At 41.8% G+C, this 63,605-nt stretch overlaps 1 long non-coding RNA gene across 1 annotated transcript; it reads left to right on the forward strand.

The window, feature by feature from the left end:
* The first annotated feature begins 32,706 nt into the window (after positions 1-32,706).
* Positions 32,707-39,441, forward strand: LOC133260314 (uncharacterized). Its single transcript, XR_009740746.1, has 2 exons — positions 32,707-37,347; positions 38,465-39,441. It is a non-coding gene; the product is annotated as an uncharacterized LOC133260314 (long non-coding RNA).
* Positions 39,442-63,605: the final 24,164 nt, after the last annotated feature.

Genomic DNA, 63,605 nt, shown 5'->3' on the forward strand with positions numbered 1-63,605 from the left:
TTCCCTGGGTCCCCCACTCCTGGACTACCGGACTGCCTCCCCTCCTCCCACCTAAACCCCCAGGCTAAGCGCCCCTTTCACCACCGGGCATGCTCAGTCGCTCAGGAAGAGTTTTCGCTCTGCCTTGGGAAATTTTTCACGCCGCTCCGGCAGCCGAACCCGCCCCGCCCACGGCTTCTCCTCACCGGATTGGTCGAACTCAGGGAAGCTACAAGGAGGCCCCGATGACCTCCCAACTACCCCTCCCAACGATCTGGGCGCGCGCGTTCCGAGCGTGCGTGCGTGCGTGCGTGCGTGCGTGTGAGTGAGCACGTGAGGCCCCGGAACGTGCACTGGGGGATGGGGGCGGGACTGGAAAAACCGGAGGCAAGGGGCGGGGCTGCCGTTGCCATAGCAGTGACGTCAGGCGTCGCGGAGCGAACCCGGCCCCTTCCCCGCGCGCGCGCGCGCGCGCGCGCACACACACAGAGAGACAGGCACACACGCGCGCGCACCGCCGCTCTCCGTCAGACACACTGGAGGGAAAGGTCAAACTAAAGGCGAGGGAGCCGGGAGGCCGGAGGGAGCCGCCGCCGCGCGCCATGACGGACGCGGCCGAGGCGGCTTTCTCGCCGCCGACGCCGCCGAGCCGCTGCTCCCGCCGCGCCCCCGATCCCCCCTTAGCGCCCCGCGCCCCCTCCCCGGGCGCTCGCGCGTCCCCGCGCCCCCTCCTCCCCGCTGCGCTCCGGGCGCGCGTCGGGCCCCGGGCGCGCGCCGGCTGGAGCGGGCGCCGGCGGGTGGGAGGCCCCGCGGCCTCCACGCCAAGAGCCCCCCGACCCCCTCGGCTGGTCCCTCGGCCGGAGCCCTCCAGGTGAGTGCGGTGGGGGACGGGCGGCGGGGAGAGCGGGTGTCAGGAGCTGTCCGGGCAGCCGGCGGGCTCAGCCCGCTCCCTGACCCCTTCCGGGGGTGCTGACAGGCGCGCGGTCCCCGGCCTCTGGGGGGCGTCGCGGGGTCGGCGTCTCTCTCACGGGGTTGGGGGGCTGCGGGGGGGAGCCTGTTTGGCGTCCCTGCCCTTCGGGGTCGGCCGCGGAGCGCCGGGCGCTCGGGGCCGGGGGAGTGCCGCCGCCGGGCGGGAGTCGGTCGGGCGACCCGGCCGTGGGGACCGGCGGCGGGAGGGCAGGTGGGCCCCTCTCGGGGGGTGAAGTGTGGGAAGGGGGCGAGGGGCCGGGCCAGGTGCGCGCGGGGCGGGGGGTCCGCTGAGCTCTCAGGAAATGTTTGTCGGGCAGTTGGGAGAAACTCCTCCTGGGGACGAGGCGCCTTGCATTTTGCCCCCGGGGCAGCGAAAGTGGAAGATCTTTACAGCAAAACTCGGGGGAAGCCTGGCTGGACCGGACTAAAGGGAGAGGGGGACCCCCCCCCCCCTCCACCACCACCCCTGCACAGGGACCGGAGACGAACAGACCTGCCTGTGGGTAGCATTAGGGTGTGAGGCGTGGACGTTGCCATGCCAGTGTTGGATGTTTGTTGCTGATGGTTATTTTAGGACTAAATGTTTAAAAAAAAAAAGTTTCTTGGGAGAGAGGGAACTGCTTGAATGGTCAGGAGTTCTTCCCTGTGTGTGTATGTGCAGGAATTGGGTTAATCTTTCACACCATCACCACCACCCAACTGAATCGATGCCCAGTGGACTTTAAAAATAATAAATACGAACCCCTAAAGCCCTGAAACGAAATGGTGTTTGTCTGATGAGTTTCAGGTGTCAGGCTCCGGGTTTTGCGAGAAAAACAGAGAGGCAGGACACCGAAGTACTTGATATGCTCCAGCAGCCGTCTTTTTTTTTTTTTTTTTTGGTGGTAATAAGCTTTGGAGCCCATCAAAGTGGAGTTTAGTTATAACTGCCAGGGTTAAGTAATCACATTGACCCCGTGCCACCCACCAATCAGGAGCTTCCCTGAAAGTAACTTGGAAGCGAGCTATCAGTGCAGTCCTCTGCTGATTGCGAATAACCACTGCTTCTGCTCATTCCTTTTTCCCTCTTTAATTTTCCGCTGTTGTAATGCATGCAACCTATTTACCAGACGTTGGAACGAATCATCCATAGTTGAGTTGCTCTCCACACACTTTTCAAAAGATCAGGTGCTAGCTGTAAGATAATTTCTTTTCATGTTGGAAAGTTGTTCGGAAATTTCCATTATAGTAATTTCACATGATAAAGATTTTTTTGAGTGGAAGTCTAGCTTAAACAGATGATTACCAAGTGGGTAATTGGGAAGATTTTAGAGTTTAAATCTCATCCAAGAAAACTTCTGGTTTGTGAAAGGTGCAGGATTGTGACCGTTGAGGAAATGTCTTTGGTAAAGAATCAGGAACGCCCGGACGCCTGGTGAATTTCATGTTAATTGGCAGGCTCCGCATATGTTATACAAACTTTCTCCTTACCTAAGCATTTCTAATACGTGGGTGCTGCTTTGGTTGTTTATGGATCTTTAGTTATTCATCATTTTCAAAAAGTTCTATGAAGAGAGAACTCTCACTTTGAAATTAAGTCCTGGTAGTCGTAGCCAGGATACCAAAGGTTTTCAGTACAAGATGTGAGGGAGGATTTTTCAGTGTACCATCTTAATTCTTTCTCTGCAGCTATTTTTGTACCTGGTTCTGTGCTCTGATGCCCCTTTTAGGCCTTATTCCTATGGCAGTTGCTGACATATGTCTGTATACAATCCTGTAATGGGGTACTTAAATGTTACGATTTAGAACATCATTTCCTGTACTATATAAATAACTTTTTGTTTGTCTTCCTTCCTTATCTGTGTCTAAAGGGAACTGTAGAACTGGGCAAATCAGTACTTAATCAGCATATCTCCCCTCCTGTAAGTCTCATTGACCTTGGTGCCATCGTGGAGGTCATGTGTTCATGGAGATAAACAGTTCTTGAATAGTTTCCTCCAGGTGACAAAGGCACATGGGAAAGTGATTTGAGATATGAGTTTCTTGATTTTTCAAAAAAAATCATTTTAATCAGGCATTTATTGTGATCATTGCCAAAATAGTTCATTGACTTGTCTTTGGGAGTCTATACATTTCTATTTCACATTTTAAAGAATCACTTAATTTCTTTTTTGACTTTTCTAGTGTTGTATATTCTACTACAGATGAACAGCTGGTTTTTTGGGTGACATTTTTAAAACTTGGGAAAGAGAGAGAAGCGCAGTAACGCTGGGAAGAATTTAAGCAGTTGTGCTTAACTTTAAGAAATTTGATATTTACAAGTGTAAGATTACAAAACAAGTAGTGGTTACTTATGTTATATGAAAATTCTAAATTTTACAAAAAGGATTCCCTAAAGGGTGCCTTCAAATAATAATCCCTTTTATATGTTATTTACCAAATGTGATTTGATTTTTGAAAAGTCAGTTGTCATACAACAATTTAAGAACAGATTTTTGACATAATGTTAAGATTTATCAGTGTGTTCCTTGAATTGTCCCTTTCCCTAAGGTGTTTTGGGGCAAAGTTAATATTTATGGGTTTCCTGAATTCAAAGTTGTGCCACTTATATGCTGCCTATTAAGTAAGGTTTTAACTGAATGGAAAAATTGCCATCTGATTTGTGCTGTACCGTTTACAGAGTACATTGAAACCTAATTAAAATGCCAAAATTTTATGGTCTGGTTTGTCTGGAACCCTACCCAAGGTTGTTCAGTTACTAAGGTATCAAAGCAGCTTGTTGTAAGATACTCTCACTAGGACGGTGGTCCCGCAGCAAAGGCCAACAAGTGGTTATACCCAGACTTCAGCAAAATCCAAATAAATAGATTTGGTCTAAAGTCCACATGCAGTGAAAACCATTACCTGAGATTTTTCTCTAGGTGCAAATTATTCTTCAGAATTAAAGGTTTGATTTTCCTAAGCTGTAATTCTATTTGGGTCACTTGTGAAAAATCTATTTTGATAAAAGAACAACTGCATACTCTTGGAACTTTCAAGGGAGCTTTTTTTCCCTCTCTCTCTTTTTGTTAGTGCAGTTGGGTTTTATTTGGAATCCCAGGAGATACTGAATGAAGTCCTTGGGGAGTTTTCATTCCAAAATCATTTGGCTTTGATGATATTTAAAAAAAAAAAAAAAGGAATGTGAGTTAATATGAGTAGAACTTGCTTATGTGTTAGCTCAGACTTTATGTTGGGATAAAGGGGAAAGGGAGGAACTGAACACAAACTTAATTAAGGATAATTAATCAGATTTGTTTTATGCTGTTCATGCCTGGCTGTGTAAGAGTCTCACCCTTCCTCCCTAGCTTTAGAGAAATCTTATTCCTAGAGAAGGGATTTGAAGGTTAAGAGCTAAGTGTTGAGTATATAAGTGTTGTTGGAGTATCTTTTGAGCATTTTAATAGTTTTTTGTCTTGTTCTTGTGCATTAGACAGAAAGCAGGAAACTATTTTCATGCTGAATATAGATTGAGAGCCCAACTTTGGGATAATGGGCACAGTTTTATTGCTCTTAGCATAATTGAATATTATAAAAATTAAGGGAACAGCTTGAATGATGCCATTAATTTTTTAGTATAGGCTCTTAGTTCCTCTCCTGAACAAATGAATAAAAATGAAGATTGAAATTGTGATGTTAAAAGAAATGTTTTCAAGTTTTGTTTTGCTTTTTTAATCTCAAAGGACTGTCTCAAGGATTGCTAATTTAGAACATAGGTAAAAATTTCATTACTTGGGTTTATCATAATTGAGGGCATGTAATTTAAAAAAATTTTAAGTATATGCAAAAAAATAAGTAGACTACTGCATTTTAAAAATATTTGTGCCAAGATCTATGAGAATAGGGGTAATGATCAGAAATTTTAATTGGGACTTAAGGCTGATTTATGTTATTAGTATCATTATTTAACCCAAAGTCACTTTTAAAATGTCATTTAATTTTTCTTTTCTGTAAAATACAATCAGTGGAACATATTTTACATAAAATTGGGTTCTTAAATATTTGGTAGACTTCTTAAGTATAAAATATTACCAGGCAAGAGTACTGGAGTGGGGTGCCATTGCCTTCTCCATAATAAAGATGTTTAAGTCTATAGGATTTTTAAAAGTTTTTAGACCTTGTAATCTGCAGAAATTTGGAGAAAAAATTTTAGAAATAAGAAAGGCTGAGTTCAGATTTATAGTCATAGATGATCCCATAAATTGCATTTTACTCATTCTACTTAAAGGGTTTTACTGTTCCGTGTTTATATTTTGCATACTCTCGTCACACTGGGTTTTTTATTTTGATTTTTTGTTCGCACACCACGTGGCATGTGGAATCCCAGTTCCCTAGCCTGGGATTGAACCTGTGCCCCCCACAGTGACAGCTTGGAGTCCTAATCACTGGGGAAGCCTCTGGTCACACTGGTTTTTAGTGTTGGATCATCTTATCTTTAGCATCAAAGTTCTTTTGTAAAAACTGTCCTCTATTTTCTCCCAGCTCCTCTATCTGAAAGATTGTTTGAATCTGTTATTGAATGTTGTTTAATCAGAAGTTAGTCTATATAGAAGGGTTTTTGCAGTTTTCACAAACTTGGGAAAAATACAGATTTATCTTAAGATAATTTATGAACTTCTTTGTATTAATACAAGGACAATTAAACGCTGTATATAATTTAATATTCCTATTAGCATTTATTCTAAGTTTATTTGATGTATTGTTGAAATCAACATAGTAATTGTACAGTGTCCAAAAAAATATCTATTTTGTCTATGGGATAGTTTTCAAAACACTTCCCTTAAGTGGGAAAGAGATGGAAATTTTACTCTGAAACTTTCTACTTGAATATATAATTAAATGTTTGAGATTGGGTGTTGTTTTGATTGTTAGTTACATGGAGGATTTTTTGTACCTTTTTGTAGGATTACTTTCAAGTATGTTTTCATTTGTAAAAAGCTATTTTTTTGTTGTTGTTGTTATTTTGTTAATGATTGCAAATTCTCCGGCTTTTATATTTGAAAGAAATATAAGTGAGTAATTTATTAAACTGTTTCCCTAAAGTGCATGTGGTAACATTTATTTTACTATAACAAAGAGAGTTATCTTCATCCCAAACAAATTTATAGCAGAATAGTTGGTTATTTTTGCAAATTTAGGGAGTGTTGAGTGTGCCCAGAAATGGCGCATTGAATGCTAGATTTTGGACTGAGTTTATCATATGGAGAGGGTGTTTATCTTATAAAGACGTTTATATTTCTGTTTAAGGACCATATCTTACGTATGCTTGAAGTGACTGTGCTGTACATGTTGGTCAAATGATTTATGGAAGAGTTAATTGGTATCCTGAACTTCTGTCCCCTCTTCCTCCTTTTACTAATTGTCACTGGTTGGCTCTGAGCCAGGTGCTAGGAGGGAACTTTTAATGCTCGATAGATAGTTAGAGGATGGTTGTTGGTTTCTTCCCAGTGTCATATCCTATAAAGAAAAGTGAGGTGATTCTCTAACTTTCTTTTAATATGTGTTAAATGTTGTTTTGAACATTTGTTTTTAATCAGTCTATTTATAAAGGGGATGATACTTTAAAAATTTTCGAGACTGTTTAAGTGGTTATGTTCCCCACAGCAGGGAAGGAGAGGGTAGAGAGGATTGTAAGGATTTGATTAAATTGTGTAAAGCGAATATAATTATTTTGATATAAAACATGTTAAATTAATCACTATATACCTTTTCTGTAGGATGGTAATCTTGCTTTTTTAATGAGCATATCTCACTGTGAAGAATCAGGAGTAGTGAATTGCTAGGAGAGGCATATGCATATCATTAGTCAGTTTTACATGTTATTGCTGGGGACATTTTAGATGGCCATGAGAAAGATAAGCAGTTTCACTGAAGATCATTTTCAGAGATCTCACTTGGAGCTCCACATTTTAAAAGGTGGGAGAACAGATTCTCAAGTGATGAATGGGGAAGCATTTTCAGATACAAAGTCACTACTAAGAAAACAAGTGTACCAATCTTTAAAAAATTACATTATACCAATTACAATCATATATCCTATATTTTCCAAAACTGTACCAGTTTTCAATATCCTGTGGCCATAAATACACTAGAATTTGTCCACCCATAAGTTCTAACTTTGAGGTTAAAAAGGATAGTCACTTACATTATAGTTTAACTCATAAATGAAAAAGCTGATCATTTTTATCTTCCTTTTCCTATATTATAACTTTGCCATTGACTTTTGAAGGCCTAACGTTGTTGTTCAGTTGCTCAGTAGTGTCCCCAGCGTGGGGGTCACAGCATGCCGTTTTGCCCAGACTCATGTCCGTTGAATTAGTGATGCCATCCAACCATCTCGTTGTCTATCATCCCCTTCTCCTGCCTTCAGTCTTTCCCAGCATCAGGGTCTTTGCTAATGAGTCAACTTTTCACATCAGGTGTCCATAAGTGTTGGAGCCTCAGCTTCAGCATCAGTCTTTCCAATGAATATTCAGGGTTGGTTTCCTTTAGGATTGACTGCTTTGATCTTCTTGCTGTCCAAAGGACTCTCAAGAGTCTTCTCTAGCACCACAGTTCGAAGGCATCAATTCTTTTTTGATGTCAACCTTTTTTACTGCCTAGCTCTCACATCCATACATGACTACGGGAAAAACCATAGCTTTGACTATAGGGATGATGGTCGGCAAAGTAATGTCTCTGCTTTTTAATATGCTGTCTAGGTTGGTCATAGCTTTTTTCCCAAGCGTCTTTTAATCTCATGGCTGTAGTCACCGTCTGCAGTGATTTTAGAGCCCAAGAAAATAAAGTCTGTCAGTGTTTCCATTGTTTCTCATCTATTTGCCGTGAAGTGATGGTACCGGATGCCATGATTTTTGTTTTTTGAATGTTGAGTTTTAAGCTAGCTTTTTTACTCTCCTCTTTCACCTTCATCAAGAGGCTCTTTAGTTCCTCGTCACTTTCTGCTATTAGGGTGGTGTCATATGCATATCTGAGGCTGTGTAACCTCAGATTCTATGATTGAAGAGAAACTGTAAGAATGAATCCTGGCACCTGAGACGTTAGATTCACATTGGGAAAGAGAGGCATGAAGTAAATAAAACACATCTGTGTGGCTATATTAATTCTTCTGAAAAGCAGTGGTTTTGAAGCTATATTCTGTAAAGGGTTCATTCTAAGCATATTCATTCCAGTTTCAACCAGCGCAGTTTTATGTTGCTGTTTTAAATGTGGACGTTTACATAAGATTTCATGAAATCGGGGTACCATTGTTTAAAATAGAAAGTGTGATAGCCACTTTTGTTAGCACGTTTGGTCTTATCAGTGTCCTGCTTAAACCCTTGCAATGCTTGAGTCTTTATTATGACTTACACAACTTATTTATCTAGCTCCAGCTTCATCCTTCATCTCTTATCACTGTTTCCCTTGCTTTCCTTGGAAACCTTGCATTGTAGTGCTACTTAAATTGCTTGATATTCCCTAAGAAGGCAATGCTCTTTCCATCTCCATGCCTAAACGTGGAGCCACCCTCATTCTCGTCATGCTGAGGAACTCTGTTTCCTTGGAGCCTTGGTCATTGCTCCACCAAAGCACTGGTTTCATTATTTTGTAACTATGGCTTTCCTCAAGAGCAGAAACCATCTAATTTATCTTCATATCCATACTGCTTGGTGTTCATTAAGTATTCAAATGTCTGTTGAATAATTGCATTCAGGACTTGAGAAGTAGAAGAATTACTGTAATGCGTACTCATGTGAGTAACATCACAGATCTAGTCTGTGTAAAAGTACTCTTAGTGACATTTTGTCAGGCACAATGCTAAGTGTATAAGAAGTACCCAGATGCACTTACCAGGAAGTATAACAAAGCCAAAAGATACATTAAATGGAAAGTTAGATTAGATTAGGTACCAGTGATTTAAATGAAGTAATGTATTGGCTTCAGTCATCTAATCCTGCAAGCTGGTTGTGGAAGCATTTTAATAATTCCATACAGTCTTGAAAAACTTTCTTTCTATGTGACTAATGCTAATAGATTCAAAAAGACCTGCAGATGTCAAAATTTAACATAGTGTTGTGCGTGTGTGTGTGCGCTCAGTCACTGAGTCGTGTCCAACTCTTTGTGACCCCATGGATGTAGCCCACGAGGTTCCTCTGTCCATGGAATTTCTCAGGAAAGAATACTGGAGTGGGTTGCCATTTCCTTCAGGGGATCTTTCTGGCCCAGGAATCAAACCTGCTTCTCCTCCATTGGCAGGTGGGTTCTTACCACTACTTGGGAAGCCCCTAACATACTGAAACCTATCCGTAAGAGTGAGCTCTGGAGCTGTCCTGCCTGAATCTCAGTCCCTTTCCTAGCTTTGTGATCTTGTGCAAGCTGTCTAATCTGTGGCTCCTTTTTCTTATCTGTAAAATGAGGATTTCAGTCATACCCTATATGGCTGTGATGAAGGGTGAACACAAGTTAATGTATGTCGAGCAGTTAGAAGAATGCCCAATACACAGAAAACATTCAACACATGTTATAATTTCTAGCAGCTTCTTAAGCAGTTTTTTAAAGTGTACATATTTCCATCATTTAAAGACAATTTCTTTAATACATGAGTCTCTAAAATAAAAATAGCACTTTTAGTTAGTTACTGTTCTATCTCCTTATGGCCTTCCCTTGTGGCTCAGCTGGTGAAGAATCTGCCTGCAATGCCGGAGACCTGGGTTCAATCCCTGGGTTGAGAAGATCCCCTGGAGAAGGAAAAGGCTACCACCACTCCAGTATTCTGGCCTAGAGAATTCCGTGGACTGTATAGTCCATGGGCTCACAAAGAGTCAGACAAGACTGAGCGACTTTCACTATCTCCTTCCTGCCTCATTCTCCTGTTTCCCAGTGGAGTATAGGCCGTTTCTGTCCTCTGGTTGATGTGAGATATGAAACTGTTCTTCTGATTTCTGCAGCAGAGCATTTTGTTCCCATGACCTGTGTGGTTCCTGATGGTGCTGACAAGAGAGGAGGGGGAGGAGCATCAAGTGTAGGAAATCCAGTGACAGGTTCCTAAACCAGCCTTAACCTGTACCAAGTAAGTCCTAAACTTTCATCCTTCTTGGTAGAGGATAGGTATGCAACTTTTTTCCTTTACACTTTCCCTGACTTTTTTGTCTTGGAAGAATAGATTTTTAAAAAATCCGACTTTATATATGCATACTGGTGTTAGTTGCTCAGTTGTGTCTGACTCTTTGTGACCCCCTTGGCTGTAGCCTGTTCCTCTGTCCATGGAATTCTCCAGGCAGGAATATTGGAGTGGATAGCCATTCCCTTCTCCAGGCGATCTCCTGACCCAGGGATCAAACCCAGGTCTCATGCGTAGCAGGCAGATTCATTTACCATCTGAGCCACCAGGGAAGCCTGTGGACAGAGGAGCCTGGTGGGCTACAGTCCATGGGGTCGCAGAGAATAGAACACCACTGAGCAACTAACACATATTCCGGAAAGGCACATACAAATTTAATAAGTCAGTGAACCTATTTTTTAAGTTCAGCGTTCACACATGTACCTGTAGTGAGGACAGGAAATGGGATGTTAGTAACTTGCGTCAGTACCCTGAAAATCCTGTGTGCCTCGAAATCCTGTCCAGTGTGCCCTTTTATGATACAAAGAACACTTCCAAGGAAAGAGAGCTCTGTTTCCAAGATACTCGGTAAAGAGTGGTTATTCACTTCTCACTGTAACAAGAATATAATATCCAGTGTATCCTTACAGCCTAGTGTGACCGCCTCTCTTGTGTAACAATTAAAATATAATGAAAAGCCCATTAGTTTTTTTTAATATTTCATTAAAAAGAAAGAAATTTAACAAATAATTTTGAGCTGACTGTGAGTGATTTGAAAGTGAGGGGCCAAGATATAAAGATAAGTTGAGCACTTATCTTTACTACTTATGACCTATTAGAGAGACCAGAGTACTTGGAAGTTGAAAGCTGGGAATGAGATTGTACAAGTGCTGGGTTTTGAACAGATTAAGGAAACAAAATAAGACGTTAACAAGGGACCATTTTAAATGCCAGTGGCATCCCGTGTGATTGTTTGCCTTGGGAAGTTTGAATCCTTATACAAATCAGTCAGTAACACTAGTTTAGCATTAGCAAATTTTTGCTCAAGGGCCTTTGTAGGGACTGTCGAATCCTTTGCACCTTTGTGCAATTGATGAGTGAGGTCATACAAGAAAAACCAACTTCTAGAACAAATACAGTTTTGACTAAACATATTTCTTCCGTGCAGACCTAGACTCTGTCCATGTTTAAATGTTATCTAGCCTTGAAATTTCATTTCCTTCAACAGCATGCCTTTCTGTATTTGTCAGGCCAAAGAACTTCTTGTTTTACTTCTTACCTCAGTTTTTGTTCTTTGTTGTTGGTAGTATTGATAGTATTATTTAATCAGGAAGGAGAAATACTGTTTGGACATTTTCAAATGCCTCAAAACTGTTAGGTTACCTAGTGGAATGAGTAAGATTTGTGTGACTTCTGCCCAGTTGGATCACCTCAAGAACATCTCTGTGCTGTCATCCACCCTTCCTTGTTTTAGGGTTCTGAGTGTTAGAAATAACTTCTTATTGAACTTGATTTGTTTCCCCTCTTAACTTTCACTTACTTGTCTTTGGCTGTCTAGGGCACTATATACATGAAACTTAACTCTCCTTACGCACAGTAACTCTTAAAATGCTTGAAAATGACTCTTAAATCCTGCTTGAGTCTTGTTGCCACAATAAGGGGGGAAAAAAGCCCTAATTCTCAACCATATGCACATGACATGGTTTACAGACCTTTCTCCGTGCACATTGCTAAACTCATGACAAAGTCTTTTTGTCAATAACCTCTCAAAATACAGTGGCCAAAACTGACTGACGGCCTCAGATGTGGACTGCCCATTGCTGAAGACAATGAAGCTATTATCTGGGTACTGTGCTTCTGTTAATACAGCCTGAAATTTGTATCACATTTTTTGGCGGCAGCATTATCCTTTGATCATATTTAGCTTATGGTCAACTAAAACGTTGTCTCTTTTTCATGTGGACTGCTTGAAGTCTAGTTTTTCTCATTCTTTACTTGGAAGTTGATGCTTTGAAAATAAATGCAGGATATGATGTATTACATTACCCTGAAAGTTTAAGTGAATTTTTTAAAATCAAATTTTATCTTAATTTGACTATCTAGAGATACAGCATTTGTATAAAAAAGCACAATTTTCATGGTGCTCTCTCATATATTTTTATTTAATCCTTACAGCAACCATCCCAGAATCAGAAGAGAAAAGTGGTTTTCTGCTAGGTCAGTTATTGGCAGGTGTAGTACTTGGTCACAGGGGTTTTGGTTCCAGATCCCCTGTTCATCTTAGCCACTGTTCACTTAGCATTTAGCGCGTCCTCCGCCATGTGGCCGGCTCCGCGTGGGGCTGGTGCGTTTGTGAGCGAGACAGCCTCTGCCCTGTGGTTTGTGGCTTGCGTGTAAATAGTTGCTGCCGGCTCCTGCGCACCTTCTCCTTCAGAGGGCGCTGTGGTGGACTGTGGGATCGTCCACAGTATGTGTTGCCTCTCTCCTAGGGTCCTCTCTGTCAGAGGATTGTATTTCCCACTCTGTTGACATCAGGTTTGGACACTTGGCTTTCCTAGACTGATAAAACGTTAAAGGAAGTGGCATGTCCCATGTTTGAGCAGATGTTTTAGATTCTGCTTTGCAGTTCTGCCAGTGGCTCTCTTCCTTCTGTCATGGAACCAGCCTGCCTTAGCTGGGGCTGGTCCCAGAATGATGGAACTTCAGACAGAATTCCTGAATGATGGAGCAGAGCTGAAGCCAATTCACGGTTGACATCTAATGTAACTGAGAAATGAAACCTTGTGTTGGAGGCACCATGATTTTGGAGCTGTTTGTTAGCATAGCATCATGTATCCCAAGCAGGCTGTGATACTGACATTCAAGGTGCTGTTTGATGATAAATAAGACTTAAGCCTTGTTCTCAAGGAATGTGCAGTTTTGGCGGGTGCAGTAAATTTCCATCAGTTACTGTAGTTGAGGAAGAGGAGAGTACGTGAATGGAAAGGTCTTTGAAGCTGAGGATCTTTCCTGACTGCTTCATCTCTAGGCTGAATCAGTCAATATGTTTTAAATTCAGAGTCTAAGGTCCAGCTACTCACGGTCACAACTTCTATCCAAAATTTGATAAGCATGCTTTCTCTGTCTTGGTTCAAATCACCTTTTTAAAAACAAATGTTCAAGAGGATGGGCTTTGACAGAATAATCACTAGAAACTTCCTTCCTAAGTCTTACTAGTTAGCATTCACTAGGTAACCTAAGAACCTGCCTAGTTGAACTGTTTCCCCAACATACCCATGAAAGTATCATGAGATCCTTGGTCCTGTTGGAATTTTATTTGTCAGCATTCAGATTTTCCATTGCTACAGCCTCCTGTACCTGGTTTTGCATGGGTTTTCATTTAAAAAGGAAACCCAGGCTGGGATTCTGTGAGGAATTTCCTTACCTGAGAAGCTGAGGGATGCGTGGCCAGGGTTCAGGGGAGCTCTTGAAACCTTTGAAAAAATTACATGGAAAATTTTCTGTAAATATACCTTGTTCTGAGCTGTAGCTTTCATCAGATTATCAAAGAGAATTAATGATTCCCCTTAGAAGGTTGCAGCCACTTTTGTGGCGTGAGAGGAGAAGTGGAACGAGGATTGAGAGGGCGTGAGTGTGTAAGGGACGGGTCGAGAGGGCACGGGTGTGTAAGGGACGGGGGGCCAGAACCCAGGAGGAGGGCTGAGAAGGGAGAGGGAGCAAGGGCTGAGGACCGTGGACACATGTGTTTCAGAAGCCAGTTCCTTATTAGTCAGGTTGTTACAAATCGTTCTAGGATTTTGCATGGATTCTACTTCCATTCTCATGGCACTTATTTGTGATTCCTTGGAAATTACCCAATTTTCAGATATATTTAATGTTTTATGCTATAATTTTTCTCAATCTATAAATATGAATTTAAAGCAGTTCCTTCTTCTGTTCCCATCTCCTTCCTATCTTCAGCTTTGATTTTTTTCTTTCATTCTTTTTTTTATCTCCCCCCCACCCCCCGCCCCGTACCCTTAATCCTTATTTACCTTTCTCAGATTAAAGGTCATTCTTATTTAAGAAGGCTGACTCAAGATAGAAACTGTTCCTTAGGTTATCTGTTGATAATTGGCCCCAAGTCAGGAGATAGCGTTTGTTATTCTTTCTTGTTGGGAAGGCTTCCTCCACCTCACCCCACCTCAGGATCTTAGATTCCCAGCCAGGGATCAAACCCTGGGCCACAGGACTGAAAGCACAAAGTCCTAACACCTGGACTGCCAGGGACTTACTGAGGAAGGCATTTTTAAGTTTAAAATTTTTTAACACTTATGACAAATATCTTAAAAAAAAAAAAACTGTATTGAGATATAATTGTTATACAGTTAACTGCACATATCAAAAGTATATAATTTGATAAGCTTTGACACAGTGCATACCCATAAAACCATACCTGTAGTCAAGATACTGAGCGTATTTGTCACCCCTCAGTTTTTTTAGTCCCCCTTGGTAACCTCCCCCCCTTTATTACCCAGGCAACTACTGTTTATTTTCTTTTTCTTTAGTTTAGTCAGCATGTCCTAGAATACAGGATGCACTCTTTTTTTAATTTAACTTCTTTCACTCAGCATGATTATTTTGAGATGTATCCATTTTGTAGTGTGTATTAATAGTTTATTCCTTTTTTAGCTAAGAAATATTCTATTGGATGGATACATACTATAATCTGTGTATCCGTTCACATCTTGATGAGTGGGGTGGTGATTCTAGTTTTTGGCTTTTACAAATAAAGCTGCTGTGAACATCCATGAGCATACCTTTGTATGGACATATGTCCTCATTTCTCTCGGGTAAATTCCTAAGAGTGAAGTGGCTGAATAATATGGGGGGAGGGGGGAGACAGGGAAGAAGAGGTTGAGAAAGTAAGAGAGGTTTATTGTAAGAAATTGGATCACAGGGGTGCGGGGGCTGGCAAGTCCAAAATCCATGGGATGGGCCAGCAGGCTGCAGCTGGCAGGGGAGTTTGCTGTTGCAGTCCTGAGTCCAGCATCTATAGGACGGGCCCGGAGTCTGGGAGTTCAGGCAAAATTTCTGTCCCTGTCTTGACACAGAATCCCTTCTTCCCCAGGAAGCAGCAGTGTTTTGCTTTGAAGGCTTTCAACTGATTAGATGTGGCCCATCCACATTGTGGAAGGCAATCTCCTTTACATATAACATCAGCTAGTTGTACATGGTAATCACGTTTGTGGAATACTTTCACAGCAAACTAGTGTTTGACCAAACACCTGGGCACGAAGCCTAGCTAGGCTGACACAAAATTTAACCACTACAGTCCCTAAATATTTCGTATTTTTAATGCTGTTATAAATTTTTTATTCATATGTTTTTAAATTCAGTTTCCGGTTGTTGCTAGCTCACTAGCATGCTGTTGGTGTTTTCTTTTTTGTTTTGTTTTGTTTTGTTTTTTAATTTTTTAAAATTTATTTTTTGGCCATGCCACACAACCTGTGGAATCTTCGTTCCTCGACCAGGAATTGAACCTGAGCCTCTGCAGTGAAAGCGCAGAGAACTGGACTGCCTGAGAGTTCCCTGTTGTTTTTTTTAACTGGCCACCTTTATACTACTCTTAAACAGATAAGTGTCAGTTTTTTCATTCTAGTTCAGGATTACCTTCCATCTTTTTAGACATATCCTTTAAAAATAGGAATTATTTTAGATACTTCATAATGTCATTACTTCTCACTTCTCTTGTTTATTGGAATCATCTTGACAGGAATGGCAAGTTCATCTTAATAATCTTGTCTTACCTTATTTGAGTCATCCTTTTTATTTTTTTTAATCATAGGACTATAATACTTCTTAAATATTTTAAAGATTAAAAATGTAGGTGGATTTAGAGTCTAGAACCTAGAAAATTTCAGAGCAGAGGCACTGATACCCAGAAAGGAAACAAAATTTGGGAGAGAAGATTCAGGCTCATATTTTAGTCATCACCTTTATGCCACTCTCTTTGTGATTCACTTTTTGAGCTACAGGTCCTCATCTGTAAAATGGAATAATAACATCGATTTTCATCAAGCCATTGTGAAGTTAAGTGAGCAGTTTTGTGTGAAGAGGCTGGAATCGTGCTTTTAAACATAATAGCTCCCATTACTATTAGCATTTTATTCAGCAAATGTTTGATACTTCTATTTGCATTTTTTAGAATGAATTTTGCAAGAAGTTTATCAGATTCTCCACCAAAAGCTTGCAGACACTGTTCCATGCTCTAGAACTATAGGAGTTAAAAGGATGAGCAAGGTTCCTGCTCTCATGAAGGTTCAACCTGGCAGGCTCTGACAGGACAGGCGCACAATAAGCAAGTAAAGGAACGAGCCGAGGACACCATTTCAAGCCGTGATAAGAACTGTGAAGAGCAGCGGGGCAGATGCAGTGACGTGGGCCGGTGGGGGCAGCCCTGTCAAAGTGGGCAGGCCGGGAAGACCTCACTGCAGAGATGACGTTGGAGTCAAGACCCCGTCTGAGGCGGGTGTGAAGGAACCAGGCATGTGAAGGGCCATGTAACAACTGGTGTGGCAGAGAGTGCAGAGCCTCTGCAGTGGGAAGGATTGGCAGATGGGAGGAAGAGAGAGGAGCCCCGAGAGCTGGTGCAGAGGAGCGGGGGAGTCAGAGAGGGGACGCGCGTTCCACACCAAGCACAGGGGGAGGCCTTGGACGGGTTCTAGGAAGGGAAGTGACCTGATCAGGGGGCATCGTTGCCCTGGGCCTGTGGGGACATGAGCCCAGCCCTGAGGCACCAGCTTGCTGCATATTTCAGTGTGACTTGGATTTCCAGTTGCCTCAGAAACATTAAACTACATGTTTTCCCCGATATAAAGATCCCAGCCAGACCCTGTCAAAGCCAAGGGTGTATTGTCTAAAGCAAATTCTGTTTTATATCTTCCCAGTTTTACTAAGATTTATTATATACTTCCGTGTATTTTCAAAAATAGTGTTTTGGGGATTTTTTTGCCCTTTCAAGCTCATGTGGCAATTGACTGGCATCGCAGTCAGGGCTCAACCTTGGTGTCAGATATCAGCATAATTATTGACCACATGGTAGCATTTGGCAAATATTAATATCAACAGATCTTTATTACTAGAATATGATTCCCTCATAGAATCATGGAACCAGTGAACTTAAGAATTTGTTGGTCTCGATTCTTTCCTTTTATAGAAGAGACAGCTTGCATCCAAAGAGGTTAAATGGTTCGCATTACATAAACATAAAAAAAAATAAAATAAGCCTGGTTTATGTTATCCTCCCCTGATCTAAGGTGAGAGATTCTTGAGGCAAAATACGGAGCCAGTAAAGACGCAGACATGAGTTTTCTTTATGTTTGCTGCTTTCTTCTCTGTGGCTCGTTTATTTTATACCTGTGGTATTTTACACTTATCCCTGGACTAAAGATACTGGAATGAATCAGACAGCCATTCTGTAGTGGGGAAATAGGGAAACAGACAAGTAAACAAGCAGTTGCCATACAAGTCACATGGCACAATGAAGGCAAGCTCAGCCTGTGGGAGCGTAGCCTGTTATGATGGCCTCGTCTGTGAAGTGTGACCCCAGGTTCAGACTCTGTTCACCTGCAGAGCTGGAAGTGCTTCAGCCACCTTTTAATAGTGTGCATTATATTGCCTTAGCTGTTTGACCTTCTGGTTTCTTGCCTCCCATCCATAGCCCAGGGCTAAATGTAGTGAGTTCCAAGGTCAGGCTGTGTCTGACCAGTCCATATCTGACCAGTAAGACTTGTCTTGATACAGCCCTGCTCTGCCCCTGCCACTTGAGAAGCCTGAGGCCTCAATATGGACCCACAGCCAGTGGTAAGTGACAGCTTGTCTTATTTTAAATAGAAACCCATTTAGAGACTAATTTAAGAATAGTTGAACTTGATGTAGTTCCTCTCTCAAGTGATGCAGATTTTGTTCTTTATTTTTGAAAAATTCTTAAACAGAAACAATGACTTTCTTTTTTTTGGTTTACTCTGGCTCGTTTGCCTTTTTGCTGTGTTTTATGTGGGGAGAGTGGCCTTTCCTAAGAAAACTAGCACATGAAGTTCATTGTCATCTTATACCATGTTCTCTGTCTTAAAATAAGGCTCCAGAAATGCACTCAAAGAACAGGTAGAGAAAGCAGCACTTCTCTGATTGTGAAGAAACAGTAGTTTGCTGTTAAGCCTTTCTCATTCAAGAGCTTATAATTTTCTGTAAAAGCTAAACATTGTCCCTTGGGCGGGTATGTTTTATTCTTGGCTCTGATTCTGTGTTAGAAAGTTTGATTTAAAAGGGAAGATATTAGCTTTTTGTCTCCCACACAAAGAATGTTCTTATTTGTCTTTATTTTTGGTAAGATTCAGTTTCATTCTCCTGAGCCAGGACTTCATTGGCAGTCCAGTGGTTGAGACTCTGTGCTTCCACTGCAGTGGGGCGCAGGTTTGATCCTTGGTCAGGGAACTAGGATCCCACATGCCACACAGTGTGGACAAAAAAACTGAAAACAAAAAAATACCCCTGAGCCTGCCTTAGTGTGAAGAGTAGTATCAATATCTTTTATCTACAAAAAGTATCTTTGCCATCCTATGTGTGTATTTGTGTGTGTGTGTGTGTATAAAATCAAAACCTGCAAATATGGTATATGTTGTCGAGGGTATTAATCAACTCCTGATGACTATGTTGTATTTGCACTGGGTGTTAGATGACAGCCATTTTTGACAGTCCAATGTAGTAGGTGATACAGCATTCTCCATATGGGGATAAAATGATCCATCTCTATTATCCATCTCCTCCATTATGGTCCTAGTCCCCTAGATGGGAACTAGAATTTTAGATGTGTGCACTGAGAAAAATGGAACTTGAGTTGGGTAGCTCAGATGGTAAAGAATCTGCCTGCAGTGAAGGAGACCCGAGTTCAATCCCTTGATTGGGAGGATCCCCTGGAGAAGGAAATGGCAACCCCCTCTAGTATTCTTGCCTGGAAAATCCCATGGACAGAGGAGCCTGATGGGCTATAGTCCATGGGGTCACAAGAGTCAGATGTGACTTAGTGATTAAACCACTGTAGCAGCCTAAAAAAATGTAAAACCTAATTGTGTATGAATAGTAGTTTGTCCTCCTTTATTTTGTGCACATTGAGAAACTGAGCCATAGGGGTATTTTTAATGACTGGAATAAGCTGTTCGTAGTGAATGATTTTAGCTTGTACAGAAAAAAAAGTCTCCAGGTATACCAACTCTAATGCTGTCAGCTCTGAAGGTCTCTGCAGTGATTACTCCTCCTCCTTGGATGACAGCGACAGCACGTAGTACAGGGGAGAACCGCCTCTGGAGCCGGGCTTCGGGGTCCAAAGCCCAGTCCCCGAGCTCCTGTGTTGCTCTGGGCAGACTGCTTTCTGTCTCACACTCCCTTCCAAAAAGGGGATAATACTAGTACTTCCCTCACAGGGTGCTAGGAGAATTAAATGAGTTAATATATGTGAAGCACTTAGAACATGAGGTAAGATTTTTTACCATCAATAATAGTTGATGCTTTTCTGCCATACATTTTAAGTGGCCAGTTTTCCTAGAGAGTTTGGCATTTGAACCGGGCCTGAAAGAATAAATAAGATTTCCAAAAGTGAAATGTAAAGAATTTAAAATGGGGAAAGCTGTGTGTTGAGGGGAGGAAAAGAACGTTAAGCGGAGGTAAAAAATCTTTTCTCCTCCGTTTTGTCTCCCGTTTATTGCTTACTAATTTTACACCTGCCGCAGAGCTCAGCATTGATGAATGTTACGTAAGCTTATTCAGCCCTTAGGAAAACCCTTGCCAGATAGGTGTTTTAAAATCTCATTTTACAGATGGGAGAGTAGCCACAGAAAAGTCAAGTCACCAGGTTAAAAGCTTGGCCTAGTTCTGACTGTAAAGCTCAGGCTCTTAATTATCATCTAGTCCTTCCTTCCTAAGAGCAGGCTGTTAGAAGACGGCTCCAGAAAATATTTATAAAGCGATGAGTGCTCTGTGGTTGGAGTTGAAGACGTTCAGAGTGGTGCTGTCAGGGGCGCACGTGATCCCTTTGTCCCAGCGAGAGACAGAGACTGTGTGTGCGATCGTCGCAGAAGATGGACGAGAGGCTCGCGTGCCCGCGCGTGCTGCCTGCGTCGCCGTGCCCGTCATTCCGGCAGCGTGGAGGTGCGTGTGTGCTCCCAGCTGAGAATGGCAGCATTGGGTTGTTGAGGTCTTTATTATTTTTCTCATGAGAAATTGCACACGTTTCCCCCGCGACATCCCGATTGACCCCTTGGACTCAAGTGCTCTTCACTTCCTTTTGTTGCCTCAGATTGACGGCTGTTTGAACACCCTTTTCAGTTCCCTACCTACATCTGCTTCCCAGCCTGGAGCACTTTTTGGTTTCATGCCCGTGAGGTCTGTTGGGAATACAGTGAGGACGATGGTAATTCTGTTGCTGTTATTCCTTCCATCCCCTTACTGTACTTTGTCACACTGTCTTCCTTTTGAACCTTTAATGGAATCTGTCATTTCATCCTCAGACTTTCGTCTCAAATAGCTCACTGGCCTTGACTTGAATTTTAAGTTGTTCTGTCCCCATGTACTACTTCCTTCCATTAATTAGCTAATGGCTGTTTTTTTTCCCTCTTTAATGTTCATGCCTTTTTTTTTTTTTAAACTGTCAAACTCCTCTTTCCAGAAGACACAACCAACAACTCAGTACTAGGCTTTATAAAACTAGAATCAGACTAAAATGAACTAGAATCTTGGTAGCTAGTATCTTTCCATGGAATTTATATCTTTCTCTGCTTTTAAGGGAGAGGGAAAAAAAAAAAAAAAGAACATTTTCTGAAAACAAGTACCAGAGATTCAGCCAAAAATTTCAAAAGAAAAAGCAAAAACATTCAAGATTTATCAGTCAACCATTAACATCTGTTACATAGCCTCCAAGAGACAATGAAGGTTTTTACTTACAAGTCAATCTCATGTCTATACCTTTTACTTATTTCTTTTCATCATCATGAAACAGGCCTTCATGACTTCTCTGGACTGTGGCAGCAGTCTTAACAGCTGGTTCCTTATCCTTCCCACTTCCCCAGGTCGTCATCCCTATCAGCAGCAGTCTGATGGTTCTTAAACAGTGATCTAATCTCATGTCTTAAAAGTCTCCTTTGGCCCCTCCTTGCTTGCGCTCATATTTAAATGCCTAACATGCTTCTTGCAGCCTTGTAGCCTGCTTCAGAGGTGGTGCTCCTTGGAAATAGGTACTTTATTCACCGCTCCCCCCACACCTAGATCAGTGCCTGAAACAGCCTCTCATGCCCTGAGCTCACTAGGCCGGGGCTTCCCCAGAACAGGTCCTGGGTTTGCCTCTCACAGGTCACAGGTGTGTTGAGAGGTGCTGGTCGGGGCCCTCCACCTTTGGGATGGCCAGGACTCGACTGAGTAATGGGACTCTCAAGTCTGCGCGCGGGCGAGGAGGTACCCTGCCACCTGCACAGCTACGATAGCCGCCCGCTGCAGGGCGTCCCGCTGTGGGTGAGGGTTCCGGGGCTGCTGGCGGGTTTATGATCCAGGGGCCTGAGCAGCTCAGCCAGAGGTGCTGCTACTCAGAAGCAGGGGTGGGCTAACAGAAGGCCAGTCAGGGGCGTCGCCTCTGTCTTCACTCCCACAGGATACATTTCGGTGCTTCTGTGGGTGCTGTTCACATTTAGTAGCATCCAGGTTAGCCACGGGCTGACCAGTCCACTAGACATGAAAAATATAATTAAAATCAGGCTTATCTTTTATACCTTTAGGAAGTCTTTCCTAACCTAAAAGTGAAAACTAAGGGTATTGTTCATAGTAGTATTGTCCTTAGGATTGCCGATGGATGGGCCCAATTAGCCTGTTTGGTGTGAAAGAGAGGCCACTGTTGTTGGTGCTCTTTTGTTTTTATTTTTTGCCCAGGCCAGTGAACGTCACATCAAAGAGAATTCTGTAGAACCCTGTCGTGTTCCCACAGACCATGATCCTCATGGTTGTCCTGTCTTTCCGATGCATACTCAGGAGGAAGGTTCGCAAGAAAATATAGGTGCAGACCTGAGACTGCAGTCAGCATCTGTACAGTGCTTTGTTATTTCAGATATGCTTTCATACTCACATAATTTTGTTTAAACTTCACAACCATTCTGTGAGAGTTTTGTTTTTTTTTTTTTTAATTCACATAGGATTTTCTAGTTTTGCAGATTGAAAAACTGGTTCTGAGTAAAGAAACTTAAAGTCACACAGCCAGTATATCAGTGGAAGTGCAAAGATTTGACTGAGCAGGTGAGTAGGGACACAATGTAATCAGACTGTATGGAAGATAATGACTGGGAGAGTCATTCATACCTCTTGTTCTTAGAAGAGGATTCTTTTTCTCAAGTAGAGCTTTAAGTAGATTTATTATTAGAAAAGTTTGAAAAATTGAAAACAGTATTTAAAACTCGATAGATATACATGGATCATCTCTGAAGATTGACACAGCTTTGACATTAAGACATGCACAGTGAGACGCATGACATCCACTTGTGTTTCACGTGTAGCGATATGTCTGATACATAAGTGTGTGGATATTTACTCTGTGTCACTAAGGTTCACAGTTAGGGTCTTAGATCCTTATTTGCTGAAATCTCCTTTTGCTTGTAAGTTGAGGCCAAAGTTGGCAATTTTCCTTCCAGGTGTGGATTTTGAAAATAAAGTCGACTTGTTGAAATGTGACCTGCCTCATCGTGATGCATTCATATCCAGGATTATGGGAAATTTTCAGTGTCGTAGTTTGGCTGATGGTATCCATGAACCATGGAAAGCACTCTCCAAGTGAGTTAAGTGGACTGAGCGAGTTATTAGTTTTGTTTTGGGTGCAGTTCATGGTGTTTAAGTCTATAAAGCAGAGTTTGGAGCCTCTTGCATCCTGTTGGCTGAAGAGACTCTGCCTTTCAGCACTTACCCGAGCACTGTGGAATCACAGACCTGCTCAGCTTATCCTGATTCGAGTGGTCTAAATGCTCGGGTCGGCGCTGTGTGTCACTGGTGACTGATTTTGCCCCGTTTATGACCTGGGACCTTCGGTGGATGGTATTTTGAGAATCTAAAAAGATCCTTAAAAATCATGAGACTCTAAAAAGCTGCCTGCCATCAGCTCACTGTCAGTGGTCAGCAAATTTTATTTTAAAAAAATACAGGGAATTCCCTGGTAGTCCAGCAGTTAGGAATTTGAGCGCCCGCTGCAGGAGGAACGGATTTGATCCTTGGCCAGGGAACTGAGATCCTACATGCCATGTGGTGCGGCCAGAAAAATTTGAAAACTTTTTAAAAATTAAACTACCAACTTGTGACTGCCCTATAGTTTAATACAGTGATCGTTTTGTCCAAAACACTGCCCTACCTACCTCCCCCCAGGTGGTTTTTTGTTTGTGTTGTTTGCTGTGCTTCACGGTGTGCGGAACCTCGGTTCCCTGACCAGGGAGCCAGCGTGCACTGCCTACATTGGATGCGCACAGTCTTAACTGCTGGACCTCCAGGTCTCTCGCCTCCAGGTTTGAGGCATTCCTGGGCACGCTTTTTTTTTTTTCGAGTAAGTACATAACAACTCAGTGGTTATATGTAGATATATGGCACCCCTCTCATGGAAAGCTTTCTTTGTTCACAACAGTAATGGAGAAAATGCATAGTTACCCTGAAATGGTGAACTAAATTAGCCATTAACACTTCCTGGGATTTCAGCGTAACCTTCTTTCTCCACCCAAAAGGCAACATGTGTTCAGTCCATAATGTCACTGATCCATTTTTTCCCCTCCCCCACTTTTTTTCATTTTTTATGTGAGTAGTTTTTTGGGCTTTGATCTGTAATGGCGATTAGGGTAACGGATTAGTCCTTGCCTGCCCAGGACTGTCTGGGTATTAAAACTGATAGTCCCTTTCAATTCCAGACGAGCCCTAACACAGGGCTGTGTTGTCAGTGGGCTTTGGCCATGTTATTGGAACTGTGGTAGCATCTGGATCAGTGGTTAGGAGAATTTAGTGTGCCTCAGAACAACTTGGAAGGCTTTGTAAAACACTGATTTCTGCGTCTGATTCCCCCTAATTCCTGATCCAGTGGGGTTGGGGTAGAAACCTGCAAACTACTTTTCTTACAGTGTCCTGGGTAGTACTGATGCTGCTGGTTTGGGGTTGAGCCATGTATATACCGTGTGAGTATATGATGATGTTTCATTAAGCTTTGTGGAGAAAGGAACTGGCTCTCTGCCTTGCAAGCCTAAGCACTGACTACCCCAAATGGTGTTTGTGTGTCTGAGCAGTGATCATGCAGTGCCAAAAAACAACCCATCCTGTTAGAAGTGACAGAAATGGGGGAAAAGTTTTAAAAAAAAAAGTCAAAACAGGTCATTTTTACACAAACATGTATCTGTATATACACACACATACATATTTTATAGTAAATTTTCTAGGTAAACTTTCATTTGATAATCCATTTGGATCTCATAAAGTATCTGACATGGGTAGTTGCTTCCAGAGAACACATAATTCATTATTATAGCAGAACCGATGTAAGCTGAGTGGAGTAGAGATGATGATACCCACCCTGCCTGCCCCTCGGAGCTCACCATGAAAACCCACAGGGAGGTGTGATCACGCCATGCAGACGTCAGATGTCACGGTGACGATTTCCGTGCTTTTCAGCGCTCTGCTCTTCACCGTCTCACTGGTTGTCTGGTGGTCAGTTTGCCAGGCTGGTCTGTCCTCACAGATGGTTACCTTGTAGATGGTTCCTTGAGAGAGGCTCACAGTCAGACCACCTGCCAGTTTGTACCGTCTTCCTCACCTGTAGACACCTGCTCTACTATAACCTCAGGACTCTAGTTATACGGCTAACTTGAGAAATCATATGAAAGCACGTTCAAGCCTCTGTTCCCAGTGGCAATTGGCAATAATGAGTAAGTCATAAATGAGCCTCATAGAACAAGAAGATATTGTTTTGTACTAATGCCAGGAGTAAGAATGGTCGCTCTCAAATATGAAATAGATTTGTGTCAAGTATGTAAGTCGTTACGCACACCAAAACGTGTTCATCTTTAGCCTCAGCTGTACCTTCATTAGATTCAACCTGCTTACTCGGTTTTTAATGATGAATACAAGAGCAAAAAGAACATTTGTGAAATACAGGTTACATATTGTAATTACAATTTGTGTCTAGATACTTTATAGAATATTCATAATTGATTTTATTAGAACATACTTAATTATTCAACTTCTATACGTTTAGTTTTCAACTGTCTTCAAGAACACATCATAAACAAATTACAGCATTTGACAAAATTCCCTAACAACCCTGAAGAAAAGATTTTATATATTATATGTGAGAATTAAATATAATAGCTCTGATAAAGATGTCAGTCTTTTTATCAACCTTTAAAACAGAAAAACAGGGAAATTGTTTGAAGGAGAGACTTGCAATCGCTGGTTCATTGCAACTCAGTATGCAGCATCCTAATTAGTCAAGTATTGTGTGCCTACCTGGGCATGAAATAACTTTTTTTCCTAATTTAAATCTGGAAATTTTCAATTGCAGAACAGCTTGAATACCCTTTGTTGGAAATAGCCACTGGGTTCTTTTTTTTAAGTATTTGTCTTCAGAAACAATGAAGGTCATCTTGTATCCATAGAGACCACATGCACTTTCCTCATTATTTCTAGCATTGTTTCTGTAATGGGTAGTTATTTATGACATTTAAAGCAAAAAAAAAATGCAGAAAGCAACATTAAATATTACCACAGTAAATATCAGTGACCGAAATCGCTTACTCCATAGTTTCTCAAAGAAATTAATTAATATTAGAAAATTAGTAGCCTTTCAAAATTGTGTGTATTGATGTGTTCAGTAGTTATCCTGTAGGGTGTCTGTCTGTGTGTGTGTGTTCATTTCTTGGAAATCACTGAAACTTAATTGTATACTCTTAATTGTTTTAACTGGGTTGTTTTTTTTTTTTTTTTAAGAAACAGTAACTTCACATACTTTAGATGAAAGCAACTCTTGGTTTTGGTGGCGTGCCGATTTTTTTTGTCACCTAATCTTCCTTCTGTCTTTCAGGAAAGTGGTGTGGTAGCAAAACGATTTTAGCCTATCACTGCTTATAAACAAAGCCAAGGTCAGGAGTTCGTTTGCTTATTACCTGCCTTGCTTTGTTATCTCCATGGCCTGTATGTGCATCTCTAACCTAACTCAGCTGGGCACGGGCGAAGAAAGCATGAGAGTCTTAGTACAGGTCCACTGCCAGTGAAACCCACTGTATTCGTGACCTAGATTAGGATGCTTTTGTTAATGGAAGAGTCACTTTTAATGACAGCATCAGGGCAGCAGGCATGCCTTCAGACTGTTTCAGGCAAATGTATGGTCTTTCTGATTATTCGGATTGTCATTCTGGTGTGTTTATTATTAATTCTGAAACTCTGGGTTACGGGAGAGAAAACTTCATTTTTTGCACATATCAAATAGAAAGTGTATCTTCGTATAGAATAACTGGGTCATATCTTTAATGTTACTAATTTGCCAAGATAACTTTACAATGCATATTGTCTTTTGTAATAATTTATTCAGGAAAAATTGCTGTTGATAAACCACTTATCTCTTGCTAATGAATTTCATTAATCATTTCATTTTTTTGTCCCAAAATGTCACAGATAGTGTTCAGGACTAAAAGGCCTAACAAGCATTTAGAGATGGTGACCAGCAATACTTGTGTCGATGCCCTCTGTTAACTTGTGCAGAAGGTCTGTTGTTGTAAACATCCCCGACTGGAAGCTGTACCACACAGCTAAGCTTTCAGTCAGATGTTTGCTGCTACCGGCTATTCGCAGACGTCATTTCAGTGTAATTACATCTTAAGAGGTAGAATTGGGGGGGGTGGGGGGCGTGCCTGTAAAGTGTGTGGATGAACACCAGGAATCTTTGGGGTTCTGCCTTCACTGCGCTCTGTGCGAATGCGTGTTTCATGCCGAGTAGTGTGGGATGCTCTCTTCAAAACAGGATATCCTGGAGCAGATGCCAGCCGAGCTTCCAGACTTTAAGATGCTGCTGCTGCTGCTGGGCTTTAGAGAATTCTGTTAAAAAGAAATTTTTTTTTTCCACTATGGATTCTTATTTCTGGTTTTTACCCTGTCAGTGAACTCACATTCTTTATTGCCTTTCCAAGTAGGCTAGAGTTTGACTTCCCAGCAGTTCAGAAGACTGATTTCCTCCTTTAGAAATTCTGTAGACGTTCTTGAGAGTAAATTTATCACCACCGCCCCACCCTACCGCCCAGCAGTATATAACCTAGAAATTTTCAGTTTTCTCTGTAGTGAAGAAATGTGTGTATAAACTCTGTCTCTCTCCTCTCAACACCCCCCCACCCCAGCTTCCTGTTCTCCACCCTGAGTGACGTCACAGCTCCTAGTCAGAACTGTCCTCTAAAAACTTTTGCAGGACCTCAAACTTCTGAGCCTTTTTACAGCATTCACCGTTGGTTATATTTGTCTCAGTTTATTGAGTATGTTTTCCTGCGTATTCTCAGGTCATCACTTGGCTTTTCTCTTCCTTATTCGCATGTTGATGCCTTGTGAGCAGATGCACTGAGTCTATTTTTTTGGGTTTCCCCACAGAGCTGAAGAATACAGGGCTTTTCTCACAGCCGACATTCAATGCAGACTGTTGATAATGTATAATTTTACAACAGCTCTTTCTCCGCGTTTTGAAAATTTGCTTTCTTACCTCTATTTGTCTTGTAGACACTGGAAAACATTTCTGTTTTATTGAAACCTTTCTCTTCAGGAAAGCTTTAGTATTTTTATCATGTATTAATATTAAACTGCTGAACATATTACTGTATAGGGCTCAGTGCATAATTAAACCAAAAGGTAAAGCCCTTGGTAACTTTTTACGTGCACATCTTCTGAGGGCGAGGCCGTCATATCCTTATAATTATCCGTTTTCCTGGCCATCAGCACCAAGTAGGGCACCTTGCGTGCACCGGGCTGCACCAGCGGTTTTGTTTTGCTGCAGGGGCTACTGTGTCCTTTCTGCAGAGGAGCAGATGACAGTTTGGGGCATCTTGTAGCTGCCCAGTTGTGTTCCTGCAGCAGCCCCACTTCTTAAACACTCCTTCGCCAGAGTGCTAGTTTACAAGCCTGATGTGGCCAGCGTGGAGGAGGGGAAGGAGGGTGGTGAGCTGCTTCAGACACAGGTGGCTCTGCAACTTGAAGTATAATTTTCAAGCTTGATGATTCGCTTGCAGCAAGTGTCCCTTCCTGCTGAACTCTTAGTAAAGCAGGTTTCTTATGTACTCCTTGACCCTCTGATGTAGGCCTCAGAGTCCAGATAGCAGCAAACAGATGGGGCCATTTGGGCTCTGAGAGCCCGAGGCATGTCCCCTCAAAGGGTAGAACAAGTCCTCTGCTAACAGGGTTGTTCTGTTAGACAAGGTGACAGTGTTTCCTATGAAAAGTTGTGTTACACAGCCTTGAGATTCAGTAAGATGGATAGAAACTGCCCAGTTTAATAATTTGCCTGGCTGGATTTGAGAGGCTTGTTAAAATGATAGCCCAGATCTGTGCTAAAAGGAGGATGCGTGTCTTGCACAAAGCTGTCACCCTCTGCCCAGCCCAGCCCCTCACCCCTGGCTGCAGGATTAATGTACAATCTGTGTTACATAACATTTGTTCCATGTTATTCTGCCCTGATGAGGTGAATCAGAGGCCATGTCAGCTTTAATTCTGGATGCCCTTGCCTTAGTGTACTGGAATACCACCTTATGAAAGTCATCTGCAGATGACTTCTTTATGTTTTAATTTGGAAGAACCACAGACTTCCCAAATGACCTGCCAATATAGCAATTGACTGTATAGGACAAATACTTTAAAATGTTTGAGCATTAGTTTTTGCTAATAAACCTATAACAGCTTGTCTCCCCACATTTTAATTTAGTATTGAGGAAGAAGTGTGTGGTCTTTATTGACAGGTCCCAGAAAGCTCAGAAATTCTTTCCTAAGAAGATATTTTGATTGAAAGTAAAACATTTTTAGTTGCTGAGTAGTATTCTGAAAATGACAGGCTTTTTTTCCTTAGCATTTGCTTTGAGATTTCTAAGGGGTTACTTTTTAAAAGCAAAACTGCACAATTGTGTCTGCAGGTTCATTTCCAGTTAGACACATTTGTGTGCAGATGTTCTCTGTTGAAGGTCGCTGTTTGACAGGTCCTCCTTGGTCTTGGTGCCGGAGTCCCTTTTACTCTGACTGGCTCCCTCCATTCCTCTGGATAAAGCTTTATTCATTGAGTGAATGTACCTCTATTTGCGGTGGGTATTCAGGGGAAAAAAAGTTTCAAGTGTGAGTCCAAACTTAATCACTTTTCAAAACTATGCTGTTTTAGGTTGTCTCTGCCAGTTTACCCGGCCTGGTTCCTTACGGGTGGACAGTGTGGTGGGTGTTTTGATGTTGGGTGGGTTTTTTTTTTTTCTTCATTCTTTAGCATATTACAAACTTCCTGACAATTTGATGTTCACTGCTCTTTGCTCTGGCTCTCCAGCATGTTTGGTAACACCGTTATTAACGCGTTGGTTTTCAAATAATAGCAGATATCAGAATTACTTGGGAGAGATTGTTAATTAAAATACTGATTGCTGGGCCTTGCGAGACTTTCTCATTCACTAGGTCTGCAGTGATGCTTGCTTCTCCTAAATGCCCACGTGCTGCCGATGCTGCTGTCCTAAGTCTAGGCTTTCAGAACCATGGCTCATCTTCCGTTCGTCTCCTGGGTCAGTGGTGGTGGTTGTTCAGTCATGTCCGGCTCTGTGTGACCCCATGGACTATAGCCCACCAGGCTCCTGTCTGTCCATGGGACTTCCCAGGCAAGAAGACTGGAGTGGATTACCCTTTCCTTCACCAAGGGATCTTCCCGACCCAGGGATCGAACTCATGTCTCTTGTGTCTCCTGCATTGACAGGTGGTTCTTTACTACTGAGCCACCTGGGAATCCCTCACTGTTCAGTATCCATGCCCAATTAGCAACTGAAGAGAAATGTGCATACAATCCCTAACTTAAAAACATACAGTAATCCAAAAATTTGTTTTGAAAAAGATTTGTTGGAAATCTGGGACCCACTTTTCTCCCAGAGAAAGCATCATATTCATTGTCTAGCCCACAAAACCTGTTTGAATATATTTGCAAAGAAAAGCAGAAGGAAAAATAATAGTGTTGCCGTGGAATACTTGAAGCAAAAAAACAGTATATTTGTAGAGGAAAAAAAAATGTGTATGTTTAATCTTGAGAACTTGAGAATTTAATCAGAACTCCTGATTTAATCTTGAATCAGGAAAAGTGGCCTGAAGAGACAGGAGGCCAGGTAGAGACAGGAGGTTCACAAAGGTCCTGGAAGGCCCGCAAAATTCCAGAGATTACTTTAGAGTTTGCTGGCAATCATTCTGTTATTTAATTTTACTTCCAAGTTTGAGGATTTTTCTCTTCTTCGAGGCAAGTGTATTGATCGGGCTGCTTAAAGTGCTTTATAGAGGTATCAGTGGTAGTATTTTCTTAATCAGAGGAATCCAGAGAGACGACGGATTCCTGGGAGGCGACTTAGCAACACTTGGGCAGGAGGAGGAGGACCCGGGTTAGAGTGTGGAGACGTGTTAGTGAGGTGAACATCCTGAGGCAGGAGCATGGGGAGGAGATGAGGAGAGGCTGGGGGCAAGGAGGCTGCCGCGGGGCCCTGAGCTCCTCACACATGTGCTGCTAACTTTGTCTTCGACTCGAAACAGGAAGCTCCTTCCTGAGGAAGAATGGGTTCCCGATGTGCCATCCCGGCCATCAGGCAGGTTCCTGTAAACGCAGGCTGGCTTGTTTGGAAGGGAAGGCTGTAAACCCAGCCACATATAGGTCTGGAACATTCATGAGACGTCTGCTATATCACCACCAGTTACGAGAAGAACATCACTTGTTCCTTTTCCCCTGGATTCTAAACCTTGTCTCAGAAATACCTCTTGACTGGACTTTTACCTCATTCATGTCAATCTTTGTACCTCCTGTTCTTTTTTCAACAGATTCTACAAAGTTATCTTTTTAAAAAAATCATATAAATTATTCATCATATATCCCTTAATTTAAATTTGAGTCTCAAGGAAAGGACCGGTGCAAATACGGTAAAGGATTGTGTAAGTCCTGCTTTAAACCAAGTTTTCAGTTCATGTAAACATCCTACACTCAGCTGTAACACACGAGTCGGCTGGGAGGTGGATGTTTACTTCAGCTGACTTGGACTGTCAGCCATTAACACGGATAGAGGATATGGCAAAAATAGTACACAGAGGCTTGATTTTTTTTTTCTTTTAATGTAATTACTGTAAACTTTCATTACTGTCATATCTTTGCAGTTGTATTGTTGTATCTCTAACATGACGTGAGACTCGGGGGTTGGGCAAAGGAATGTCCTCACTGGAGTGGTGGCGTGCCGGCCCTGTGGAGCTCGCGCTGTGCTCCGACAAGAGGGGCTCTGACAACAGACCCCTGGAGCCGCCTGGGCTGTGCTGGACAGTTTGCTGTGTGATTTGGAGGAGGGAAAGGCACTGCTTCACACCTCAGTGCTTTTCTCATCTGCAAAATAGGTATGGTATCCACTTCACAGGATCGTTGTAAGGACCGACCTCTGTGATGAGCGCAGAGTGGTTCATTAGTCAGTGCTTGTCACGTTAAGTCCCGGTAAATGCTAACGGGCTAGCTGTTGTTCTGCCAGTGAGAATGCCTAATAATAGTACATAGCCTATTTTAAGTGTTCAGTGAATAATTGCTGTTCTGTTTAAAGTAGATCAGACTCATTTTTATTTTAGCAATAAAGACGATACCGGCTTTCCAATTTAATGGAAATGGTTTGAAATCACTGTGATTTAGTGGTAGGGTTTTGAAGCCCAGCTTCTTGAACTCATATCCTGGTACTACCGCATACTAGGTGTGTTACTTTGGGAAAATTATTTCTCCATTTCCTCAGTCTGCTAAATTGGGATTATAATAGTACCTCCCTAATAGGATTGTTATGAGATTAAATGAGTTAACGTAATAAATAAGTTAATAGCGGTCAAGTGTTGTAATAATTCCTGGTACACACTAAGCTCCTGATAAATGGTAGCTGTTATTATTGTTATTTCAGAAACATGTTGGTCATCCTTTTTTTTTGGAGCATAGTTGTGCCAAACATTTATAGATAATTTAAAGATAAGCTAACACCTGATAATTAGTTCTAGATATATATTGTTTGATTTATATGATACTCTCATATTTCATGCTCTTATTGAAAACACTGTACTTAAAATTAACTTTCTATAACTTTGTTTTTCAGCCCCGTGAAATCACCTCTGCTTTTCATTTTTTGATGATACATTCATATTCTATATAGGTGTAAAACAAAGTAAACAACAGCCACCAAGTCAGAAGTACTGAAGGACAGTTTTAACAGCTTGGCAAGTATCCATAAATTTATCTATGCCTACATTCAGAATTACAGTTCACATTTGATGCCTGTACTCAGGAAGATGTCTATGTTTATGAAAAAGTCACAGTTAAATAAAAATGTGAAGTCCAGACAGGGAGACTTGTTCCTGAACAGGTGAGTGCTGTCTTTCTAATTGTATTCTGTTTGTTCAGTAAACTAAAATTTTGTGTGTGTGTTTTAAGTTTCTTTTTATTAAGTGGGAGTTATTCTGTTATGTACTTGGATATAAAACATATTTCAGTGAGTTTCACATTTTCATTTGAAACTTGTGAAATGCTTAAGTTATTTAATAATTTATAATACTTGAAGAGAAGTATCAGTGCATTATGGAAGCATCATATAACCTAAGGGTAGTTTTATGAAAAGTGTTTTTTCATGTTTTCAGATTAAGCATATTTGGAGGTTCCCCATCAATTTACCTTTGAACCTCAGTGAATAAAATATAAAATTTTTCTTTCATATTCTCCAATATGAAAAAGCATTCATTTAGCATATCATTGTGGTTTAGGCTTCCAAACACCTTATAGCTTAAATTTCTAATTTATAGTTTTTTAATTTATTGCTTTTTTCTTTTGTTTAATAGTCCTGTGTTCGTATCTTTATATTACACACTTTTCTGATCATAGTATCATTTGGGCTATCAGCTGTGTCTCACTTCAGCACTTAGAAAAAGCTCTATGTGAAAGTTGAGTTGTAGTTGAGTCAAAAAAATTTTTTTCACTTTATCTTGTTTTAGTTAATACTATAAAGCATTCTGTAATACTGAGCTGTCTCCCACATTTTAGATAATACATGCCTTGATTTCTTTGAAAACTGTACATTTATTAGAATTTTTTCTGATGAACATGTGCTTATAAGTTTTAAATGTTACAGAATCTGGATAAATGTTAAAATGTTCCCATTTTCCCCCATTATTTTCCAGTTGTCATTTTTCATTTCATTGATTGATAGAGAACATAATATAGTTGGATTTTTACAATATTTGACATGTTCTGAAATTAAACTCCAGCTATTTTCTATCAAGTTTGAAGATTTGTTATCTCTCCTCATGATTATTTGCTATGCATTTGGCTTAAATTATTTAGCTTCTTCCTGTTTCATTACATCTTTCTCATCCCATCAGTTCCCAATAGTAGGATTTCATGCTTCCAAACAAATGTCTCCTATAGACTTCAGTAGTTGAAAACTGTCACTTATCATGGGGAATCTGATACACATGAGTTTGCCTTTTAGTTTATTCGTTTCAGTTTTTTTTAAAAAGCAGTTTTACCTTTTGATAAAGGTAAGATGTTATTCAGTGGAAAATATTATGCACAATTATAATTAATTAAATGATCTCTTTTTGTTGTTAATGGCTTGTGATATTAAGGTTTGTTTGTTTTTAAACTATAGAGATGATAGTATCAAATTCTGGCTTTTTCTGGCTTTCAATGAAAGGTGGGATTTAGTTTGTTTTGTTTTTAACTTTTAAGTTACCAGTGCATTATGAAACCAATAGCAGTTTCACTTTTAGGATTTTTATATTTATATAAATTAGGATTATTTATTAATATTAGCTTTAACTTCCTTTAACTTTACGGAAGAGAACCTGTCCTGAGGATGTTTGTATAATTTTATGCATAATATTCCTGTGAGGCTGAGTAAAATTCTTCCATCAACTAAAATCGTAGCAGTAGAACCTGTTCATCTACTTAGCTATCTTTTTTGGGATTAACCAGATGCAATTATAACTGGCTTTTAAAAGTTCCAACCTTTTCCTTGCTTATTTCAAAGTGGTTCTTTAGAACTGTTAAGCTATATGGTCAGTATTTGTCCTGCTGTCTAAAGCTACTTAAATATAGGATTGGGGCTGTTTGTTTTTTAAAAGTAGTTTGAAAAAATTTCTTTGCTACTTGTTCTTCATGCAACTTTTATAGGAGTTCAAATTCCCTGGAAAAATAAGGGTTTTGTAAGATTTCTTTGAAGAAGTATAAAGGTTGCTAAAGGTATATAGTTGTCTTAATATTGACATAAATTTTCCTTATTCTGTAGGTATCTCTGAAAATTATTGTTTTAGGTATTCTATTTATGTATATAATCATTGTTTAAAATTCTGTAGTAACATAGTCAGTAGCACATAAAGATACCATATTAACCAGAACACTGGGTTATTTCAAGTAAAGATATGACTTTGAATGAGAAATGGAGTTTGGGAAATAGGTACTGGGAAATCCTGCATTCTGAGATAACTTTCTAAATATGTGGTCATTCTGTATTATTTAGACTAGATGTGAAGAGTATATAAAAATATTCTCTTCACAGTCACATACCACTGGCCACCTTTTTCTTACACTCCGCAGTATTAATAATGGTGATCCTTCCAAGCTCTTGTGTTTTTACACAGTCATACGTTGGTGATATATTTGGGATTTATTATACCATGAAATCATACCATATCTTGTACTTTTTTCCATGCTTTGGAGAACTTTCCATATCTGTGTCTCACGTATTTTTTTTTAGTTCTGTATATAAATACACCAGATTACCTGTTGGTGAATGCAAAGGTTGCTCCAGTGCTTCACTGTTGTAGGCTGTCCTGCAAAATACAGAGTATTTTGATGCATATTTTGTGTGATTATTTCTGCAAGACCATTTGTAAAGGTATAATTGCTGTGTCAAGGAACATACCTATTTGAAATACTTACAGGTACTGCAGAATTGTTCTCCCAGGAGTCTGTGCCGGGTTACCCTTCGCTGGCAGTCTAGTGCTTGTTCCCTCACACGCTTGCCCCCAGGGCATTACCGTTCTTGTTCATTTTTTTTGCTGATCTGATGGCCGCAAAAAAATATCTCTTTATTTTCATTCCCTTGTCTAAGAGCAAAGTTAATATCTTTTCACATTTCTGTTGGTTTTCTTTCTTTCATTTTTATTTGTTTGATTGTTCATCCCCTTAACCCACATTTCTTTTGATTTGTTCATTTGTTCTCATTGTTTTCTAGGAACGCTATATATTTTGGATTGGGTTACTATATATGTGTTGCAAGTACTTCCTCCTAATCTGTCATGTGTTTTTTAAAACTTTATTTTAAACCATTACGTAGTCTTTGGTAACTCTGGGTTTTGTTGTCTTAGGAAGGCCCGTTGCACCCTTAGTATTATAAATGCATTATGCTGAATACATTATCCTTTAATCTTTTGAAACTGTATTTCATCAAGGCTAAGAAATACCGTCGTTGATTACATGAGCCAGTATTTTATATACTGAGATAGAGGGGACCAAATCTTGAGGAATGCACGGAGTATTTTCTAGTCGTTTCAAATTTTATTTATAGTTACATAAAGATTTCTTCTAAGACATTTATTCTGATCAGTTTTTTAAAAACTCTCATAAAAAGGAACGTCTGTTCTGTCAGTTCTTTATCTTTGCATCAGCAATCCTCAGACCTTGGGTGTTCCCCTCAATTTGTCCCTCATTTTAATACAGCTTTCATTATTACTGAGTATTCATCAGGCAGTAATAATGTATATGGAACACCTTTTATGATACAAGTATTTTATTAGATACTTGCATAATGTTCTCATCTAAGCCTTGCAGCAGCCCTTGAAGTGTTATTAGTGTGCTTTACAGTTGAGGAAACTGGGACTCAGAAAAGTTAAGTTGCTTTGTAATTACAAACAGTTAAAGTGATGGAGATTCCTGAGCTCAGAGCAAGCACCCTGGGTACCGTACATAAGTGGTTCAGAGATGCAGGCTGTGGGTCTGAGACATTTGTAGAGATTGGAAAACTAAATACATGGGCGAGATTGACCCTCAGGTATATGGTCAGTCTAGAATGGAGCACGTAAAGTGTGTGATTAAATGTGTGATTCTAATTTTCATACCTTTCAGAACCAGTGTATGCCGTGCCTCCAGATCAATGTTTACTTTTGCCCTTATTAATAAGCTTGCTGATACTCCGGCTCTTGTCAGTTTTCATATTGTTATAGTTCTCGAATCAGTAGGATTTATAACTGGATCTTCCCTTTAATGTGGGGAGTAAATGCAGTGGTACCAGAAATGTTGCATAACCACTCTCTCCATCTGTATGTTAAACCTAAACCAGAGCAGGAGATGAGAATTGTGCACTAGCATGAGCAAAGTCATTGCGTTTGAATCACAGTCAGTCTCAGTAGTCCTCCTCCTTGAACCTTTAAAGTATATTTTTAAAACTGCTTACATAGTAAGAATGGCAGAGTTTTATTGTGACCCTTGGCAGAGTTTTATTATGACCCCAAGGAAGTTAGTTAAGCTTTTTATTTCCACACAGGCATTTAAAGTTTTTGTTTCAAACTGAACAAACAGAATGAACAGTCTGTACTGTTTGCTTGTGTATAAAAAATGATTGAACAGATCCCAGGCATCTCAGACAGGGCAGGTAGAAGAGTCCCAGGGCTCATGTTAGGAACACTAACTCAAGTGCCTAGAAAACCTACTGTTGCCACGCCATACAGGGATTTGTGGCTGTAAGGGCTGGAGGCAGAGCTCTGGGTAGACAGAGTGCAAGTCTCTTCTCCAGTCCTGTGGCTATCTGGGGTTTAATCCATGCCTTGCAGTTACTTCTGTGTGTAACAGGTTGAGTGTGTGAGAAGCAGTGTTCTTAAACGTTGGCAAACCTGTTTTACTTGTTTCTCAACCTTTGCAGATCATTGCTTATGAAACACTGGTATTTACAGTAAATATCTTGTTTTAGATGTAGGCCAGCCCCATCCAACCGTTTGTCCTTCAACAACTTCGCTCTTTGGTAAGTTGGCACGTGGTTTGAGGTGGCCTTTGGTGATGGAGTGTCTAAAGGGAAAAGCTAAAGGGAAAGGCATGAAGAGAGTAACATTTCCAGGAGCACGTGATCATACCAGGGATGGATGAGCCCTTGAGAGGAGAAAGGATTATCTCTGTCTGTGTTATGTGACCTTTGGCTAATTCCTGCAGCATCCTGACTTCATACCTTTTGTGTAAATGAGAACATTTGGATGTTATACACCCCTTTATCCCTGTGACTCCATCCGGTGATCTGTTTTACTGTGCGTGTGTGTATGTCAGTAGCTCACAGTGTTAATATTTAGCAGATTGAGTCCTAGATTAAACCATCTGAATTCATTTGTAAAACTTGGTTACCTGTCTCCTAAATTGTAGCCGTAATTTAATTAGATAATCCAGATAGTCCCTTAGTATGGTATCTGGCCCATACTAAGCCCTCAGGAAATAACTCGCTCTTCAAAACTCTGTTCAGATGTCCTAATGCTACCTGTATCTTGGGTCTCCCAGGTGAAAGGGGGAGAGTTCCTCTCGTTGTGCCATACACACGTCTTCCACTGTCCTCTCATTCAGCACCATGCTGTGGGTGCTAGCAGGGCTGCTTAGCACTGGTGCGAGAATCGTCACCAGTTTATCTGCATGTGTAGTACTCCACTTAGATTATGAGCCCCTTGAGGACAGAAACAAGCTTATTTGTCTGCATAAATTCAGTGTCTGGCATGATAAGTTTTGTTGGAGGAAAAAAGTTTATTCCTGTTTAAATAAGGTCCCCTCCTCTCTCAGAAGAAGATAATGTTGGAACAAAGGTGTTCAGTAGAAATATTCTCAGAAATCCTGGGCATAGGGACTTCCTTGGTGGTCCAAGGGTTAAGACTCTGTGCTTCCAGTGCAGGGGGCTTGGGCTCAATCCCTGCTCAGGGAATTAAAGAGTTTGTTTCCATGCCGTGACTAAAGTTCTCACATGCTGCTACTAAGACCCAGTGCAGCAAAATTTAAAAAAAGTTGGGCGTCTTCTCCAAACACCTTTCTTTCTTATTTTTTTTTTAAGTTATTTGCCACTGTACTCCCAAGGATTCAATCAGTTTTTTTACTTTGCTTCTTCACAGTGTTTTCCTTACAAAAAAAACTGAAGTGAGAAAATGACCGCCTGGTGGAGAATAAAGCATCACAATGGCAGCACAAAAGAGTTGCTCCTGGAATCAAGGCCCTGGGGTCATGTTACAGCATCTGCTGCTTTCTCGCCACATGACAGTGATCGAATCATTGTATCTGTCTGACTCTACAAAGTGGGCATGCTTCAGTGACTTGTAATGGTAGAAATACAGACTCCGGGATGTGAAGGGCTAGAGTCCTCTGGTGGTGCTCTGGTCTCTCAGGTCTTTTCTAAGTTCTTCTAACTTAATCGGAGGTGATACTCATATAGTGCCAGCACTGGACCTGCTTACTAGAACACACTCAGTTACTTCATGAGCGGAGTTAGTTCAGTTCATACCATACCCTTGGGGGTGGGGGGAAGCCTATTTATTTTACCTCATACACAATTTTTTATTGTTAAAGGTGTTTAAATTAATTGTACCCTTTGTTCCCTGTTGAAAAACAGAACTAAGATGTAAGTGGTGATCAAGTAATTATAGTTCCATCATGCCGGTGTTGTAGGGAAGAATGAACAGCAAAGGCCTACCTGAGGATTAAGTTGTACGATTAAAGGTTAATACTTTCTCAACACAAACATACGGGTCTCTCCTTCATCCTGTAACTCTTACAGTTAATTTTGGTAACTTGAGACACACACAAAGCATTAAAGCCGACTAGGTCTTCATTGACTGCATGTTCCTTAGAAAAGATGGAAGTGTAGGGAAAATTATTCTTAGTACTACTGATACAAATCAAACTATTAGGTGCCTTTCAGCATAGTGCATATGGTATCTGAACCTTTGTCACCTATGAAATTTTTGTCCAAATCACTTCGCAGTTGCCGTGTTTTAAAGGAACCCCTCAAAATCCCCCGCTGGTAAGTTCTCCTTTCCCTGTTTTACTGGTTTTGAACCTCATACCGTTTTACTGAATAAACATTTTCTCCCAACTCTTCAGTTTCTGTTTTCTTCATTTGTTCTGCTTTTCAGAGTGCATCAGTGAGTGAGTGAATTTTACTGCAGTGTAATAGAGAACTGCCGAACTGTGGCTTAAGATGGTGGTTACTGTCCTACCCCCTTACGTGGTTTGTTTCCAGGAATCTCGATGGAAGGGCCGACCGAACTAAGATAACCATCCCATGGCTCCAGACTCAGATGTCAAATAAAGCATAAGCTGTGCACAGCCAACAGCAAAAGGAAGTCCCAACTGCCGGAAATGAAGAGAGAACAGAGCAATGCACGGAGGAACTGGAAGAGACACTGGCCTTCAGGGTCGTCATCTTGGCTGAGAACCTCGCCGTTGAACTGTGGGGCTTTTACAGCGAGACAGAGCCTGACAGTTCCAGGAAGGGGGCCCGGGACCCCTGCTGGTGCTGCAGCCTCCAGGAGCGGGGTGCAGAGCTCTGCACAGCAGCCGCTAAACCTGAGACTGGGTGGAGGGAAAGGAATGGTCCCGTGAGAAGAGCTGAAATGTCTGGTGCAGTCTTGCTCTCCAGCATCCACGCGCAGCTCAGGAATTACTGTGTGCGCCTCCTTAATGTGCGGGGGCAGTGGGCTGCTGGTGCTGAAGCAGCGAAGCAAACAAATGTCTGCCCTCCTGGGGGCCTCTCTTCCTGTGCCACTGGGAAGGAATGTACTATTGTACAGATCAGACACACTTGATAGTCTAAGAAGTGGCAGGAATAAGATAGAATAAGTGTAAAAGAGATGGGGAAAAATGATTCACACAAGGAAGATCCAGTACACACATATATTTTAGGGGTTTTAAGCAGGAGAAAATAGGTGTGGCAGTTGTGAGCTGACCTAAACCTATGTATTCATGTACCACCCTTGGTAGATAATAGCACCCACTGAAAGCCCACTCACCCCACACACTCTCTCTCTCCTCCCCTCCCATCAGCCCCTAGCAGGTCATAAGGAAGACAGTTTCTTAGCGACTTATGTCACCAACACAGATTAAACAGTTCTTACTGCCTCTTCTGCAGGCTTAAGGAAGTTGTTCTCTGCCTTTGAGATGCCCTAACTACTGCCTTACCTGAAAATCCCCTTCAAGAAGCAGAATTCTGTTACCCTTAGCAAAACCTTGTTCGTGGCTGGACAGAGGACCTTCCAGGAGCCTGTATTAGGACATCTTCCCAAAGGGTGAGGGTTCAGACCAAGCTGGGTTCTTTGACCTTTTCTTGCAGGGTGGACGTGCAACTCCACTCTTGGCCAGTCCATGTAATCTTACAGGCCACTAATTTCACCAAAACTTCTGATATTTAGTATGTAAATTAGCAAAGCATTATATGTTGGCCAGGAGAAACACAACAGTACTTAAGAAAGTTTCTTAAAGATTTGACAGGCCACGTAACATGTGGAGAAGTTTTGAAGCTAACCAAATCCCGTGGACAAAGAAGGCTGGCAGACTGCTGTCCATGGGGACACAAAAGAGTTGGACACGACTTGTAGACTAAACAGCAGTGGTGACAGAGTCAGGATAGAGTTTATACTGGCAAATTTTCAATAAAACAAGTTGATATCATAAAAGAAGACATGAATAAGGATATAGTTAAGGTTGTTACATAGATAAGGGCTTCCCTGGTGGCTCAGCTGTTAATTTGCCTGCAAAGCAGGAGATGTGGGTTTGATCCCTGGGTTGGGAAGATCTGGAGGCAGGCATGACAACCCACTGCAATATTCTTGCCTGGAGAATCCCATGGGCTGAGTAGCTTGGCGGGCTACAGTCTAGTCACTAAGAGACAGACCCACAGTGACTGAGCATGCACGCGCAGAGTTAAGGTGTTTTTTTTTTTTTCTTTTAATAACAAAACTATTGTGAATATTTGTAGATAAATTTGAAGTTTTAGATATTTTTAAAAATGTGGATCATTGTAAAATAACACTGAATCTGTTTTTTAAAGTCTCCCAAGTAATCCACCAGAACTGGATGGTTTATGATGTGGTCTGTCAAACATTCAAGAAACCACCTTTATAAATACTGTAGTAGAAAAATTTTTTTAAAGGAGAGGGAAGTTCAGCTGTGACGCTGAAGTTAAATGGGATACGTGAAGGGAAAGTAATATAGTTCAGTCTCTCATGAACATGGTTAAACTAATCTAAATTGTAGAATTTCACTTTCACCAATTACAATACACTCATTGTGGCAAAGGAAAATTGATTGCCAAAATGGAAGAATGATATACACCGGGAAAATCTTTCCATGTAACATTCCACATTGATAAAGACAAAAATAGCATCTCAATGCAAAAGAGGAAACAACGCAGCACTCGTTTTAAAAATCAACAAAATGAGGGCCTCCCTGGCATTCCCGTGGCTGAGTGCTTCCACTGCAGGGGTGCACGTTGGATCCTTGATTGGGGAACTAAGATCCCGGATGCCACTTGACGTGACCAAAATAGAGGGGGGAGACAATCAGTCAAACGAAACATTCTCTTGATGGATTATGAATAGACAGAAGCTTCCTTGATATGGTTTTGATAGGGGCTTCCCTCATGGCCCAGCTGGTAAAGAATCCTCCTGCAATGCGGGAAACCTGGGTTCGATCCCTGGGTTGGGAAGATCCCCTGGAGAAGGGAAAGGCTACCCACTCCAGTATTCTGGCCTGGAGAATTCCATGGACTGTATAGTCTATGGGGTCACAAAGAGTCGGACACAACTGAGCAACTTTCCCTTTACTTAATATGGTAAATGGTAACTGGCTCAGTGGGCAAAGAATCCGCCTGCGATGCAGGAGATGAAGGAGACAAGGATTCAGTCCCTGGGTCGGGAAAATCCCCTGGAGAGGGAAATGGCAACCCACTCCAGGTTCAGTCCATGGAGTCACAAAGAGTTGGACACAACTTAAGTGAGTTGATAACACACATGCACACTAAAAACACATGGTTTGGGCCTTCCCTGGTGGTCCAGTGGTAAGGACTGCAGCATTACCAAAGCAGGGGGCCTGGGTCCGATCCCTGGTCAGGGAACTCGATCCTGCATAACAATAACATGACGAGTTAAGGGTATAACGAGTAACTAGATACGTCAGCTGTAGGACAGGGATGACTATTGTGCATCTTGTTCCGCGTTACGCTGAGAGCCTGGCCACCACAGTAAGACTAGAAGAAGAAATAGACATTGTAAAGTAAGAAACGATTATTATTAGCGGGCAATATAATTGTTGATTTCAAAGTCCTAGGGAAATTGCAAAGTATTGTAACAAGAAAGTTGAGGGTTTGGAGCTAGAATATGCAATATACAAGAATCAATAGTGCTCTATTTAAAAGTGTAATATTTAAAAGAGTTTTATTCACAATAAAAACTATAAGACAGCTAGTAAAATGCCTAGTAAAAAATGTGCAAGAATTATATAAAAGCAGAACCAAAATAAATGAAGCAATATTCCATGTTTCAGGATGGGAAAAGCTAATATATTAAAGTGTCAGTTCTTGCCAAAGTCATCTAGAAATTCACTGAAGTTCCAAACAAATTCTCAACAAAATTTTTCATGGAATACAATAAACCTACCTAACTTAATATGGAAAGACAGAGAGCCAAGACAGTTTTTTTTTTTGTTTTTTTTTAAGAGAATCATTAGAGGGGAGGGGCACCTATATCTTAGGCAAGACAACAGGACTTAAAAAGTTGTGATTAGCCCTAGTGGTGCAGGTTTGGGATGTATAGATCTATTGTGTAGAATAAAGGTCCAGATATGTGAGAACTTGATATGACAGAAAGTGGGGAAATAAAAGTTCCTTTGGCTTTATTTGCTGGGTTTTCCCTACTGCACATGAGTTTTCTCTAGTTACTGTGGGGGCTACTCTCTAAGGGGAGTGGGCTTCTCACGGCAGTGGCTTCTCTTGTTACAGAGCACTAGGCGTGCAGACTCAATAGTTTTAAAGGAGTTTTCGATAAATGGCATTAGGACAATTGCATGTTCATGTGGGAAAAAATTAATGTACCTTTCTCACACCATACACAAAAAAATTTGGTAGATTGAGAACATTTTAAACATACTTTGGAAAGACATACAGAAAAGAAAAAGAAAAATACCATGACCTAGTGCAAAGAAATAGTTGAATGTGACAGAAAATCATCCATTAAAAGATAAATGCATCTGTTTGTATTAAACGTAGAAACTTAAATCGTGCAAAAGACACTAAATATGAAAAGGCAATCCACAAACTTGCAGTGAACTTGCAATGTATCTACCAGTAACTGACAAAGGAAGCATCCAGAAAGGATGAATTAAGGGGAAAAAAATAATACATGAAAGACCCAAAAGGTCAATTAACACAAAAATATTTTAGATCTCTAAATATAAGACCAGAAACTATAAAACTCTTAGAGGAAAAGATAGGTAGAACACTCGATGACAAATCAAAGCAAGATCCTCTATGATCTACCTCCTAGCGTAATGGAAATAAAAACAAAAGTAAACAAGTGGGACCTAATTAAACTTAAAAGCTTTTGCACAGCAATGGAAACTATAAACAAGCTGAAAAGACAACCCTCAGAATGGGAGAAAATAATAGCAAATGAAACAACTGACAAAGGATTAATTTCCAAAATGTACAAAGAGCTCATACAACTCAATACTGGAAAAACAACCCAATCAGAAAGTGGGGAAAAGATCTAAACAGACATTTCTCCAAAGAAGACATACAGATGTCTAACAAACACATGAAAAGGTGCTCAGCATCGCTCATTATGAGAGAAATGAAAATCAAAACCACAATGAGGTATCACCACAAACCGGTCAGAATGACCATCATCAAAAAGTCTACAAACAGTAAATGCTGGAGAGGATGTGGAGAAAACCCTCTTGCACTGTTGGTGGTAATGTAAATTGGTACTGCCACTTGGTACAGCCACCATCCATGGAAGATGGTATTGAGATTCCTTAAAAAACGAAGGAGAAAAAAAAATCTAGGAATAAAACCATATGACCCAGAAATCCCACATGAGTTCAGTCCCCCAGTTGGGGAACTAAGATTCCACCTGCTTTGTGAAAACAGCCCTCATGTTGCACCTATGCAGCCAAATAAATAATTTTTAAAAAGAAAATAGATGTCATAAAATAACAAAATAGTTCATACATCCACATAAAAACACAACAGAGCAACTTGTTGCTTATGATAAAATACATAGACTCTAATATCTCTGAGACCTTTGCATTAATCTCCTAGTATCTAACACATTTTATATTTAGTTCACTAGTTGTAAAATCGCTTTCCTTATTAAGGAAGGCTGAGATTTTATAGTCTTACGTATACATACATAATTTTTAAATCCTAGTGATTAGCGTTATAGATTGACTTCTAAAGAGAGTCACATATTTCTAACTTCATATTTTTATTTCTGGAAGAAGTTACTTATATCATTGTTCCCACAATATATTGTGTGCTTATTTGGGCTTCCCTGGTGGCTCCAACTGTAAAGAATCACCTACCAATGCAGGAGACCCAGGTTTGTTTAATCCCTGGGTGGGCAAAATCCCCTGGAGAAGGGAATGGCTACCCACTCCAGTATTCTTGCCTGGAGAATCCCATGGACAGGAGCCTGGCATGCTACAGTCCACGAGATCGCAAAGAGTAGGACACAACTGAGTGACTAACACTTTCCCTTTTTTTTTTTTTTTCATTCTTTAAGATATCTACAGGGATGTTTCTTACAGCAATGACTGAAGTAACAGGGGCAAAAGTAGGTGACTTACATACTAGCACTAGAGCCTCCAGTCAGATCCAGTCTATAGCCCTAAGCTAAGAATGGTTTTACAGGTGTGCAACGAAGGGCTTAGTGAGTCTGGCTTACTCAATCCTGCTCATTCCAAAGGTAAGTCTGACCCTTGGCCAGCTTCCCTGGGAGATAACCTTTAAGCTCTTGGAATAACCCGCCTTCCCTGAGTGCCTGTGTCTACCTGGGGCCTGAATCACATCAGACAGTTTATCCTAACAGTGGTTTCTGGCAGGAGGGGCCTCGTGAATGGCAGGATCAGTTTGCTCTCCAGAGGATTTAGGAGCTGAGTGACTTAAGGTCAGCCATGTGGGTGCTCCATGCCTGTGAGAACTGACCCTCAATGGCAGCCCTGGACATGAAGTTTTAGTTTCCCTGGTTGACAAGTCTATATGTGTGCCCCACATCACTTTGGGGAGAATTAAATGCTGTCCATGCGACTTTTCTAGAGAGGGCGCCTGGAAGCTTGTACCTGGTTTTCTGAACTCTTCCCTATGTGCCTTTTACATTCACTGATTTTAAACTGTCTTTTTGCTATGGATTGTAGCTGTCAACCACTTTTCTGAGTTTTATGACACTGAACTAGAGGGTAATCTTGGGGACCCTGACACAACATATTAAAAAAAACTTTTTTAGAGACCATATGTGTCCTGTGAAGCTTAAAATATTTTGTCTGGCCCTATACAGAAAACTTTTGCGAATTCATGCAGAAATGTAGCAAATAAATAACCTATGTTATTTTCATACATTGACATCAGATCAGTTAAAATGGATGAATAGAGATATACATAAAGCTCCAACTGTTTTAAGTGAAAAAAGTAACAAGAATAAAACAGTATGATACTATTGGTGTAACTTAAGCTATCAAGACTTCCTTATAACTCAGATGGTAAAGAATCTTCCTGCAATGCAGGAGACCTGAGTTCCAGCCCTGGGTCAGGGAGATCCCCTGGAGAAGGAAATGGCAATTAACACACACATGAGTAAATGCACAGCTTGTTTATTCACTATGTCGTGTCCCACTCTTGCGACTCCACGGACTGTAGCCCATCAAGTTCCTCTGACCATGGGGATTCTCCAGGCAAGAATACTGGACTGGGTTGCCATTTCCTCCTCCAGGGGATCTTCCCAACCCAGGGAATGGAACCCATGTCACCTGCATTGGCAAGCAGATTCTTTACTACTGAGCCACCTGGGAAGCCCAACAGTACAGGTAAAACCTAAAAGATTACTACGGAGGGCATCTCGAACTTTAGGATTGTGGTGAGCTCTGGGGAGCAAATGGAATGGAAGGTAAGGTTCATTTGTCAGATTTTCATCCTTAAAAGGAGAGATTCAAGGCGGGGGGGGGGAAATGAGTGTCTCCCATCCAAGTGCTAGCTTCCCAGATCAGGTAGGATCAGGCGCATTCATGGTGGCATGGTACAGACTAAGACTGAGTCTCGTAAAACAAATGAAAAGGTTTTACTTTATTGATACTAATATATATATATATATGTATTTTTTTTTTCACCAAATCTGTTTATCTTGGAATTTTAGAATCATCATTCTAAAGATCTCAGCTGCTTCAAATTCCTCAAGTCCTCAGTTAAGAAACAGGCCTTGGTAGGTGAATTGCCCAGGGTCGTGCTGAATTCTTGTTTAACAGGCCCTCTGTGGGGAGTATGGTCATGCTGGTAGGGTCAGTTATTTTGAACTGTGGAAACTTGAAAACTGATTCTCATAAAGATATGAGGGCTGTGGTATACATTCCAGAGACATACCAAGTTCTCTTTCAATTTTGTCAGTCTATAAATTAAAGAACATTGAGAGATTAGATGAGTAAGGAGAGAGAGGCGCATACATTCTGAGAATTCATAAAACCAGCTTTTTTACAAATAGTAAGCCATGTCCTTCTCGGGTTAATTTCCTTTATGCTGGGAGCAGGATTCTGAACCCATTTAGGTTTACAGTTGAAGCAATGTACATAATTTGTGTTTTCTTTTAAAAAATTTTTGCTCTTTGAAGCAGTTATAGAGATCATGCCAAGTTTATTGTCTGCTGATACCTAGATGATTTTAAAGGTATTAAAAGTTAAATACTAGTAGGATCTTAAGTACTCATCAAATAAGCAAAGGGTTTTTAAAATGCTTTGTAAACTGTAAATTAGGGTGAAGTGGTACTAATGTGAACCATACTGAATTCAGACTTACAGTGTATAAAATTTAATGATACCTTCCCTACCTACCTTAAGGGCTCCCCTAGTGGCTCAGATGGTAAAGCGTCTGTCTGCAATGCAGGAGACCCGGATTAGATCCCTGGGTTGGGAAGATCCCCTGGAGGAGGAAATGGCAGCCCACTCCAGTATTCTTGCCTGGAAAATCCCATGGACCGTGGAGCCTGGTAGGCTACCGTCCATGGGGTCGCAAAGAGTCGGACACGACTGAGCGACTTCACTTTCACTTCCCTACCTACATTCAGGGAGTTACTGGGAGAATCAAATGAGATAATAAACATTTTAAAAGGAAAAAAAAGAAGAAATCTTTTATAAATGTTAAAATACTATGTAAATGAGTTATAATAAAGTATTACCATCATTACTGTAATGACACTCATGGGGGCTAATTTTAATTGTGAAGGGAAAAGAAAGGAAAACATGCTTTCTTGGTTCCTGAGACCAGAGGTGAGCTGTGAGCTATGAATAAGGAAAAGTAATAAACACTCATTTAGCTTTTCCTTCGTCCACACGAGGTCACACGAGAGATGAAAGAAGAGCACAACACAGCTCATGCCATTTTCTCAACATTTACTGAACACCCACTGCGTGTTAGGTGTGGGGGTCAGACGGCTGAGAACTTACTGTATTAATCGTCCTCAGATTTGTCTAATGAGGTATTCTCCTTGTTTCTCACATGGAAACTGAAGCCCAGGGAAGTGAAGTAGCTTAAAATCAGATGGATCCAGAGCTAGCCTTCAAACCCGTTGTTTCTGGCTTCAAAACACATGCTTCCAAAAATCACCTACGATACAAGAAAGCTAGGATCCAAACAAGCAGTCTGGTGAAGGGAAGCAACAATAGAGGAGGTAAGTGAAAGAAGACACTGGTGTAGGGGGCGGGGGAGCAGTTCAGGGAGGCTTCTGGAACCAGGCAGGACGTTTAGGAGACCCTGCAGGATAGCTGGAATTAAGAAGATGCAGAAGAATGAACGTTATCAGCAAGGGAAGGTGGTAACTATGGTTACCATTTACCAGGCTCCCTACCAGGTGGAGCCCAGCAGTGTGTCCTACGGATGGGAACATGCACCAGGTGTGCTGCCTCTCTGGTCAGTTGATCCCAGGACAAGAAACGGGCATGGGTAGATGGGGAAGATGCTGAGGAAGCAGGAAGCAAAGGATTTTTCTCGTTTCCCTAAGGCCTGTACGGTAACACTCATTTGGTCAACATAACCACATTGGAGAACCATGGTGATGGCAACCAACTTGTGTGTTTGCTTAAGTCTGTCATTTTGTTTTTATTTAATATTTTCTTCCAGTTTTATTGAGATATAATTGACATTTGTTGCTTTTCAGTTGCCAAGTCGTGTCCAATTCTTACGACTCCATGGACTATAGTTCACCAGGCTCCTCTGTTCGTGGGATTCTCCAGGCAAGAATACTGGACTGGGTTGCCATTTCCTTTTCCGGGGGATCTTCCCAACCCAGGGGTCAACCTGTGATTCTTGCGTCCCCTGCATTGCAGGCAGATTCTTTACTTCTGAGCCACTAGGGAAGCCCAGTGTATGGCATAGTGACTAACATATACTGTGAAATGATAACCACAATCAGTTTGTTTAATATCCATTGTATCATATAGATGCAACAAATATTGTTTCCTTGTGATGAGAACTTTTAGCATCTACGGTCTTAGCAACTTTCAAATATACCATACAGCAGTGTTAGCTATAGTCTGCACGCTGTACATTACGTCCTCAATATTTGTTCACCTTATAACAGGAAGCTTGTACCTTTTGAAAAATCCTTTATAAAGTAGCTGTTGATGTAAGGTGGAGAGGGGTTGGGGTTTTGAAACACGGAGGTAGAATTCAATAGACCTGGGTGCAGTGTAGAATTCAGTAAACCTCTTCCCTTAACACAATGCACTGTATATGCACTTACGCATTTTTATTACTTTTTAAATTTTCTTATTTTTGGCTGTGCTGAGTCTTTGTTGTTGCTCTCTAGTTGCAGCAGGCGGGAGCTACTCTTTGTTGGGGTGCACGGGCTTCTCACTGCGGTGGCTTCTCTTGTTGCAGAGCACAGGCTCTAGGCATACAGGCTTCATTAGCTGCAATACACAGGCTCAGTATTTGTGGCACACAGGCTTAGTTGCCCTGCAGCACGTGGGACTTCCTGGACCAGGGATCGAACCCATGTCCCCTGATTCTTAACCACCGGACCGCCAGAGAAGTGCACTTATGCATTCTTAAATTGTATGAGTGTATTGAACCTCAGTTACATCTGTCCTACCTTTGGGGTTATGAGTATAAAATAACCAATGTGAAAATACTTTGAAAAATGTGGACTGATGCAGATGATGGGTTTTGTTTCAGCAGCACCAACATCATTCCTATTGTAAAGCTGAAATAAAGTTGAAAACAGGAAGTTTATCACAACATGTGCTCTAATATGGTTTTAAAGGCTTCCTGTCCCCCCGCCAAAGTTTATAAGACTTGTAAAATAGATGTCTGTATATTTCTCATTTCTTTCAGCAATGGTTTTTAAAGAGAACTAAATCATGTTCTGGTAGCCGAACTTTCCAAATAAAAGTGGTACTCTGAGCCAAGGGAAACCTCATTCTGGACATAAGGCACTGTGAGTGTTGTAACTGCTCAGTTTTCATGTTTTTCCTAAGACTAATGAAAGTGCAGATGGTAAGTTTCCCTGTGCTGTGCATCCTCTGCTGGTCGCCAGGGTCAGGAGGGTACGTGGGCTTCGAAGCAGGCAGATTCCTGCGCCCGCCTCGTGCTGCGCTGCACCCCCCCGTCCAGCAGTGCTTTGGAACATGCGCCCGCCTCGTGCTGCGCTGCACCCCCCGTCCAGCAGTGCTGTGGAACATGCGCCCGCCTCGTGCTGCGCTGCACCCCCCGTCCAGCAGTGCTGTGCAACACTGTAACTTGTATTCTGCCAGCCAGTTTTCTTTGTCTGTTTGATCTGTTGTTTTTGTTGTTTGTTTGCTTTTTCTACCAGCCAGTTTTGTCAGATTTCAATTCTTGTAGTGTGTATTGTTAGGAGAAGGCGGTGGCACCCCACTCCAGTACTCTTGCCTGGAAAATCCCATGGGTGGAGGAGCCTGGTGGGCTGCAGTCCATGGGGTCGCTGGGAGTTGGACAGGACTGAGCGACTTCACTTTCACTTTTCACTTTCATGCATTGGAGAAGGAAATGGCAACCCACTCCAGTGTTCTTGCCTGGAGAATCCCAGGGACGGGGGAGCCTGGTGGGCTGCCGTCTATGGGGTCACACAGAGTCAGACACGACTGAAGCAACTTAGCAGCAGCAGCAGTGTGTATTGTTAAAACAGCCCATAGGTTTTTCCCGATCTAAACATCTGTTGAGATCCACTCCTCCTGTTAAGAGTCACTGTCCTGTAGAAAATAAGGCAGAAATGAGACAGTCTTCATCACTCAACCTTCTGAACACTGACATGCCCCTCGACTTAGCACAAGATGCTTCATTACCTAGGCCGGTGGTTTTCAAACATTTCTTATAAGGGAACATATCCTTTAAAAAAGAAATCTTGTAATATTGAAACATATACATTACCATATGTAAAAGAGATAGCCAGTGGGAATTTGCTGTATGCACTTGGAGCTCAAACCCAGTGCCCAGTCTCAGCCTAGAGAGGTGGGATGGTGAGGGAGACGGGAGGGAGGTTTAAGAGGGAGGGGACATAAAGTATGCTTGTGGCTGATTCATGTTGATGTATGGCAGAAACCAACACAATATTATAAAGCAATTATCCTTCAATTAAAAATAAAACAGACAAAGAAAGGAAACTTTAGGGGACTTCCCTGGCAGCCCAGCCGTTACGTTTCCACACTCCCACTGCCCGGGTATGTGTTCTACCCTTGGTCGGGGAGTTAAGATCCTGCATGCCACATGGCCAAAAACTAAATAAAATAGAAATCTTTCATCAAAACCCAACATAAGTCACACGCCTGTGAGCCCAATTGCTAGGCTGCTCCCCGAATCTAATCCCTGGAAGCATGGGAGGAGCCTGACTTGACCGCCACTAACATAAGGCTGCCTTCCTTACCCTCCTCATCTTTGGCCACTGGCCTCAACGAACTCTCCAGTCTAGCCATTCCTACCTAACCTTGTGTGCGTCTGCAGAGTCCTTCTGTGTTGCAGTTCTGTGCCTCTGCATACGTTATTCTACTGGGAATCTCCCCCACATTACAGAGTTTTTATTTTGATGACATTTAATTATCCTTGATCTGAACTTTTCCTAGAACCCTTCCCTGACATCCTTGTCTGGGCCTCCGGGCCATTCATTTGGCTCCTCTACCAGAGAAGTGACTTCACAATAATGGTTCACCTATTTGTCCGACTCACCCACGTGGCAGGTATGTTCTTTTTAAGGGCAGAAACGTTGTTATTTAATATTCTGCTTCCTGTGTTAGGCAGGTGGTTGGTAAAGTGATGAATAATGTCTACTGGATGGGTGGATGTGCAGGAAGATGGACAGATAAAAGAAGGAATTTACCAACAGACCCGGTGAATGAAGTGTCCCAAGACCTCGAACCCAGCAGGGGAGCAGACGGAACAAAGAAGAGAATCCTCTTCAGAGGGCTGGCTGCCTTGGAATGTGCCTGTAAGTTAGGAGTGGACCTGCCGCCACTTCCCAGAATACAGTCATCACCCGGGTGGCCCTGGGGAACAGTCCAGCATGAGTCATATGCCCTCTCTCCCATATCTGGTGCCGTGTATTTATAGCTAATGCTGGTGGTTTGTCACTTGTTAAACAGCACAAGAAAAATGATTGCATGAAGGCCAAGCAAAAGACTAATGGAAATGGTTTTAATAATTAATTTTTAAAAGGCTTACGAATGACAATTCAGCTGGGAAGCTATCAAAACATTTAAGCTGAAATTTCAGCTGAAGGATGCTGCTCTTTGGATTGTTCTTCTGGGGTTAAATGGGGGTAATTTGAAGCTGGCAGAAAGAAGGCCAGTGACACATCATTTTGCTTGCCTTTTTTTTTTTTTTCCTCTTAAACAGCAAACCATATCCATGAAAGGAAGAATGTTTTACATTCGAGTGCTCAAGGATGAAGAAAGACTGTGAAACAAACTGGAAGCTGTGTTCAAAACAGTTTTCAAAATTACTCAGATAATATTTAAGCTTCACTGTCCTCTTAGCCTAATTGGCACATTACTTCCCCCAGCTAATTATCACAGAGCAAAAAGTCCTGGAGAGATTTTCTCCTTAAGTTTTCCCTTTCCGTATGGAATTCCATTAATGAACCCTTGATAAAAGGTTAACAAAATTAAATTCATAAATGCAGCAATTCCCTTCTTGGAAAGAAAGAATGGAACTTGCATTTATTGAGCATCTACAATATCCAAAATGCTCTTAACTTTTTCATGAGGTGTCTCAGGAAATCTTCACTATCACCCCAAAAAGAAGTACCGCTTAGGCAGTTTTCTCTCCCTGTGCCTGTGGCACCGATAGAACTGGACCAGGCCCGTGCATGCATGCTAAGTCACTCAGTCGTGTCTGATTCTTTGCGACCCCATGACTGTAGCCCCTCAGGCTCTTCTGTCCATGGGATTCTCCAGGCAAGAATCCTGGAGTGCCCTCCTCCAGGGGATCTTCCCAACCCAGGGATGGAACCCAAGTCTCTTGTGTCTCCTGCACTGGCAGGCAGAGTCTTTACCACTGCACCACCTGGGAAACCTATTATAGGGAGCGAAAGGAGTGCCCTAAACTGTTGATTGCCTCTCTCTACCTCTTCTTTCCTTCCTTTGGAGATGAGCAAAGCTGCACCCCTGATTACGCTCCCCCACCCCGCCCCCCATCACTAATCTATTCAGTGTCTAGATTGATGTTATAAAAAGCTGATAATTTACATTTGAATAGTATTCCAGGAATTTACAAAGAATCTGCAATATCTCATTTCATCCTCATTGTGCAACAGAGAAAATTAAATTTCAAATAAGTTTGCGACTTTGCTAAAGTCACATAGCTAATTAATAGCAGAGGACTTTAACTCAATCCAGAATTCCTGATGCCAGATACTCTTTCCACCACCTCCTTGAATGAGAACGTGTGCGAGTTTTTTCTAAGGATGAAGAAGATTGCACTCTCCAGAGCGCCACTTGTTTCTTCTTATCTTAAGAAAAACTTATCTTTCTAAGACATGAAATGTATTAGCCACATAACAAACCTCACTGACAAACCACTCCATATCCTGCTGTCATTATCTGGATGTGCAGACACTAACTCTCTGTCAAAAAATGTCAAAACATTCCAAAAATGGGCGTAGCAGAGAACATGCAAATGGTTAAACCATCATTATTTATTCCAAACAATATGAGGGCGGCCTCAGCAGAGAAGGCTCAGATTAGAAATCCGCCCACTGAAAGAGAGTCCAGCCCACTCCTCTGCCTGCGCCTTCTTACGTAACTGCTACAAAATCCACCAGCTAAACAAGCCCAGAAGATGTCAGAATAAAAGGGGGACGGTAGTGGTGGTATGGTCTCACCTTCACATTTTCCTTTAAAGATTTCTTCTTTTTTTTTTTTTTGCCGTGGACCATTTTTAAGGTCTTTATTGAAGTTGTTACAATGTTGCTTCCGTTTTTGTTTTATTTTTTGTCCTCGAGGCATGTGGGAGGCATGTGGGCCCTTAGTGCCCTAGCCAGGGTCAAACTCAGCCCTCTGCACTGGAAGCTTTTGATTTTGACCTATCTATATAGCAAAGAAGGGGGTACTGTTAATAAAGCCTAGGGGGTGATTTAGGGATTGCCATTTTTATTGGAAACTATTTGTTAGTTATTTGCAATATTGGACTTGGAAGTAAACATGAGAAAATATTTGTTAACCATAATGCTTTATTCACATCATAGCTTTTGCAATTTTATTATGATGATAAAGACAAATGAGGGGAATCTAAAATCTCCCTTTCACTTCTCTTTGTTACTCTCAACATTGAAGATGCATGTTTTGATGTATTACTAGAATAGAGAAAAACAGTTCTTTATCCTGTCAAAGAGCTTTAACCATCATGGGCTCTGGGAGGAAGTAATGATAACAGAGGGATTTTCTTCTTCTGGTAATAGAATATTCAATGCTGCTGCTGCTGCTAAGTCATTTCAGTTGTATCTGACTCTGTGCGACCCCATAGACGGCAGCCCACCAGGCTCCCCGGTCCCTGGGATTCTCCAGGCAAGAACACTGGAGTGGGTTGCCATTTCCTTCTCCAATGATGAAAGTGAAAAGTGAAAATGAAGTCGCTCAATCGTGTCTGACTCCTAGCGACCCCATGGACTGCAGCCTACCAGGCTCTTCCGTCCATGGGATTTTCCAGGCAAGAGCACTGGAGTAGGGTGCCATTGCCCTCTCCAAGAATATTCAATAATTTATACCAATCCTCCCACAGAAGACAACCAAAAATCCTGGACCAAATAATCTTTTAAGTCAAAGAAGAACTACTAATATAGTGAAGAATTGCCAGCAGCATCCACAAACAATTTTTTGGTTTTTTGGCCACACCTTGCCACATGGCATGCAGGATCTTAGGGAACCTGTACCCCCTGCAGTGCAGGCGCAGTGTCCTGACCACTAGACTGCCCAGGAATTCCCCACCAACATTTCTGTCTCAAGAGAATTTGCCAAACTAGGGAGGAAGCCAAGAGTTACAGCTTCACATTCTTGGCAGCTCAAGGAAGGTCAGAGTCGGAGTTCAGTGCTTAGGCTTCCACTGCCAGGGCCCAGGTTCTGTCCATGGTCGGGGAACTAAGATCCTGAATGTTGTGCAGTGTAGCCAAATAAAGACATTTTCAGATGATAAAATCATACTTTATCACCAGTAAACCTGCACAAAAGAAATTCTAATGGTAATCCTTGAGCTGATCAAAGTTCAATGAGGCAGGAATGATTAAAGAGTAAAGAAAGTGATAAACGTGGAGTTAGAAATATTTAGAGAGAATTAAAATACACTCTAACACTAGCATACAGATGACAAAGCAGGTAAATTCAGTTCAGGTGCACTAAAGTGCTCGCATTGCCTGAGAAGAGAGTAAAGGTATCGACTCACATTAGACTCTGGTAAGTCAGCCGTGGATGCTTTGCTTTTGTTGTTTAGTCGTTAAGTCATAGCCAACTCTTTCAACCCCATGGACTGTAGCTCTCTAGGCTCCTTTGTCCATGGGATTGTCCAGGCAAGAATACTGCAATGGTTTGCCATTTCCTTCTCCAGGGGATCTTCCCAACCCAGGGATCAAACCCATGTCTCTGGCTTGGCAGGCAGGTTCTTTACCACCGAGCCACCAGGGAAGCCCATGTTTTGCTTTGTGAGACCGCTAAAAGAATCAAAATCTATTACTTTCACTAATAGTGAATCTGAAATAGAATGCCTGAAAAAGACAGAGCTCTAGAGGGTGGTGGGACAGAGGCAGGATAGGCAGTAAACACAGTAAGAGTGGATTTAAATCTAAATATGTCATTAAGATTAAACGTAAATAAAGTAAATGCTCCAATTAAAATACAAGAATTGTGAAACTAAAAAGTCCAACTGCATGCTGTTTACAAGAGACACATGTACAACATATGAATACTAATAGATTGAAATAATGGAATTAAGTTACACCATGGTAGCTATTATTACATAAAATAGAATTTAAGGCAAAAAGCATCACTAAGAAGGTCATTTATAGTGGCAAAAGTTCACATCACCAGCAAAATACACTAATTCTAGCTTCTATTTAATATGACTTCAAAACACATGAAGCAAAAAATCAATACATCTACAAGGAGGAATATATAAATCCACAATCATCATGAGAGATTTTAACACAGTAAGCTCGAAGAGGGCAACCTTACCTACCAGGGGATGAGAAACGGTGGAAAAACACTCATCAAGTCACCCTCAGGTGACTGATTCTACATGAATCCTCAGTCCCCAGAAAAAGTGCCAGTTCCTCTCAGCAGTGATCGACTCAATAAAGCACCCTTTGAATCGGATTGTCCGCCTTCCTTGTCTTATTCTCCCCAGATCCCATTCTTTTTCCTTGAAATCATATTCCAAAATAAACTCTTGATTGCAAGTACTTTTCTCAACCTCGTTTCTTTGGGAACCCAGTTTAAAATACTTGGTACCACAAGCAGCTCTATAAACAGACATTCCAGGTGGATTCTAGAATTGGATCAATTGAACAGTGATAAGGATCCCATCTTTGTTGATAAGTGGGGTGATCTTAACCCCTGGTATGCCGCAGCATCACAGTTACTGAGATTTTCACCAGCAGTGAACTGGAATCATGAAGATGGAAGATGAAGCATCTTTTATGAGTCAAAACTCATTAAAAATAAATACATGGTCAGTGTTCATGACCAGGAATGTAGAACTGGCTGACTTTGGTTGCTGGTCTTTAGAAGACTTGTAAAAGGAAAGGAAACTGGCAGGCTTGGTTAGGCAACTATCAGCCTCAAGGAATGCTGTGAAACTGGGAATGCTTCCCCGGCAGCTCAGAGATGGTCCCCTTCCTGCCCACAGCCGCAGGAAGATGGCTGAAATTCAGTCCCAGGGGTTAATTGTGAGCACAACACAGTTACCACGGAGAACAAACACAGCCTTAGCAATCTCTGGTGTCAGTGTCAGGACCCAGATAAGGAAACAGTAGACCTTCAGACACGGTATGGGGGTATTTGAATGGACAAACCTGAGAACCTTTAACCCCAGAAGCAGTGCTGTCCCTCTTCATAGAGGACAGTGGTCTTTCTTGCCTGCAGACCTTGCAATGACACCACCAAACACAGGAGCCACACGAGATGGTGTTTGTCCTTAGATCTGCTTCTGTCTCCCTTATTTCCTCCAGATCAGCAGAATCGGGTCATGCACAGCTCGAGAAAGGTGACCCAACTCCTTCTCTAGGAAGAAATACAGTATAGACCCAAAGAACTGCAAGCTTTGGTTAATATACACTCATGTGAGCTGGGAGACCTCATGAATCGAGAAACTTCATGTTAGAATTGGTCTTAATGAAATGCTGAGAAATAGGACCTCTTTATATTTCAGTTTCTTCATCTGTCACATCTGCTTAATAGTGCCTGTCCAACCTACTTCATATGATTATTATAGTAAATGAAGATATTAATATCTGTAGTGAACTCTGCCAGGCACTGTATTAGACACATTACATACAGCATTTCATTAGGATATAATTGGATAAGTGTAAACACTTTGGGGGCTTCTCAAGTGGTGTTCGTGGTAAAGAACCCGCCTGCCAGTGTAGGAGACATAAGAAACATGAGTTCGATCTCTGGGTTGGGAAGATCCTTTGGAGGAAGGCATGGCAACCCACTCTAGTATTCATGACTGGAGAATCCCATGGACAGAGGAGCCTGGTGGGCAATAGTCCACCTGGTCACAAAGAGGCAGATACAACGTAAGTGACTCAGCACTCATGCAAAACACTTTTTAAATTCATAATCTTGTTTAGAAAACTTTTAAAGTTTTATTTGAGTTGCATGCCCTAGGAGAAACTCAATTCTAAGATTCATGAAACCTTAATGGGTAACAGTTAAAAGGAAAGAAGAAGAAAAGGAAGCTGATATTTCAAAAGTACAAATATATTAGAACATGGCTTTGGTAAGTTATTTTGTTTGGGGGAAGTTGGACCACCCAAAGAGTCTTTTTTTTTTTCCTAACTTTTTGGCCATCCCCCAAGGCATATAGGATCTCAGTGCTCAGACCAGGGATTGAACCCATGCCCCTGCATTAGAAACATGGAGTCTTACAACTGGACCTCCAGAGAAGTCCCCTGAAAGTCTTTTGAGGACGGCTTTATTCATTGATCTTGGGAAAAGCGGGGCGGGAACAGTTTTAATGCAGAAGCTCTGGATAAGCAGTTCAGTGTCCAGTGGAGCAATGAAAAGTCCTGTGTGATACTCGGTGGTATCTGGGTAAAGGCATGGCCTCCAAAACCAGACTGCCTGCATTTGAAACCCAGCTCTTGTGCTTAACCCACTGGGGAATGTATTTTAGTTCTTTCGTCTGCAAAATGGTAGTATCTGTTGCATAGGATTGTTAGAAGATTAAATGGCTTAACTTACGAGATGAATGGTGGCAATACTACAGGAGAACTGGAAAGCCTGCTTGCTTTGATGGAATTATGTATGTAGTACACAGTATCTGGAATAGAGGAGATGCTTAAGATAAGGCACATATAAACTGGATAAATGAAATGCCCAGGTATCATGGCGGGAGGTACAATGCATGAAACACGATTGGCTGTGAGTTGAAAATGGTTAAGGCTTAGCAGTAGGTACACGGGGATTTGTTACACTGTTTTCTGTACTTTGGCATACCTTCAAAATTTTCTTTACAAAAAATGCTTTTAAAAAATAGCCTATGTTTTTTGTTTTCTGTCATCGTTGTATTTAACCATTTAGTGGTCTGGGAGGTTGAGAACTCCCAGATGTAATGGTAAAAATGTAATGTGATGTAATGGTGAAAAAAAAAAGTACTGTTCATCTCATATTCACATTTTAGAGAACATGTGATGATTAAAAATGTTGAGCTGAGTCACGTTAGAAATAGTTTGCTCGCCTTTCTGTTCTCAAGTTGTGGCTGAGTGCTAGCGCCTCTCAAAGTCCTTTCTTTCCTTCTTCTTGGGCCTGGAGCACCCCGAGTCTCCCGTGCAGCCAGGTATGCCATGTAACCGATGGAATGGAGGCAGAAAGGGTGTGTGCACTTCTCCGTATAGCCTGAGCACGGACACGCCTGCAACTCTTCTTCAAACACACAAACGAGGCAACACTCTCAGGAACATCAGAACAGCATATGGAGACACCTACGTCTCTGAGTGACCTCACAGAGCAGTTACCCTGCTAACTGACTGGCCAGACTGTTACTGGATAGAGAAATAAATCTCCCTTTTTTTGTAGCTACTGGATCTTTGTTATAACAACCTAGCCCTCACTCTAACTAATTCGCAAGAGTTTGAGGCTCAGGTATTAATAGGAGGAATTTCTTCCCGTTCAGGGTCACAGAAAGGAAGAAACCGAGTCAGAACTTGAGCCACTCTCCTATGATATCCTCTGCACTGTACGCCTTCTGTCGCTTAGTTGATAAATGCACAGTATAACCCCTGCCAGAGTAATCTCACTCAAGTGGAATGTGTCTACACTTGTTTCTTTGGTGCGGGGCCCAGTTACTATTTCTTTGGCCACAGAGACCCAGTACTATCTTGAGGTTCCGTTTATACTATAAAATTAGTACTTCTAGGGTCTGAATGTTTGTGCTGTCCTCCCCAAAATCTTATGTTGAAATCCTAACTGCCAAGGTGATGGTAACTGGAAGTGGGGCTTTGGAGAGTTGATTAGGATACGAGAGCAGAGCCCTCACAAATGGAATCGATGCCCTTATAAAAGAGGCCAGGTGGTCAAGTGGATAAGACTCCACGCTTCTAATACAGGTGGCATGGGTTCAATCCCTGGTCAGGGAACTAAGATCCCACATGCCACGTGGCATGGCAAAGAACACCAACAAAAAAATTGCCGAAGAGGCACTTTCTGGCAGTCCAGTGGTTAGGACTCTGCACTTTTATTGCTGAGGGCCCAGGTTCAATCCCTGGTCAAGGAAGTAAGATACCGCAAGCCGCACAGTGCAGACAAAAAATTAAAAAATAAACAAGAAACATAAATGCACTGGTGGTGGTAAGGTAAGAATTGTTAAGTCTAAATGATGTAATTCACTTCTAATTTTTATCAAAGCACAAGATCTGAGACAGACCTAGATCTGAATCTAACTTCTCCTACTTAAAAGTTGTGTGACTAAGAGCAAGTTTCACAACCTGTCTGAGCCTCATTTTCCACATTTGGGAAGGAGAGATAACTCCAGTCTCCAGTGAACTGGTGAATGGTTAACAACTGGTTCTCGGGGCAGAAAACAAAAAAATCCTGAGCTTAACATTTGCTAATTTTCATGGTATAATTATTCCCACGATGGCTTATTTCAAGCTGCCAGTGTGATGCCCCTGAACACAGAGAGAGAAATAGATGGCCTGTGGAGTACAGTATTACACAGTATTCCCACCACACGGTAGATGTCGTCACCTCTAGGCCTAGACGATGAACAGATTTCTCCCTGGTATCTGTAGCAGGATGTATGACTGGCCTGTGACCCAGCATTCTGGCAGGCTGTTCTCCAGAAGGGCCATTGCAGCTTACCTGCCTTCCCCTCGGTAGCCTGAGGGCTTCCAAGTTCCCCTCACAAGGTAGGTCAGTGCGGGATGAGTAAACTCAGGACAGACCCTGCAACACCACACAACAATCGAAACATCTGTCTTGGAATATGGAACCGTTGTATAAGCAGAGTGCTTAGTGATAAAACGTAAAAGCAGGAGATCCGTAAAACAATACTGTTTATTTGAAAGTGAAAGTGTTTGTAGCTCAGTTGTGTCCAGCTCTTTGTAACCCCATGGACTGTAGCCCGCCAGGCTCCTCTGTCCATGGGATTTTCTTTGCAAGAATACTGGAGCAGGTTGCCATTTCCTACTCCACAGATCTTCCCAACCTGAGCTCAGTCTTCCTGATTGAGCCCTGGTCTCCTGCATTGCTCACAGATTCTTTACCATCTGAGCCACCAAGGAAGCCCAATGCATACAAAACAACAGACTTTCAAGAACATACAAATAAAGTGCATATAAAGGACTCCCCTGATGATCCAGTGGCTAAGACTCCATGCTCCCAATGCAGGGGGGCTCTGGTTCAATCTCTGATCGGGGAGCTAGATCCTGCATGCCGCAGCTAAGATCTAGCACAGTCAAATAAACAGCTTTGGTTTTTTTTAGGGCATTACATGGGATCACATATCTACAGGCGTCTGGCATGGTACCTGCCACTTCATCTCTTCCCTCACCCTGGTCATAGCGAAAGCCATGCCGACTTTATGAGCCACGTTCAAGGCTATATTCTTACCGCCTTTAATGAGCTGTGTAAAGTTGTACCTTGAAATGATTCTTTGCCAGAAAAATACATGGATCCTGTGTTTACTACATCTCCACAGTACACCAATATTTTCTTAAAAAAAAAAAATTTGTTTTATTTGTTTGGCTGCACAGGGGCTTATTTGTGGCTCCCAGAATCTTCGATCTTTGTCGTGGCAGGTGGGATCCAGTTCCATGATCAGGGGTCTAACGGAAGCCGCGCTTGCTGCTCGATAGCCTGGAATCTTAGCCACTGCACCACCAGGGAAGCTCCGGCAACAGTTTCGGTCTAGGAACGACACATGGCAGTCGTCAAAGCATACAGCATCATGACCCGTTTGTCTGTCTGTGGCCGGTTTTCATTGTAACCGTTGCTGAGCCACAATCAATTTCAACCGTCTTATGTATATTACCCCACTTAACCTTCCCGGAAAGATTTGAAGCTTAGAGAAGGCACGTGTTTTGCCCAAGAAGCGAGAACTAGCAAGAGCAAGGGCCGCAGCTGTCTGGCAAACCCAGGAGTGACTGGGTCCCCTGCCAGGCAGAGCAAGAGAGGCCCAGTGGTCTTTGGAGGTGAGGGTGGGACTGCTAACGGCACACCCACATTCGAAGACTGTCCCCTGCATCCTCTGTTCCAAGGCAGGAAGCAAAGATGGCAACAATGATCAACTGGTAAGTGTGAATTATTTGATAAATGAAGATAAATCTGGTAAAGACTTTGGAGTTAAAAACAAAAACAAAACAACAAAAATCTTGCGTTTAGAATAACAGGGTTTAGAAAATTCAGCTTTTCTAATTTGCCCAAGATCACACAAAACTGTCCATAGAGCCAGGACAGGAAGCCTGATTTGGTAACTCTTAGACTGGGTGTGGTTTGACAGAATCAGATAGACGGGAACTCCAGGAAATCTGCCGGGTGATTGATTAGCTAGCTATAAAGCATAGACAAGCTGCTGGACATTCCCAAGGCGCTGTTCCGTCCGTCATAAAAGGGGCAGTACCTCATACACGCACATGATTTATATGGCTGTTGAAAGATCATTCATCCATGTTTGTATTCCTTCCGCAAGAGGCACCTTCTCTGCGCCAGGCACAAAGATGCACCTGTGAGTAAATCAAAACTCCTGCATTTGTGGAGCTTACATCCTAGTAAATGTATATTTGAGTAGCTAAATAAACGGATATATCAATCAATGAGCACCATAAAAAAAAAATACAAGAGCAAGGAGTATGGTGAAGAAGGTTAAGGAGGTCAGATATAAGATATAAGCAGAGAACTATGTGAAATGAAGGAGCAAGCCATTCCAGTGTCTGGAGGAAGAACATTCTAAGGACAAAGACCAGCAAGAAAAAAGCTCCAAGACAGCAATAAACTTGGCTTGTTCCCAGCCTCCTGTACGACCAAGGGTGACCTTGTAACCCGATCCTGACCAATGAGACCTGAAAACACATTCACTGAAGGATACCTGGAGCAAAGCTGCCTCTAGATTAAATAAGGGCCCTCTTTTCCACTCCATCTTTTTCGTCTTCCTGTCTTGAACATGGTTATGTGAGGACTCAACGGACAGAGCTGTGAAAAGCCATCTTGCAAACATGAGGCAGCAAGCAGCTTCTCTACTCTCCACTGAACAGAACCAAAAATTGGCTCCAGGAGCCTGAGGTGCTTAGAGCTCACTCCTAAACCAAGCACAGAGAGGGCAAGTAACTTCCCCAACATCACACAGCTAGTATGATGTAGAGCAGGGACTTGAATCCAATCCCAATTGGCTGCTTTTATTTTTTCCGCTGCCTCCTTTTCCTTACCTAGAGTCCTCCTCTCAACTCTCTACTCTTCCTACACTCTTCCTAGGCAGTCATATCCAGGACCATGCTGTCAACCATCTCTTCCAGGAGGGAATTCAAAATCTACATTGTTAGTCCCAGGCCCTCCAATAAGAGCCAGTCCTTCATCTGCAGATTTCTGGTCGATGGTCCTGTGGATGGGACCATGGATGCTCCTGTCTTACTCCTCCAGCTGACCACATTTCCTCCTCCAGCTCCCTCCAACTACGTGTCCTTCCCCCTGACACAGTTCATTTTAGGTCCTGAAAGCTCAGTCTTCCCAGTCACCACGTGGGTGTTGAGACAGAACATGGGTTTTGAAATCAGACAGACTTGGGTTGGACTTGACCAGCATTTGGCTGAAGAATCCTTGGGAGGGCTGGAGACATAGCTCTGGCTTGAGCTT

This window comes from Bos javanicus, chromosome 14 (assembly GCF_032452875.1).
Source record: "Bos javanicus breed banteng chromosome 14, ARS-OSU_banteng_1.0, whole genome shotgun sequence".
Lineage (NCBI taxonomy): Eukaryota > Metazoa > Chordata > Mammalia > Artiodactyla > Bovidae > Bos > Bos javanicus.